Here is a 72089-nt window from a genome sequence, read left to right on the forward strand (position 1 = left end):
AATGGGAGCGCGTCACGGAGCGCCCGCCGGTCGCGGGACGGAGACGTGGCCGGAGCGGCTGGGCTTCGGGCAGAGTGTGTCCCTGGCCGAGGTGGTGGGGGTAGTGACACTCCAAGACTAGGTTAGGGGTGATGACAGTTATAAGATACATGAAGAAAAAATAGAGAAAAGGACATGCCTATACAAAAAGACCCATTTCTCATAGTAAGAACAGAGTTTTGTTTTATTATTTTGCTTTAAATGAAGGTTTACAGAACAAACTAGTTTCTCATTAAACAGTTAGTACACATATTGTTTTATGACATTGGTTAACAACCCCACAACATGGCAAGGCTTTTCCCTCTCAACCTTGGCTTCCCTATTACCAGCTTTCCTGCCCCCTCCTGCCCTTTTAGTCTGTTTTGTTTTGTGGGCCTGTCCAATCTTTGGCAGAAGGGTGAACCTCAGGGGTGACATCATTACTGAGCTGAAAGGTTGTCTAGGCCCATGCTCTGAGGGTTTCTCTAGTCTCTGTCAGGCCAGCAAGTCTGGTGTTTCTTTTTGAGTTAGAATTTTGTTCTACATTTTTCTCCAGCTCTAGGACAGAGTTTTTAACTTGAGTGTATGGTTTATGTTTGGGCAGGTGGGCATTGGGAAGTGATACTACCTTTTACCTCTAGGACTGCACAAAATGGCATCTTGACTTCGGCTGCTTTCATTAGCGCTCCCTAACTTGTAAGACTTGCTCACAGTGCTTTGAAAACACGTATTCCCAGATACCACCCCAGACTTATCCAACTAATATCTCCAGTAATTCTTAGGCTCTGGAAATTACAGAAAATACAGTTAGGTTATATTCCTTTGTCTTGGAAATAGGATCTTTAAAAAAAAAAAAGTAAAGGCTGCCACCACCACCAAATTATTCTTGCTAGGTGCTATTGAGTTGACTTTGACTCACAGGGACTCCATGTGACAGAGTAGGACTGCCCTGTTGAGTTTCCTAGCCTGTAATCTTTTACTAGAGCAGAGCTGTTGGATTGGTTCAACCCACTGACCTTTTTTTTTGGTTAGCAGCCGAGTGCTTAACCATTGCATCACAAAACCGAAAACCAAACCCATTGCCATCCAGTTGATTCGGACTCATAGCAACCCTACAGGACAGGGTAGAACTGCCCCCAGAGTTTTCCAAGGCTGTAATCTTTACGGAAGCTGATGAGTTCTAACCGCCAACATTTTGGTTAGCAGCTGAGCACTTAACCACTACACTACCAGGGCTCCTGTTGCACAAGGACTCCTTAAATTATTCTTACTAGATCTATTTAACCATGGTGGCTCCTCAGGAAAAAGATGTGGCAGTCTGCTTCCGTAAAGATTAAAAACCAAACCAAGCCCATTGCCTGCAAGTGGATTCTGACTCACAGCAACCCTATAGGACAGAATAGAACTGCCCCATAGGGCTTCCAAGGAGTGCCTGGTGGATTCGAACTGCCAAGTTTTTTGATAGTACCCGAACTCTTAACCACTGCACTACCAGGGCTCTGCCATAAATACTACAACCTTGGAAACTCCACGGGGCAGTTCTACTCTGTCCTACAGGGTCGCTATGAGTCCTAACCTACTGGATGGCAGTGGGTTTTTTTGTTGTTGTTGTTCCTCCTGCTCCTCCCACTGTCACCCTCTTTCCTGTGCACCCCAACAGTGATGTAACCTTTGAGGTTTGGGAGAGTTTCCTAGTCAAATCATTTCACCTCCCTATGTATACTTCCTATGGTAATTAGGAAGGCTGGAATATTTAGCTCTGAAGGCTTTCATGTAATGAGTCAACAATTTGGGGTTTCGGTTTATTTTGCTTGTTTGCTGCGGTTGGAAATGTCTGCTAAGGTTTGCCTTCCCTAAGTTTAGACCATGTGCCTGTTAGACCAGGCTTCTTGAAAAGCTTGGGAAGTAAGGCCTGGTCAGGCCCCCTAAGTCAGAGGTAGGCTGAGTGACCAAGGAAGTGATTAAGACGATGATAAGTTGTCAGGTGGCACTCTATTACATTCTCCGGGTCAGGGGACTTTTTGCAATACAGAGAAGTAATGAGGACTGAGAAAGAGACTGAGGAAACATTTGACTATAACACACAGTGGATGGCACACAGCAAGGCCATTTTTGTTGACTGAACCTAAAGGTTTGCAGTTTGAACTCACCCAGCGGTGCCACAGAAGAAAGGCCTTCATCTTCTTCCATTAAGATTACAGTCAAGAAAACCCTAAGAAGCAATTCTAATCGGCAACACATGGGGTCACCATGAGTCAGAATCAACTCGATGGCAACAGTGCGTGGTTTCGTTTTGGTAAAGAATCTTCTAGAAGCCCAATCCCAGCCCTTGATCCTAAACTTTGAGGCTCTGCCTTCCCAGAACTTGCAAACACAATGTGAATTTTAAGCTGCATGTTGTATGTTTCCTTCCCAAGCGATTTTAGTGCAAATTCTAACTTAAATTTGATCTCACACTGGAGTCAACTGTCAACAGCTCCTGTCCTCACATTAGAGACAAACTCTAATGAAAATAAACTGAATAACCAGAGAAAACCATCCAGAACTTCTGAAAGATACTTGTCTTAGTTATCTAGTGCTGCCATAACAGAAATACCAGAATTGGATGGCATTAACAAAGAGAAATTTATTCCCTCACAATCTAGGAGGCTAGAAGTCTGAATTCAGGGTGCCAGCTCCAGGGGAAGGCTTTCTGTCTCTGTCAGCTCTGGGGAAAAGTCCTTGTCATCAATCTTCCCTGGTCAGGGTGCTTCTCAGCTCAGGGACCTCAGGTCCAAAGGATGTGCTGGCTTTTGTTTCTTGCTGGTATGAGGTCCCCATGTCTCTCTGCTCACTTTCCTTTTTTATATCTCAAGAGATTGATTTAAGACACAACCTGATTTTATAGATTGAGTACTGCCTCATTAACATAACTGCCGATAATCCCCCCTCATTCACATCATAGAAGTAGGATTTACAACACAGGAAAATCACATCAGATGACAAAAAGGTGGACAATCACACAACACTGAGAATCATGGACTAGCTAAGTTGACACACATTTTTTGGGGGGGGAACACAATTCAATCCATAACCATGCTTCTCATAGTAAAACTGACAATAGCTATCAGTCCTCTGGTGCTATAAGGCTGTCAAAGCACTTTCACATGTGTTTCATTTAATCGTCACAGAAAACCTTGTGAAGTCTATTTCACAAGCCAAGACGGGAAGAAATCAGGCAGAGGGACTCAAGTTCTCAGAACTAGTTAGATAGAGGCAGGAAAAGAACTACTGCCCAGATCTTGGCTTCAGTCCAGGGCTGTCTGCATTACAAGTAGCTGGCCCTCAACCCAGGAGACTGATCCTTTCTACTCCTCACATGTCAGCCCACAGGCAACTATGTTGACATTAGTGCCCTGCAAGGCCCAGCGTCGGATTTGGGAGCCCAGTTCAGAAAGCGTTTCCTTCCCAAATTAAACTGAATCAAAAGAAAATGGAATATCTTCTGACTAGCCCTTTGGATTAAACTAGGCCTCCCCTCAAGGTCAATGTCGCTGTTCAGGACGACTCCCTTATCAGGTGGCCCCAATCTTAAAAACCAAACTCTTTAAGAGTTTGATCATAGCAAGTTTTTCTGTAGACAATCTCACAAGTGCCTCAGGGTACTGTTAAAAAAGAACATGGAAATGAGGTACTTCCACGATAAAAATATGGGGACATGGGTGATTCAGTGGTAGAATTCTCAACTTCCATGCAAAAAAAAACCAGTGCCATTGAGTCGATTCTGACTCATAGTGATCCTATATAACAGAGTAGAAGTGCCTCACGGGGTCCTCAAAGCTGTAATCTTTATGGAAGCAGACTGCCACATCTTCTCCCCTGGAGCCGCTGGTGGGTTCAAACCGCCAACCTTTCAGTTAGCAGCAGGCACTTAAGCACTGACAGTTCCATTCCCCGTCAAAGCACCTCCTGAGCAGCCACCACCTGTTCGTCAGTGGAGGTTTGCTACAATGCTAAACAGGTTTCAGCAGAGCTTCCAGAAAAGATGGGCCAGGAAGAAAGGCCTAGTGATCTGCTCCTAAAAATCAGCCAGTGAGAGCCCTTATGGATCCCAAAGGTCCAGTCCATAACCGATCATGGGGCAGCATTTCCTTTCATTCCATTGTGCGTGAGGTTGCCAGGAGTCGACGGCTAACAATGTGGTAAAAATGACTTTACTCAGGCCAGGGGTGGGAAGGTAGGGATGGAGAGCAGACAGGTAAGAGCTCAGTCAAGAGTCAGATGCCAGGTGTTTGCTTCACCCTCTGAGTGGCCCTGGGAGGTTACTTAGCTTTTTCTGGACCTCTTTCCTCATCCGTAATATGAGGATGATAAGAACAGTATTTATGGCATATGGTGGTTTACAAGACTTGCCTGCAACAGAGCTGCGTACTTACTGAGTCCTGTTATTACTCTTCAACTCTGTGAACCTTAAGACCAGCATCTAGTAAAAGTGCCTGGTACGTATACATCTGGTGTCTGTTGGATGAGTTAAACAACTCCCCCGCCCCCCCAGGTTGATGTTCTGTTTTTTAGAATCAATCCTGCGAGTCTCAGTGCATGAATCAATGTATTAGGTTCTTACAGCTGCTCGCAGAAAAAGGCTCTGGCCCTGTGAGCACCATCAATGGATAGTCTCAGAGCTTCCCCTACATTAAATATGAGAGTTAAAACAGTCTATCCAAAGGAGGGATCCTTCTATTCTAAAAAGTTATGATTTATTATCCAAAGCAATAATATGGGGGGGGGGGAAGCAAGTGATAGAATGGTTCAGTTTTAAAAACTTACTGCTTCTTTCTGAAGCAATATATACTCATGGCTGTTGAGTTGATTCCAACTCATAGGGACCCTATAAAGCAAGTGGTAATAAATATAAGGAAAAAAAGGGGGGAGATCACTTATAATTGTATTAATTCAGCGAAGACCCTTCCAACTCCAGAATAAAGTCAATATTGTTTGCTCAGCTCTCTGTAAGAGCTAAATTTCATGTTTGGCTTAAAATTAAATTTGCTGTTGTCGTGGGCTATCGAGTCCATTTAGCCTCATATAATTAATATAATTCCCACCTATCTAATAGGCAAAAATCCAAGTTTGTCGACACACGCTGTTGGTGAGACACAGGGGACAAAGACTGGTAGACAGAAAAACTGGCACATACCTTCAGGAAGGACAACTTGGCAATTCCTAGCTTAGTTACAAATTTGACCCAGATGCTTCTGTGAATTGCTACACATGTTCAAAATGACTCATTACACTATTGTTTATTAAAAAAAAGGTTATAAGCAACTCAAATGTCTATCAACACTTAAAATCCCCACACAATAAAATTTCCCTTCCCAAAGATTAGTCCAAAGGACTAATGGACCACATCTACCACGGCCTCCACCAGACTGAGTCCAGTACAATGAGATGGTGCCTGGCTACCACCACTGACAGCTCTGACAGAGATCACAATAGAGGGTCCCAGACAGAGGTGGAGAAAAATGTAGAACAAAATTCTAACTCAAAAAGGAAGACCAGACGTGCTGGCCTGACAGGGACTGGAGAAACCCTGAGTATGGATCTCGGACATTCTTTCAGCTCAGTAATGAGGCCACTCCTGAGGTTCACCCTTCAGCCAAAGATTGGACAGGCCCATGGAACAAAACAAAACTAAAGGGGTGCACCAGCCCTGGGGCAGGGACTGCAAGGCAGGAGGAAACAGAAGAGCTGGTAATAGGGAACCTAGGGTTGAGAAGGAAGAGTGTTGACATGTCATGGGGTTGTTAACCAATGTCATACAACAATGTGTACTAACTGATGAGAAACCAGTTTGTTCTGTAAACCTTCATCTGAAGTTAAATTAAAAAAAAAATTCCTTTCCCATCCGTTCAAACTACTAAGCCACTAAACCAAACGTAGTAATTATCCACCAAAAGCTGATGCTTGCTATTTATGTTCCATGCCCCAATCCTTAGGTTACTAACTTGATGCTTCCAGACACAGTAGGAATTTTATAAATTCTAAAACCTTCTTCGAATGATGAGAGCTAGTGTTTTCATAGTTAGTGGTGTGCCAAATAATTGTTTTTGCTTAGAAAATGATACAGATAGGAAAAAAAAAAAGTTACGTAACTCACATACCAGATGACAGCTGATAAAAATGACGGGCTCCCTTAAAATGTAGAAAGAAGCTAGCACATTGCGTGAGACAGGTTGTACGATACTGAGGACAGGCCAAAATTGTAGATTTTCAAAGAGTTGCCTGAGGGAGATGCTATAATTAAAACCAAACCAGTTGATTCCAATGCATGGTAACCCCATGTGTGTCAGAGGAGACCTGTGCTCCATAGGGTTTGCTTTTTTTTTTTTAAGCATGGTTTATTATTTGCTTTTTGTTCCATCCTCAACAAACAGCTGAGACCCTAATATACAGTGAAAGCATTTATTGAATAAATGAGCAAATTAAAAAATGCAGACAAAAGCAAATTAGCTGTTCTTTGTATTAAAGCAACTTTTTATTTTTCAGTAAATGTACCAGAAATGAACCATGTAAACTGAGTGTTGCCCTTTAAAGGCATCACCTTAGAGTGGGGGTGGGCAGTAAGCAAAAAACATTTGACAAAGCCACTGTTGTTCTAAGCATTTTTCATGCACCTTTCAGAGCCATTCACACAACCCCTTAATTGTGCTGCTGTTGGGTGCCACTGAGTCAATTCTGACTCACAGGGAACCTACAGGGCAGAGCAGAACTGCCCCATATAGTTTCCAAGGCTGTAATCTTTATGGAGCAGATAAAGCAGGTCTCTTCTCCTGTGATGTGCTCTGGTGGCTACAAACTGCTGACCTTTTGGTTAACAGCCGAGCACTTAACCACTGCACCACCAGGGCTCCCACATATACCCTAGTGATCTTAATCCTTTTGGTAAGGATGTAATTTTTTTTTCCAAAATTGATACGTATTTTAATTTTTATTTTTTGCTGAGGATATGCACAGCAGAATCCCCAGGATCTTGACCGACTGGTTTGTTGGAAGTAGATCACCAGGACTTTCCTCCCGGCTGTCCCTGGGTGAACTCACCTCCAACAGCTCAGTTAGCAACAGAAAACATTCACTGTCTGTACCACCCAGAGACACCATACTGTAATTAATACTATAATTAGCAACCCATTAATGTTGTCACTTCCCATGTCCAAAAGAGAACATATCAGTTTTGTTTCTTTCTCTCCTTATTTTGAAAGGAAGTATTTTCTAACCATTGCAGGTTCCTGCAAAGCTCTAACATTCCAGCAGAACCCAGCAACACAGTAGTCACAAAGTGTTAAACGTTAAGTTCTGAGCTATTTACCCCAAATTTGGTAGTAGGTGCATATTTGTCCACAGTGCATACCAGAGTAGACATTTTTCTGCACTCTGGGAGAAATGCTTTACAATTTTTTAATGCCTTTCAAAATGTAAACCCATTATGTTTACAGATTTTCCCTCAAACAAAAATTTAAGTTGTTGTATCATTCTGTAAAACTGTGATCTCCAGACCTTAATTATGTTAAAATTTAAAGTTATAAAATGTTAGTAGTTTTGTATTATTTTCAAGTGGAAGGAACATCCAACTTACATACACTAGGGCTAGTGGGCGTTTTCATAGCTCTGCTTTGTGCTTCACTCACCCTCCAAATCTCTAGGCTGCTGGAATGATAGCCTGCTAGTAGGAAAATTGTGTTAGAAACCCTCTACTTTTCATTTTACAGACAGGAAAACTAAGGAGCCAGGGGAGGTTCAGCAACTCACCAAAGTCATACAAACAATCAGCTACTGGCGAAGACAAGAACCCATTCTCCCAAATGCCAACTAACCCACCAGTCTTTTCACTGAACCAAACTGCACTGGCATCTTTAGCCCACAATTATTTTCCTCTTACAACCCTTCCTTTCACCATGCAAGAACTGCAAGCCCCGCAAGCCCCGCCAAAATGAGGCTAAGGTACCTTTCACCCTCCTGATTCCTGCTGTGAAATCTGGGTTACCTAAATCACCAGCTGCCTTGGGATTTTGAAATGGGATTATTTTACCGGAGAGGGCTTGTTAATGAAATGGAATAATGAATAACTCCTGATTCTAACTAGATTAAGAAACTTCCTATTGTAGACCCTCTAGCACGTCAATGACCTGTTCATTTGCCTAAGAGCACCGAAGAGGTAGCAATGACAAAAGTATCCATTTTATTAATAGCTGAATTTGAAACAGAAATTGTGTGATTTTTACGAATCAGCAGGAAATATCTGCAGTGGGCTGCGCTTATGTAGAACTGCAAACTTCAGGGAAGTCTGTGAGGCTGGTGTTGGCTTCACTAGCTTTCAAGTCTCTTCCTTGGTATGCTGTTGAGGACAGGACCTTCAAAGTTTGTAACAAGATGCTGAAGTCCAGCAGTTACAAGTTATGGTCTGGCTACACTAAGTTTAAGCTTCCACTCCAGTTCTCACCCCTTGCCAAACCCTTTGAGGGGTTGGAATTTACCAAATTTATGGAATTTCCGTGTAACTCGATTGTACATGGGCAGAATAGACAATAGACAACAGAATTAGTTCCTCAGTTAAAAAACAACAAGAACACTAAGCAGCCATGGCCCAATGCCTCCAATTTACTTGACAGAATCAATCAAGGGTAAAGTAAGCTAAATTTATACTGCCACCCCCCTCTCTTTCAAAAATCTCTTCGGGAGGAGGGTGGGACCAAATTGGTTGCTTGACTAAACTGTCTCCACTAATTCAGTAAACAAGTTTAAGCTTGGTATCCTAGGGGCAGAATGCTAATTCACACATCCCATTAGCTAACAAGGGCCGGCTATGCAGGATGACAGTTCTGTACAGAGGGAATGCCAAGTTGAACTATTCTGAGTAAAAATACACAAAATCATGTCTCCAATAGCTTTGATGAAATAAATGTTCACTTTTATAGTGCAGAAGATAGCACACTAGCAAAACAGGCCAAATGCTTTACTCTAGAAACCTGCCATTGTCAGAAAACCAACTGAAGTCTTAGGCATGTCTTAAAATTCAGTTTATTAGTAGGGTTTTGATTTTTAAAACAGCTGGATTATAAAATGCTTTAGTAGCTCTTCCCACTTAAAGTCATAAATTTGGTGTATCATGACAGTTTATAGCAGTAGCACCCCCCCCCAAAAAAAAACACAGTATTTATTTTGTGGATATTTTTAAAAGTTTATTTCTATTTTAACTAGCCCACAGACCCCAATCTTAAGAGGGCTGAGCTGATGTCTTTCTAGCACATGGTCTACGGACCCTCCTCATGGTAACTTTGTCTTTCCATCCCCTTCCAATAAAGACAGCGCCTTCCATCATGATGCACATTTTAAGTTAAAATTGCCAGTACAACCCTCAAAATGCAAGTTTATTGAATAAAGCTGAGAAGAGCAGTAAACAGACAAAAAATGCATCCACCAAAAAAAAAAAAAAAAAAACCCACGTATTTACAAAGTTCAGTAACTGTTAAGTTTTCACATGCAGAGGTTAACACACAGGAAAATGTTGGTAATAGTGTTTGGATATCCTGAAATGCTGAAAGCAATGAAAAGACACACAAACACTCTAAGGTTTGGCTATAGGTCAATCAGCAAACCTATGCGGTCCCCACAGAGTCACACATTCTAATTCCGAATTCTCCTTGTAGCACGAGCAAGTCGCCACATTCTTTGTAATGGTTCACAGTGACCACTGATGGTGTTGACCTACAGTACCAAGTTTAAATAACCCTTCATTTACAGAACTATCCATCCCACCAGGGAAGTAAGCAACATGCTTCAAAGAATAAGAACAGAATTTTAAAAGCCCAGATTCTCCTCCTGAAAATGTGACTGGAGAAAAACAAGTAGTGTCTGTGCAACACAGTGCGGTATTTTGTACAGAGTATTTTTAAGGCCATGGCAGTCTATAAATTAAAACTGGTATTACCTGGGGGGGCGGGGGGGGGGACTTACTGTTGACTACACTTTGAGTGCTCAACACGTTTGCAAATGAATGCACCGTCTACATGTAAGTGCTGCTTAGCAAAAGAAACAAAAATCACACACAGTGTGAGGCAACGCGTAAGGTTTGTCAACTACAGTGGTCTAGGTGGATAACAATGTACAAGTGAACCAGTATTCATTTGTCCCTTTATGTATATGGAGATCACTAAGCTACGAAACACGTTCGTTTTAAGTTTTTATACATCTCCGTATCACAGAAGCAAACAAACAGCATCAGTTCCTCAATTCTCTGTGTGGCTGATTATTAAACAACCTGTAGACATTGCGCGTGATTACATTAAATAAAGCAGGCAGGTCTAGAGTTGTCACAATAACCAAGATGGCACCCAACAAAACAGTGCCAAACCTTGCATCAGTAAGAGAGAAAAATACGAATTTGTGTTTGTTTATAAGTGTCATTTGTGCTCAAAGTCAACTTCGTGACTGGATATAAAAAGTCAGGAGCGAGAGTGCCATGTAGCAGCACTGACTGAATGACCAGAGACAGAAACAACGAATAGGTGTTTGAACAAAGTTTGACAGTCTCAACAGGTTTTATTACATTGGCTGGAATGCTCTAAATTCATGAAAGCTTCTGAGAAAATCTTCAATTCCCAACCCCTTATAAAAGTGTGTTGAACCAGGAAAAAAAAACAGAAGTAATGATCTAGACAGATTCAGAAGAGCATGCCTCAGCCCCTCCCCACCCCAACTGCTCTCTGGTGATGAAGAATTCTCAGAAAGCATAATGTTTTTAAAAATCACCAGGTTAAGACCTCACCAGTGTTTTAAGAACCAATAACAACGTCGATATGATGCCTCCGCTCCCTCTTTGCAGACCAGTTTTTAATTTCTACAGTGTAATTAACATGTCACATGCATTTGTGAGATAAGATAGACGTTATGTTTATATCCCACACGAATCAGGCTGAAAGGTTTTCTAAATACTGTGTGTGGCACTAGAAACTTCATGCTGTCTCAAGTCAGTATTAAGCTATCGGACTCTACAATTAAATACCACAGACAGACTTTTACTGAAAATCAATATAAAAATCTGGCCCAGAAAGACCAGAACAGAAATATGCAATTTTCTTGATTTAAGATGGTCTAAAGTGTGTTTTAAAAAAGCTCTACACACCACTGAAAACAATTATGTGTAGGAAGCCTTTTTGTGTGTGTGCTGACTTATCATGACAACTCTAGCTGATTCTTTATGAAGGGTTAGGGATACACATCTTCAGCAGTGCACATGAGAAATAAACTCTGAAAAAGGCAATTTCTTGGGTTTAGGAAGGACCGTATTCTGGGAAGTACTTCAGAGGAACGGACAATAATTCTAGGATTATAGCCAAGATGGACTGGAAGACTTCAGAAGGTGCTTCAGCTTCTTCTAGATTTTGAATGTTGAATAAGCCACTGAAGTGTGATATCTAAAGATAGGGGAAGAGGGGGGAAAAAAGTCAAAGCGTTAAGAAACCACGGTTAAGAAACTAAACATCAAACAATGTTAGAAAATGCAGCTCATGTCCAGGTGCATGCTGCCGCCAGCGAGGGGCCTGCCGTCCATCCTCTGCCCACCTGCTTCTGCACTGCTGTGCAACACCACTCAAGCTTCAGAGGATGGTCAGAAGACCTTTAAGAGACTGAGGGTCTCCTGATTTAAAAGTTAAAAGGTGTACAGGATATTTTGTATCATCTTTTATTCATTCAGAAGCATTCTGACTGCCTATAAGATCAGGTTTTATACCTGAGGTACGAGGGATGCAAAGATATGAGAGAACCCCCCTCAACACTTGAGAACTTTTAGTCTGGTAGACAGAAGCAGCCCCACAGAATTCCAGGTAAAAGAAACAGCAAAAGCAAAGAACACAGAAAGGCATCGAACAATGTGGAACTTGGGATGAACTGTAAGAGAAACGATGGGGCTAAAGCACAAGGATGAGGAAGGGGCTGTCATGAATTGCTAAGTCAAAACAAGGCTTCTCAACCTTGCTCTACTGACGTTTGGGGCTGGGTAATTCTTTACATGGAGGACTGTCCCAAGTACTGTAGAGATGTTCAGCAGCATCAACAGCCTTTACCACTAGATGCCAAAGGGGCCTTCCACTCCCACCCCATTAGTGACTTGATTACCTAAGAAGTCTAATCCACTTGGCAGTTAGTTTGTATTTCTTGCTCCAAATAAATTGGGCATTCTGATTTATAATCTACTTGTTTTCAATCTAGTCAGTGTGGATCAGTTTCCGTGGCCTTGATAACACTTTAAGTGAACCAGGAGTTCTAAACTACAGAACTGGGGCTGGATGGATCCTGGTGACTAGTGAGGTCTAACAAAAGCAGTTCTCACCAGCTCAACTGCATCTTCTTCATAAATTAGCTCACGAGATTTTTTTCAGTAAGTATCGGTTAGTTTTGTTAAGATGCTAAAATTACCGAGGACTCTTTCTCCCCTCAAAACTTTGATTTTTCCTTCTATTTTAGAAAATACTAGAGAAAATACAAGGGGGTAATGGATTAGCCGAATACCACAATGTACTAAAAATTATGGTTGGCATAGAACAGGGTTTCTAAGTCTTGGTGCTACTGACATTTTGGGCTGCATAGTCTCTGCTATGGGGGCTGTGGGAGGTTTGGCAGCATCTCTGACCTCTGCCCATAGATATCAGCATTGCTCCCCTCATTAGGGCACCCGAAAATGTCTCCAAACATCTAAAAATGTCCCTGAGGAAAAAAGATCTCCTACCAAGAACCACTGTTCAAGTAAATAAATGTTCTCTTGGAGGCAAATTTTAACATTTACCAAGAGTTTCCCCTAAACGTAAAAAAAAAAAAAAATTTTTTTTTTTTTTTTAAATAAAATCTAGGTCTAAGTAACCATAAGTGCTTTAACCCTCTGTTCTCAAATAAACTAAAAGGTACCAAGTCACTTATTCATTTACTAGATGAAAATTAGTGCCCATCAGCAACATACTAGCGCTTAGGTGACTTTGAGTGGTCTTTAAAGGTAGCCCAGGATCAGCCAAAACAACTATCAACACTCTGAGCTCATTAAAGCATGTCTGGGGCAAGGCAGGGGAGGATACAGGCTGGAGTTGGCTCTAAGAAAAGCCAAGCATGTTAAGAACCAATGCATACTGGATGAAGCTTAAAGGAAAAGAACCAGGATACCTTTTTAAACATACTATTTTGACACTACTTATTGCACTTTATTCCAACACACTTTTGTTTATTAAATTATATTTAAGTAAGAGATTAAAGTTAAGACAAGCAGACTTATTTTTTAAGGACACTGAATAGATAAAAGGTATTTGTAGCAATATCTCCAACAGAGTACTAACATATTACAGTAATATACTGGTTCAATAAATGAAAAATTGTTGTAGTGCCTGTAGACCAATTTTTGTAAAGTCCTATTTTAAAAATGTCATTTTGTTATAAACCACAGCTGGATACTAGCTCTGCAAAGATTAGTACAATAAATTGGTATCACATAATGCTTAACCTCATGGCTTTATTACATTTACTTCTTTAAATAGCTTGGAGCAGATTCGTGATGCTGTATTTGTTGTTAGAAGTATAATGTTTACTCTTTTTCCTTAGGCAAAAGCAACAGTACCCTATAAAGGAAGTCACTTAAACAGAAATGGGAATAAACAATAAGAAGCATTAGACGTCCCTTCCAATGACATCCATTTCTTCCAAAAACTCCAGTCATTACTTACCTATATTATCCTTTTCTTTGCAAGAAATTGAATAGCAGCAAATTTCTCTATCCTGAATAGCAGACAGATTCCTATAAGAAGCAGAAGAAAATAAGCCTATGTTTAAAACAGTTGTCCTATTGATCACTCTGCTCAATTTTACTTAAGTTATTGTTACTAATAAACTCAAGAAATTATTTCACTCTACTAAAATTCTAAGGATTCACTTCTCAGATAGGCCAACATTATCTACCTAAAAGCATGACTGTAATTATTCCTGAATAATGTAATGATGTTGAACAATTAAAATAACAGTATTATTCAGAACCAACTTTTAAAAATGCCATCATTCATTCTTAAAGACGTACATTTTTTCAATTAGCTGTTTCTCATCCAAGGCATTAGGAAGATCTCTTTTGTTTCCAAGTACTAGCACCTTTAAAAACAAACAAACAAACAAAAGACACCAGAAATGTCAATCAATTCTACACAGCCCAGACTCTTATTTTGCACCAAAGACAGAGATAAAGGGCACAGGCACGGACAGCCAGGGATGCTGGGGGCTCTCAGAGGACGTTAAATAAAACTAGAGAGTTGGTGTGCCAAGAGCTGAATCTCAGTACCTTTGGTCAGCTTGCCTTCCCTTCCCTGACTCTTACTCCTCTCCACACTCTTGTTTAAGTCGCTCCGTGTTCTCAAGCTCTAACTGGCTGAGTTTCTAATACTACATCATGGTCACTTGTGATCCGCTGTCGGCTTTGTGGTTGCTGGCATCTTAGTCCTCTTCCTATATTTAAGAAAATCTGAACCTTATAAACCTGCCTCCCAATAAAGTTACTTGCGTCTATAGAAAATTTCCTTCTCGGCTTTCCTTTTAGCTAGAGCATGGATACGTAATCTAGGATCAGTCAATCAGGTACAAACACCAATATTTTGAATGCACAGCCTGGTGATGCAAAAATGCAGAGAGGGGGATGAAAAAAGAAAGAAAACAGGGATAGAGAAGCCATTCTGAGAGTGGGGAGGACTCAGCTAGATCATCGCCAACCGGAGCAACTGTGTCTCGTGTTCAGCAACTGCATGTGGTCGCCAGATTTATCCTATGAGCTTGAATTTGGGTGTGATCCTGGCAGCTGTTTAGCTTCCCTTGGTCCAGTCTATTTTCTGAGTCTGAGCCTGGTTAAGCAGCCTTCTCGGAGATTCTGCAAGCTACCCAATAAATATTCTTTCAATGAATTCCTTTCTGCTTAAATCAGCTTCCTACTGTTTGCAACTAAGAACCTTGATGATCACCAAAATAAGACTGATTTTTATTTGTGGTATATGATGCTTGTTTTTAATATAAAAGAAAAAGAATATACCTATTCCTCACTTATTGACATAGTTAGGTTCCAAAGATCAGGTCATTATGCGAAAATTGGCATTATGGAAAAATGGAAGGTTTTCTTTTGTTTGTTTTCAGATCAATTTGTCCCGCTTTTTTAAATTTAGAAAATATGATCATATGATAATAAGAGCTCAGATTTACTGATGCGCTCAGCCCCGTACCAAGTCCAGCCATGGACTACTCCTCTGCAGACAAGGAGGCTGGGAGGAGACAAAGCTGGTAAAACTGAGCTATGTCACTGGAGGGTCCATGGCTTAACCACTTCACCTTCCTCCTGTGCTGGGTCAGAGCTTCCCTCCAATACCCACCTCCAGGGCTCCACTTCCACCCCTACAAACCCTGCATTCAGGATCCTGGAGCCTGCTCTGCCCTCCAGGCCTGGCTCAGGGCTTCCTGCGAGAGTGCAGGGGAGCCTGGTCAGGCACCCAGCTCCACCCAGGCGGAAGCTTCAGGGCCAGTTCAGCTCACTTTGGGATGTCATTAAACTTGCAGACATTTCTTCCAAACGCCCTCTCTGATGCCTCTTTTTCTTCTCCCTTATCACTCCACAGCAATTTTGAGTTGTGTGGCCTCAGGCCACATAGGAGCTGAGACTCCAGAACCGGTGTCCACTAGTTTGGTGCTGCCTGCGCTTCCACTCGGAGGCATGCAGCAGCTGGACACAGCACCCCACTGGCAGGAGGGAGTGGAGAGCGGCAGGCAGCACGGCCCAGCTTCCCACAGGCTGCCTGGAGATCCCCTCCTCTAGGAAGGGAACGCTCCGCAGCAGTTGCCATCATGTCCACCGCCTTGTTATGTGCACAATAGTTGGATAATAGATTTTTTACTATTGTGGTAAATGAGAAATGTTTGATAAGGAGATAGTTGATAAGTGAGGAGCAGGTATAGTCTTGGAAGTCAGATATATTCAAAACCTGGCTGTGCAACTTACTAATGACCATGTGACCTGAGCAAATAACTACTGGGGGGAGGATAACACCACCAAGTTCAAAATGTTGTGAGGGTCAACTGAGATAATATACTTCAAGTATCTGACACTCAACAGCTTATCTTGAGGCTAAAACCTGGTCTTTTTCTAGCCTTTCTCAGCTCAACAAACAGCATCATCCCTCCATCTAACTGCATAAGTGAGGAACTACAAATTATTCTTTATTTATCTCCCCTCCTCTAATCTATTGCCAAGTCTGGCTGACTGTGCTCCTAAATAGTTCCACAATCTGTTTCCTTCCCCTCATTTTGTCTACCTACCACCCTAATCCAAGGTTCTGTATTTTTCTAGGACTACTACAGCAGGTTCCTAAACTGTCCTCCCCACAGTCCTTCTTGACCACTTTAATTCAATCTTAAACAGTAATCAGTGATCTAGTCAAATCACAAACTAACCATTTAAAACACTTCCAGGACTTCCCACAAAGTCCTGTGCAGGGTGGCCTCCTCCAGCACCCCAGCGGCACAGCACTCCACACTCTACTCACTCTGCTACGCTGGAGTGAGATCAACCTCCTCCTCTCAGTGCCTTGCTGCCTCACAACAAAGAGCCTTTGCCTGAACTCTCTTCCCTGCCAACCATCACCCATTTAATCACTACACATTCTTCAGATCTCAGCTCAAGTATCACTTCCTCTGGGAATCCTTCCTTCTTCCCCCTCAACTAGATCAAATCTCCCCCTAACACAACTCTCAGAGTACCGTGGCTCTTTTCTTTTTAGCACTTACCAGAGCTGGGTTATTCAAGTGATGCCATTGTACCTGCCTTTCTCGTTAAACTGTAAACTCCATGACGGCAGGAAATATGTTTCTCTTCGCTTCTTTTCAGGATTGTACCCCCGTGATTGAATTTAATAGATAGTTGGTAAAAAAAAATTAATAAAAAACACAATGCCTAGTATTATGAAAGATACTCAGTAAATATAAGCCTTCTAAATTTTTAAACGGAAGACATTTTACTGATTTCAAACATAATTCGTATATTCACAAATGTAAAAAAAAACAAAAACAAGTATTCCATACTTACTGGAATTCCTTGTAACTGTGGTTTATCTAGAAGATTATGTAGCTCATTTCGAGAGGCTTCTATCTTTTCACGATCTGCAGCATCTATCATGTAACTTTAAAAAAAAAAATTAAGTGATCTAAATATGCCTTCTCCATATGCCTTGATAATCACAACTAAGATTATAAGTTTTTTAATTTTCTTAAGATTTACATTATTAGACTTGTTAATCAAAATAAATAAAGTCCTGGATAAAGAAAAGTTCAATACCCATAAATACTTTTAACTAGACTGCTCTTAGGGGCTAATACATGATAGATAGTAAAACATCTACATCCCTTAACTCTTAGCTGCATAAACAAAAATAAAGCTCTCACTCTATGATTACAAAAGTTTAAATCCCAAGTTATGGCATTACACTAAGAAAGTATCTAAGAAAGATTTTTATAGCCTGGGAGAAAAACTGCATTTGGAAGTATTAAAAATACCTTTTTCTTTGAAGCCCTAAACTGACTTTAAAAAGATACTTACACAATGGCGTTGACTCCCCTGCAGTACCGTTCCCACATGCTCCGGAATCGAGGTTGCCCGCCTATGTCCCAGATCTTTAAACCAAGACAAGAGAATTCTTAACAAAGAATATTTGAAACCATACAATGAAAGAGGAAGTAGCAGGACAAAGATCAGGCAGATATGCCCATTTCTACAACGCTATAGGCAAAGAGCTCCTGACAGACTTGAGCTGCAAACGAGCCTCTCTTAATCTGGGAGTTCTTAGAATCACTTCTAAAATTGAAGTCTGTATGTAATATATTTGTCCTAGATCTAAAATTCTGCTTGAGCAGGGATATGGCTTTTGTGCAGTATTTTCTTTGCCTGTTAACCTATCCATTTCTAATACTGAAAATATTTATCTTCAAGATAACCCTTTTAAAATCCACAAAACCATTTATCATCCAAAATTGAATGCCAAGACAGGAAACAATAGTTCATTCCCCATCTTTTAAAGTTTGATGGGCTATATATTAATACCCAATCTTTTATGTGTAGTCTTGTAAATAAATAGCCAACATTCCTAGCTAGGTGTATTTCTTGTATAAAATTATTTTATCCATATGGAAATGATTGCCCATAATATTATTATTATTATGCCTACTCGGTAGGTCTCTATGCTGGACACTGGGCTACATAAAAAGTCTTGAGTCATGGTATTTACCTTCCAGAGGCTTCCAGATTAGCCATACACACAAGTAACATGCATAAAGAGACATATACATGGATAAACTAGGAGCTTCATCATACCAGCTACTGAAAGCGCTTAGTGAATAGCTTCTGTGAGACAAGAGAACTATGCAGATGGCCATAAAGTCTCAAGACACAGTAGTAAACCCCCAATACCTACTGAACCAAAAAAAAAAAAAAAAACTAAAATATGGCTCCAAATAAATAGTCCATATTTAAACTTCGCAGCCCTGGTGGCTTAGTGGTTAAGAGATCAGCTGTTAACCAAAAGGTCAGTGGTTCAAATCCACCAGCTGCTCTCCGGAAACCCTATGGGGCACTTCTACTCTGTCCTATAGGGTCGCTATGAGTCGGAATCAACTCAACGGCAACAGGTTTGATTTTATTTAAACTTTAAATCTATCAAGCTCATTCTAAAAGGAAATTGTGTTTTAACAACTAGTTAATTTTTTCCTATATTATAGTGTTAATTTTACAGCTTAGTACTAAAGAAGGGGAAAAGCGGGTTATAGCATTTGCTGTCAGAAATTTAATAAATACTGAATTGCCAATACTATAAATAATAAATTACCATTTACTATAAAATATTACTCACGAAATAATATAATACCACACTTCCAAATACCCTGAAGTTGGGATTTTTATTTCTTAGAAACACCTAAACCCAAAACATTACTTCTGCCAACCTTTATCTTAAGTTTTTTATGGGCCACTTACATTTCAACCCTTATACATTTTGATCTATCAGACAACATATCCATTCATTAGTTGAGAACTGCAAATACTCAAGTTAAAAACAAAACCAAAAAAAAAAAAAAAAAAAAAACCAGATAAACTCTTAGCTGTCTATGCTAATCAATTTAAATGGCAAGTAGCTAACGTACCTTTATTGTGACGTTACCTTTAGTTACTTTCCTCATGTTGAAGCCCACTGTGGGTATCATATCTTCACTGAACTGACCTGACTGAACAAAACAAAACATCTGAATCAGACTAATCAATATTTATAAAGGGATGTAACTTTGCATAACCTTCTAGCATCAAATTCCATTTGAACCCGCCTCAGTAAGTAATTTTTTGAGTGGTGGGAACAATCTGCATTAAGAAAATACTCCTTACAGCCATAATTCTTGAAGAGGGTATTATTTTGTTTATACAAAGACATATTCTTTCATTGTAAAATGCTGTTTTTGAAAATAAGGCAATTTTTCCACATATTTCCTTAAGTGAAAAAAAAAGAAACTTGGTTTATTACAAATACATATGAAAGTTTATAAATTCTCCCACCTAAACATACATTTTCAAACATAAAGCAGAAGAAAATCAGAAGTAAAACTTTGGAAAACGGAAAAGAAGGTTTTCCCTTTTTTAAGATTTAAATTATTCTGACAATAAACATTAAAATTCACTAACTTTTCCCAGCTTATCTTTTAACAAGGCTTATAAAAGTTGTTCCTTTTACGTAATGAACTGTTCTCTTGTTCATTTCTCACCATGATGTCATACAACTAAAATTAAATATTTTCCATACTTTCTGCTTAATTTTTCTTTAAATCTAAAACCGCTCTAAAAAGTAAAATCTATTAAATTAAAAAAAAATGAGAAAATGTTTAAAAACAGAGGTAGTAAAATACTACCTTATTCTACATTATATCAAAGACATTTGGAATTGGAAGATAAATTAGCTGTGCCATTGACCCTACTACCAAGTGCGATAACATTAAAAACCATGAATACACTCATCAACCATAAGGAATTCTGGCAATTAAAAACAAGTAGGTGAGTCACAGCTATGTTGTTCTCTCCTTCAATATTCTAAAAGAACTCAAACTTACATAGAAAAAAAAAAAAACCATGTTTTATAGTTGTAGTGTAAGAAAAAGCTTCTTGGTTAACTCTTTAAAATTGGCACAATAATTTGGTTTCCTCTTGAAGTTTACAATCTACTTCAATTTTTAATATTTACTGCTAAGATGTAAAAATGAATTAAATACAGTGTGTTCTTCCAAGTCTAAGTTTCTCTTAGTTTTTGAAGAAACTATACCACTTCAACATATTTTCTTCTTTTCTTTCTAAGTACTTAATCCTTAATTCTTTCACTACTTAAGACATCACTATCTTTTTTAAGGAGCTAGAAAATACATATTCATAACCTTTCACTACAGTAAAATTTCAAGGGTCATATAATAATCATTTTCTCCCAATTTCTGAACACTGTGGGCAGTCCTTCCGTAACGCTTTCATGGATAAATTATTATTATTTGGGGGAGGGAATTTTTTGGTGATGCCATGTTTTCCACTAATGGAACGGATGCTGAATCGCTTAGAAGTATCTTATTATTTGAAAAAACCGCGTACCAAATGCAAGTGGGACATGTCGGTCCTATGTTCCATGAAACACATCACACACATGGGACGTATCGGTCCCATGGCATATCACACTTCCTGGTTACACCTGAGCCATAAAATATCTTATTCAACCTTCCAAAAATACACATAAATACTAAATAAACATTGCACTTGCTGCATATCATTGTTATCAGTTTGATTTAGTTGGCCATATTGGTACCACCGTCCATGAAGTACATCGCACATGCGGGACATATTGGTTGTGTCGCCCAGGGAGTGATTCACAAACTGCTTTTACCCCAAAAATAACTCATTCACATGAATATTTCCAACTGCCGGTAAAACTACCTTCCCAGCAACACAAAAGAAATAGTAAATATACTTGTGAGTCTTATAAAAGCCAAAAGATAGAAAAGTTTCACACTATAACTTGTCGGGGAAGCATCCCCTCATTAGAATGGCTTTCAACCCTCAAATGTGGCACAAACCAACTTCCTTGTTTTTTAGGCAGTTGCACCAGTATCTGTCTGTCCCCTCTGCCCATGAGTCTGTCAGTGTGTCATACCATGGGTGTGTGCATGTTGCTGTGATGCTGGAAGGTATGCCACTGGTATTCAGATACCCGAAGGGTCACCCATGGTGGATGGACTTCAGCTGAGCTTCCAGACTAAGACAGACTAGGAAGAAGGACATGTTGGTCTACTTCTGAAAAGAATTAGCCAGTGAACACCTTATAAATAGCAGCAGAACACTGTCTGATACTGTTGGAACCTACTTGATGGCACCTAACAACAATGTGCCAAATACTAGTCTAGGTGCTAGCCATACAGTAATTAATAAGACCGTCAAGTTTACTGCTCTCATGGAGAGGACATTCTAGTGTGCTGGGGTAAGGATGGGGCGTAGAAAGGAAAAGGAGAAAAACTAGGAAACAAACATGAAAATATCACATGATAAATATATACTGTTTAAAACAGGAGGTAATAGTGCAGATGATATAATACTATATACCGAAAACCCAAAAGACGCCACGAGAAAACTACTGGAACTAATAGAAAAATTCAGCAGAGTAGCAAGATACAAGATTAAAAAAAACCAAAACCATTGCCACTGAGTCAATTTCGACTCATAGTGACCCTAAAGGAGATAGGAGAATTGCCCCACAGGGTTTCCAAGGAACGCATGATGGATTCGAACTGCCGACCTTTTGGGTAGCAACTATAGCTCTTAACCACTACGCCACCAGGGTTTCCAGATACAAGATAAACACACAAAAATCAGTTGGATTCCTATACGCCAATAAAGGACAAAAAGAAAATCAGAAAAACAATAACATTATAAAAAATAGTAGCCCCTAAAAAAATAAAATACTTCGGAATAAATCTAACCAGGGATGTAAAAGACCTATCCAAAGAAAACAACAAAACACTACTGCAAGAAATCAAAACAGATCTACATAAATGGAAAAACATACCATGCTCATGGATAGGGAGACTCAAAATTGTGAAAATGACAATTCTACCCAAAGCAATCTACAAATACAACGCAATCCCAATCCAAATACCAACAACATTCTTTAAGGAGATGGAAAAATTAATCATTCACTTTACATGGAAAGAGAAGAGGCCCCAAATAAGTAAAGCACTATTGAAGAAGAAAGTAGAAGGACTCACACACACCACCTGACCTCAGAACCTCTACTGTTCAGTTATGGTAGTCAAAAACAGCCTGGTACTGGTACAACGACAGATATGCTGACCAACGGAAGAGAACTGAGAACCCAGATGTAAATCTACCCACCTAGGGTCACCTGATCTTTGACAACAGCCCAAAGTCCATCAAATGGAAAAAAGACAGTCTTTTTAACAAATGGTGCTGGCAAAACTGGATGTCCATCTGCCAAAAAATGAAACAGGACCCATACCTCACACCATACACAAAAACTAATTCAAAATGGATCAAAGACCTAAATACAAAACCAAAAACTATAAAGATCATATAAGAAAAAATAGGATCTATGCTAGAGGCCCTAATACATGGCATTAACAGGCTACAAACCATAACAACACAAACTCCTGAAGATAAGCTAGATAACTGAGATCTTCTAAAAACTAAACACTTATGCTCAGCAAAAGACTTAATCAAAAGAGTAAAAAGAGAACTTAACTCACGAAAAAAGACCAGACTTATCGGCCTAACAGAGACTAGAGAAACCCTGACAGTGGGGTCCCCAGTCACCCTTTTAGCTCAGGAATGAAGTGACTCCTGAGGATCACCCTTCAGCCAGAGATTAGACAGGCCCATAAAACAAAACGAGACTAAAGGGACATACCAGCCCAGGGGCAAGGGCTAGAAGGCAGGAGGGGACAGGCAAGCTGGTAATAGGGAACCCAAGGTTGAGAAGGCAGTGTTGACATGTTGTGGAGTTGGTAACCAATGTTACAAAACAACTTGTGTACTAACTGTTAAATGAGAAGCTAGTTTGTGCGGTAAAACTTCATCCAAATTACAATAATCAAAAAATAAATAAAACAGGAGGTAATAAAGGGTAACTGGGTGTCCAGGAAGGCCTCTCTTTAGTGGTGACATTTAAGCCCCTAAAGACAATTTTAAAATCTACACAGGAAACAGGACAGCTTCTGCAGATCACCTAACTACTGTGTTACCTGAAAATGAGTCAGGAAATCTAAATTTCAGTCCCAGCTACGTCACATTCAATTATATATACAAGTACAGAGAACTCTAACAAACCTCCTACTCAGCCTGCAAAGGTCTCCTATCTCCTCATAGCTGGCTTCTCCTAAATTCCTATAGCTACTCACTTCCTCCATCACCTTAAGTGTTTACTGCTCCCTTCCCTCTGCTTTTCTTCTTTCCTCAGTCAGTCTCAAAAGCCACCATAGACCGTTTTTGCCCCCAACTGTTGTCCTTTGATAAATACTGTATTCCTTTCATCTGTAAGGCAAACAGACCCATTCAAGCCCACAAAATGTAATATTTAACTCTTAATTGCTGTACTGTTCCTCACAAACCACTCAAGCATTGCCTCTGTTGTCAGGGGTGCTCTTGATACGCTTCTGGGCTGAGAACCACTTCTGAAACCTAAGGGTCCGGGCAAGGCAAGTCTCCAAATTTTAGTGTTTAAATTGCCAGAGGTTTTTGCTTTAGGGAAAAGAAAAAAAGGTCTATCGTATTTTAAGTAAGCAATCAGGTTGAAGCGGGGGGTGGGTGAGTGGGGAATGAGAGAGACTTGGACAGTTTTTTAAGTAACTTTTGGTAGGTTTTATTTACAGTACCTTACACAGCAGAAGGAGCCCTGGTGGTGCAGTGGTTAAGCATTCAGCTGCTAACCAAAAAGTTGGCAGTTCAAATCCACCAGCTGCTCCTTGGAAACCCTATGGGGCAGTTCTACTCTGTCCTATAGGGTCACTGTGAGTCGGAATTGACTCGATGGCAATGGGGTTAAACAGTAGTAAATTTTTTAATTGTTCCTTTTGGATGGAAATACTAAAACAGTGAAATACTCATTGAATCTTCTCTGACATTAGGCTATGAAAACTGAATACAACAGATGAAAATTCTCTAGATAAAAATTTTTATAAAGCATTAATGGTATACGAAACTTTCCAGCTACGAATTAAGTGCCTAATGGTCATTCCAATTCAACTCGATTGAAACAACTAATTAATACTTACTGCCTGCTAATGCCAATATAGCTACTTTGCAGCAACCTCCTTTACAAAGACAACTCTTGAGGATTAAAATATTCTCCAACTCACTAATTTCAATTAGAAGCCTGAAAACTCTCATTCCTACTAACCTTTATTCCTGGAGAAAATTCATTCAAAAGGTCCCTACTATTTCCTACTCGCACTATACCTTTTGTTAACAGCACTCTAATAATGGTTTTAACTAAATCCAAATCCAAAGAACTGCTTGAATTCAAATTAAATCCAAGTAACTGCTGTAAGAAAAAAAAAATTCAGATTACTTGCCTGTAAATTGAGTTGCTAGTAAGCATGCCTAGTCAACCACCCAGCAACCACATATCAGTGCAGCTTTATTTTTTACTTACCTAGATATTTAGAAACTCTGGTGAGGCAGTAAGAATGTAAAAATGGGCCCCAAAAGAGCTCTTAGCACTGGAGACTCTAGCAAATACAGTATTTGCTAACTAGTGAAGCCACAAAAGTGTCTGAATGTACATACTTCTCGTGAACATCAAGGGCCCATCACTTGTGGTATTTTTGTTATAGCAGCACTAAATGACTAAGACAAGCACTACAGAGGTTATGAAAACTGAAACGACATTAGAACCATAGCCCACAGAGGGCAGGTTGGATCTTGTGGTCTGAATCGAATTGGTCAATTGCCGTCTAAAGCAAGACAAAAATAAAAATCAATATTCTACATAGGTTTAAACAAAACCTAGTATTTTGTAATGTCCGAAGTGCCCCAGATAAATCAGTATATAAGGAACAAAGAAAATCTCAACAACTAGCAAGGGAAACACAATCAATAACTGCCAACATCAAGATGGCACAGATGTTAGAATTATCCAAGACTAGCTATTATAACCATCCTCCAGGAAGTAAGGGCGAACACCCTTGAAATGAATGGAATGGAAAGTCTCAGCGAATAAATAAAATCCACAAAATAGAACCAAATTGAAATTTTAGAACTGAAAAACCCAATATAGAAATAAACAAACTTCACTGGATGGGCTCAAAAGCCAAATGGAGAACACAGAGGAAAGAACCAATGAATTTTGAAAAGTATCAATAGAAATTATCTAAGTTCAACAACAGACAAGGAATAAAACATTTTTGAAAGCAAAAATGAACAGAACCTCAAGGATCTGTGGACAATATAGAACAGGTCTAACCTTCATGCCATAGAAGTTTCAGAAGAAAAAGAAAAGGGAGTGGTGCAGAAAAAATTCTTGAAGAACTTAATGACCGAAAACTTTCAAAGTCTGGCAAAAGATAAACATTCAAAAAGCACAACAAACCCTAAGCAGGATACACTCAAATAATTCACACCCAAATACATCATAATTAAACTGCTGAAACTAAAAGACAAAGAAAAATTGTGGAAAAAAGACAGGAGAGAAATTATTTTAATGACTGAATTTCCCATCAGAAACAAAACTCCATTTCTAAAGTGCTGAAAGAAAAGAACTGTCAACCTAGAATTCTAAATCCAGCAAAAATATCCTTTAGGAATGAAGGTGATAAAGAAATTCTCAGACAAAGGAAACTGAAAGAATTTTTAGCCAGCACACCTGCTGTAAAAGAAATACTAAAAGAGTTCTTCAGGCATAAGAGAAATAATACCAGACGGAAACACAGAACTTTAGGAACTAAGGGAAAGCAACACAAATGGTAAATATCTGGGTAAACGTAGCAAAAGTCTTCTCCTCTTGAATACTTTAAAATATGTGTGATGGTTTGAAGCAAAAATTATAACTGTCTGATGTGGGTTTTCACTTTACAGAGAGATGAGAACTACCACATAGATGGGAGAAAGTAAAGGAACCTGTATGGTGATGAAGTTTTTATATTCTATATAAAGTGATAGAGTAGAAAAGAATAAAATATTAATTCTAAGAAGACTGGGAAAAGTTGAATATATATATATAATCCCTAGATCACTAAAGAAATCACAGAAAGAAAATAGTCAAAACCCCAAATAGATACATTTAAAAGGAATATTAAAAACAGTCCAAGAACAGAAAAGAAAGCAGGAAAAAGGAAAGAGAGGAACAACAACAAAAAAACCAAAAGGGATGAACAGGAAACAACCAAATGATGAACTAAATTCAAACATATCAATACTTATACTGATTGTTAATTACATATATTTTACGTAATTATCATTGTAATTAATAATAATTACATTGATTATTGAGTGCACATGGTATAACCATACCAATTAAAGGCAGAGATTGTCAGAATGAATCTTATAAGGAAAAAAAGACCAAACTATATGCTGTCTGCAAGAAATCCACTTTAAATATAATGATGGAGGTAGGTTAAAAATAAAAGGATGGAAAGAAATATATCATACAAACACTAATCAAAAGAAAGCTGGAGTAGCTATATTAATATATCAAAGTTGACTTAAGACCAAGGGAAATTACCAGATAAAAAGGGACATTAAAGAATGATAAATGAGTCAATTCATCAAGATGACATAACATAAATGTGCATGCACCTAGCAAGGAAGCTTTAAAATACACAAATCAGAAATTGATGTAACTGAAAAGTGAAATAAATTCACAACTACAGAGACTTTCAACATTTCTCTCATGTTAACTGATACAACAAGCAGTCAGACTAAGCAAGGTTGCAGAGCTGAATGACACCAAGAACCAACTGATCTAATCGACCTTATTGAACACTTCACTCAAAAAGAAGAGAATATGTTCTTTTCAAGTACACACGAAATATTCCAAATATTATGGTTTATATCCATGTAAACAATATCCTGAGCCACAAAACGAAACTTAACAAATTAAAAAATTTTTTAAACAAATTCCAGTCATACAAAGCTATGTTCTCTGACCATGACAGAATTAAATTAGAAATAATTAACAAAGATATCTGGAAATAACCAAATATTTGGTTATAAATAATCCACAGGTCAAAAAGGAATTCTTGAAGGAAATCAGAAAATACTTTGAGCTAAGCAAAAATAAAAAGAAAACATGATCAAAACCTGTGGGTTACAACTAAAGCAGTGTTTAGAAGAAATTTTACAAAATCAAATGTTTATACTGGAAAAAAAAAGCATCTCAAATTAACCACTTAAATTTGCACCTTAAGAAATCAGACAATAACCAAAACAAACAAGCAAAATAGCAAGAATAATCAATAAAATTTAAAATGGAAAAAACGGTAGAAATAAATCAATGATATCAAGAGGTGGTTCTCTGAAAAGATAAATAAAATTGATAAGCTGACAAGGGAAAAAAGAAAAGACAAAAATCACCAATACCAAGAATGAAAGAAAGTATCATTACAGATTCCACCAACATTAAAAAGGGAATAAGGGACTACTATGAATTCTACACACACAAATTCAACAACTCAGATGAAATGGGTCAATTCCTTGAAAGTTAAACACTATCAAAACTCATTCAAAAAGAAATAATAACTTGAAGAGTCCTGTATCTATTAAACAAATGGAATTACTAATGAAAACCTTCTTAAAATCTCCAGACCCATATGGTTTCACTGGTGAATTGTAACATTTAAAAAAGAAGTAACACTAATTCTACATAATCTCTTCTAAGAAACAGAAGAGAACACTCTCCAACCCATTATGAGTCCAGCATTACCTTAATACCAAAAGCTAGTTCACATATTCAGAAAAGTTGATACCCTGCCCTTGAACAAGTGTAGTGATTTAAGATGGTAACATGAAGCAACAGGGATAAACCACTGTGACTGGAATATTCATGACAATCTACAACAAAATTCTATAAACTAAATGGATTTGTGTGATGGGGGACAGTGTAAGGGATAGATATCATTTGCTGACGTCTAGACTGTCAGCTGTGTTCAACCAAATGTTTGTGGATGGGAGATGGGAGAGTGGGAGTGTACCAATCTCTCCACTAGGTGGTAACGCATCAGTGTTTCCTTGTACCCCAGGAACCATTATTCTAGCATAGAATTTTCAGAATACAACACATCAGATCTCTACATGTACAGCTATTTCCCTCAGGTGTCTTCTCCCATCTGATCGTATCCCCAGCTCAGTTTTAAGTAGTCTGGAAATTCTATGCAACATTCACTAAATAGAGAATTAAAGACAAGATTAATCTGTGTTGGAATTTAGCCAAGGTTAGCTCCTGATACGTCATCATTATTTTAAAATTGCCACAAAGAATCTCCAAAGCAGGAAACACAAGCTAATCACATCTTGTATAAAGAGGAGTGACCATGATGACCGTTGTACCTCTGAATAATCATGACCAGGAAGGCCACTGGGAGCCCTGCATCGCATACTGCCCCAATTTCTTTGCAGAGAAGGCACTCTGCAGGAATTGAACTGACTCATTTGGAATTCCAAGGTCCAACAACATCCATTAACTACTTTCCATTCCGTTCCCTGGGAACACTATGGGGCAGTTCTTTTCTGTCCTACAGGGTCGCTATGAATCAAAATTGACTCGACAGCATTTTTCTTTTAAATACGCGTCTGTTTCTGGGCCATGAAGAAATCTAGCTGGTGACTAACGTTTTATACAATATTCTGAGTCTGCCACATTCTATTCTAGGGAAAGAAACTTCACCGCTCACTGCAACTCTAAGGTCTATTAGTGGTTCTTTAGATTTGAAATTACACAAATGTCAGAGTCATGACTGAGAAAAGTCACCCAGAAACTGTCTCCTACTCCTACTGCTATTCAGAACTCTTAAATGTTAGAATGAAAAATCTTCTAAAGGCGACACCAAGAACGAAAGCACATCACGCCAGATGACAACATCTGCATGACCCGTTACCAGCGCTCCTTCCTATCTGGAAGGTAAGTAAAGCTATTAAAACCCTGCCCCACAGCTATATCATAAAACAAACAAGCAGTCTCAACTCGTTTGTCTTTAAAGACCAGCCCAGGCATTCCTGACAGCAGTAGTAGAGCAAGAAAAGGTTTAGGAACACTACTTTGCCTGTCAGAGGAAGCAAACTGTGGCACCTTCATTAATTAATAAATAAATAAATAAAAATTTTTTTTTCATTAATTAGGATACATTAAATCTTGGAGTTCCATCTATTAGTCTTAACATTTTTCCACCTCATGGATTTTCACTCTTACCTCTTCCACGGATTGTTTTGTGTTTTCCCCCATTGGAAAATGTTTGTTACTGTTTACATTTTAATATATTAAAGTTATTAATTCCTAAAATAACATTTTAAACTAAAGTACATGGAATCTTTTAGACATCTCTGCTTCGCACCAGGTTCCTGAGCAGTACAGTCATGCACAGCATAACATCCCTTCGGGCAACATCAGCCTGCATATACGTCTGTGGTTTTTAATACAATAGGCTTTACGGGGTTGGCTCCTAACTACAGGTTGTACATAAAGTCAGACATTCGTAACCTGGAGATTACCTGTATACATATGGTGCTCGCACAACATTCAAATCACATAACATCCTATTCTGACAGAACTTATCTTGGACATTAAGCAACACATGGCTACACAGTGATGTGGCTGCATAAAATGCCAAGGTCTGAATACATTCTCTTTCAACAGCCATTTGGCACTCTCTGGCACTCTGTGGTACCCTTAAAGAAACAAACACTGTAAAACTACTCCATTAGCCCAGTCAGTATCATCAGCATTGTTTCGCACCGAAACTTAGCCCATAAATGACGGAGAGTCATGAAGTACTGAGTCACTGTACATTGCTCAAGTCCCAAATTGCATTGCCTTCTAGATACTAACCTGTGATTATTTATTCAGGAGCTGTCCACAATCCCACTTACTACTACCATCAGGTTAGGGAGTTTGGCAAAGAATTAAAAGCGCAGGAAGAGAGGCTGGGGTGACAAGTTACATGATAAAGCATGAAAAAGAAAAAGCATACACCATTGTTATTAGATGGGATACGTGTTGTTGTCTTACACTCTTAATAACAATGATTTAGCATCGCAACACTATTCACTTTACTGGCCTCATTTTACGGGAAAAAAGAAACTTGAGGCCAAGGTCACAAGGTCACAGAGCTAAAAAGTAGCAAAACTGGGATTTGAACTCAGGTCTGAGATTCAAAATCCTAAAGTTACTCTCCCCATAATTATAATGCATTAGGCATCTGAGGGTTGTTTGCTGGCAGATAAGCAAGGGCCACTGTTTGTATTGAAGTTTGAACCCAATATATTACGTTGCTGAACAACAACAAACTACAAACTCAATGGTCAACTGAGAGGTTATAAATGGAAACTATGCCAGTCTTCTACTCTTAAGTAGGAGAAAAATACCAACTTGGAACAATCATGATCTCTTCCACCAAGCCAAAACTAGTTGTTGTTTGCTGCCATTGAGTCAGCCCCCAACTCATGATGACCCCATGCACAGGAACAAAAGGCTGTCTGGTGCTGTGGCATCCCATGATTGGTTACAGATCCAACCACTGTGATCCACAGAGTTTTCACCGGCTAACTGGCTGGAAGTGAACCTGGATCTTCTGCATAGAAGGCGAGAATTTTACCACTGGACCACCTAACTACACCAAATTTACCAACAGGAAGACAAACCAAATAGGCTACCTAATTTGTCAGCAGGTTACCCCAAACATATATGCTCATCTATGGTGGGTTATTACAAAGGACTGTCTGTATTTTAGTTTCTCTCAGAATGACAAAAACCATCAAGAATCAGAAACTAGGCCCTTATGCTCAGTACACCTCCATCCTGCAACTCAGGAACCTTTCAACCCTCTCTAAAACTGAATCTCTTAGTCAGTGCTCACATCACGAGTGAGGGGTTCTGTTTTATTTCCCATCTTACTGGAATACATACATGCTCCTGCCTTAATCCCCAAGTATTATACCAAGCACAATGGTAATTACCTACTCTATGCCAGGTACTGGGTTGTTCTGTCTCACCATGGAGCCACTATTCTCATTCCAACATCAACCATGAAGAAAGTAAGAGCCCTAGGAGAAACAGAATTTATACCTAAGGCCTGTCTGACTCAACACACTTAAACATTATACTGCTACAGTCTATTAAGTCAATAATCACAGAGCACCTACTATGAATCAGACCCAGTGAGGGATTTCGGGGGCATAAGTACTAATAAAGGAGTTCTGGAAGTAGAGACAAATGAGCAGTTAATTAGCATAAATAAATACGCTTTTGAACAAAGTGCTATGAAAACAAATCTAGAGGCAGTAACTTGGCCTAAGAGAAAAGTTGGGGTAAGGCTTTGCAGATCTGGGTCCTAAACAACGAGTAAGACAGTGCCTTCTAAGCTAAGAGAAAAGCAGTACCAGGGGACCAAAAAAAAATGGCTTGGCATCTTGGACATTTCATTCTCCATCAACCATAGTCAAATATTTATTTCAAAGGCCTACTTCCCCCATCCCTCTCCACCTTGCTAATTTTCACTGGCAAACTTAAGCTCCTTTCAGACTGGGGACCATAGTTTCAGGGGACATCAAGGTCAACTGGCATAACAAAGTTTATTAAGAAATTGTTCTACATCCCACTTCGGTAAGTGGCATCTAAGATACATCAATTGGTCCCATCCCACTTGGAGCAAAAGAGCATGAAGAAAACCAAATATACAAGGAAAATATTAGCCCAAAGGTCTAAGGGACCACAAGAATCAGAGATTTCACCAGCCTGAGACCAGCTACTACCAATGACCATCCTGACAGGGAACACAACAGAGTCCCGGGCAGAGCAGGAGAAAAATGCAGAACTCAAATTCATGTAAAAAGATCAGCTTCAATGATCTGACAGAGACTGGAGGAACCTCCAAAACTATGGCACCCAAACACACTGTTAACCCAGAAGTGAAACCATTCGCAAAGCCCATTCTTCAAAGATTAGACAGGACTATAAAATAAAAATAATACACATGAGGAATGTGCTTCTTAGTTCAATCAGATATGAGACCAAATGGGCAGCTCCTGTCCAAAAGCAGGATGCGAAGGGAGGAAGGGACAGGAGCTGGCTGAATGGACACAGGGAACCCAGGGTAGAAAGAGGGAGTGCGCTGTCACATTGTGGGGACTGCGGCTAATGTCACAAAACAGTAGGAGAAAAAATTTTGTATGAGAAATTAACTTAAGCTGTAAACTTTCACCTAAAGCACAATTAAAAGAAAAAAAAATTTTAAGCCTTTCTCCAAAACATACCATAGCAAATACTGCAACTTACCAATGTTCCTAGAAACGATAATATAGGGAAGTACTAAAATAGCCAATAAAGTAGACTTGAAGCATTTGGCAACAAAGAGCCAAAGGAAGCTAAAAATGCATATGGAACGTGACGGGTGGTCACATTCAATTCCTGAAGTAGTTTCAATCACTGGACTTGGAAGGGTTGTACTTACCAAGTGGCAAACCTAGACCCTAAAGGAAAATACTTCTGTAAACATGGAACCCAGACTCATCGTAACTCACCTTTTCCATGGAGCAGAGAGAGCATTCAGGCTGGGAGTTGGAACTGAATTCCAGGCCTATGTGACCACTGGGTCACTTAACCTTTCTTCATCTTAATAAAAGCCAGTAAGGGGCCAAAAGAATCAAACAATGCATTTTGCATAAAAGCACTTTACAAAATAGTCAAATGCTCCATAAATTAAATAAATGAAAGGGTTTTTATTGAATACCCCTAAGTGTTGGGGATAAAGGAGAAGGATGATTAAGCAATAATAGGATGTCTAGGAACAATCTTTGCCTTAGCTGTCCTCAAGAACTACAAAAGTGAAGGTGGAACAGCCATTTCCTAACTTGTTTTACGGCAGTGCCCACATGGTCCAAAATGAGCTGGTACCTCTGCGCACTATAAATGAATCCACAGTAGATTGCTGCGCTAAGTGAGTTTCTAAACAGACATCAAACAGCCTAAGTAAGAACTGGGAGAAGACTGAGGATCATACTTTGTCTTTTCAACCACACTGTAAAACGATGAGTACTGTAATCTGAGAAGAAAAATGATATTCTGAGTCTAACACTATCTGCATGTTTACCCAGCGCCTAAGAAAATCCCAATTTAAATTCCAAGAGATCAGATATCCTTTAAGTTTAAAGCATACAAGTTACACAGACCTCTCTTCAGCAGAAAGACATTATACAAAACTAAAATAGGTAGTCCACAGGGATGAAAACATTCCCGTTCAAACAAGAGAGCAAAGTTTTTCAAGCCTACAAAAACAACTGAGCCACTTCAAATACAGAGCCTCTATCCCAGCTGCCTAAAGGGCCTGTGGTTCAGATGAGGACCTCTTCTGGGCAGCCCGCACTTTGGCCACAGATTAATGTGCATAAATAAGCACCACAAATAAATCAAGGTACCCAACTGCGATTCTGGGAGGAGTGGAGAACATTCCGCTTAGTCCTAGCATACAAAACATTGGCAAAACAAGTCATCAGCAGAGAAGGATAACCTACAGGAATCACTAGGAAAAAAATTACTCCACAACTCACTCTTTTGAACGGAAACCAGGATTGGATCCTCAACTAAAGTTTGTTACTACTCCTGATGACAAAGCTATAAATTATATGAAATTTTACTTCTCAGTTTTACTCCCACTATACTTAAATACAGCAGTAATGTCCTTTCATCCCAAACAGCATTCCTTTTACGTAATTAATTACGTAATATATTTCATACTTAACTCATCCCTTTCTCTTCTAAGCCTATTCCCCCTCCTCCACTTGAACCAGTTATCTGTTATATGGCACAACGACAGTCCCCATCATTCACTCAAATTCTTGAAAGAATCTTTGACTGCAATTCTCCTTTGTCCTGTACATCTGACTCAACTGCTAAATTGTACTCATTCTGCTTCCATAATAGTGCTTATCTTTCCCTTCCTCCCCACTGTCTCCTTCATTCTCTCACAACTAGACCTTTATATTAACTTTGCAACCAATTCCCTTGCCAATAATCTCTATAAACAAACACACACCTATATTAGTCTCTGTAACTGCTACTAAATTAATCCTTTAGAAACAGAAGTCTTATCATCTTGTCCCCCTGACTACAGATTCAAACTCAGTCAAAGCCTTGTGGGAGATGACTCAGTCTACTTTTCCAGGCTTTTTTTTCCCCCTTCATGCAGCCTACACCCAATCCAACAAAACTTCTTGCTCTGGACTGTGCCTTTGCTGTTCCTTCTCAGAATATCTTTTCTCCTCCCCATGATGCTGGACTCTCCATGAAAGCAGGAACCATGTCTGCTTTGCTCCCCATTGTGTCCACGCTGTCTAGGACAGTGCTTGATGTCAATACCTGAATGAATGAAATCTAGCCTGCTCTCAAAACCTGGGTCAAGGGCCATTCCTGCCACTGCAGGATTGGGGTGGGGAGAGAAGTCCCACAGCATCTGTACCAATCCTAAGGCACTTAATAATTCTATACACGGCTACATATTCTACCATAAGTGACCTTGTCTGGTACATTTATGAATTATCTCCTATCACAATGCCTAGACAGGAGGCACTGTGTCTATCTAAAGTATATTCATTCTATTTATACTTAAAATCACATAGTTTAAATATACATAGAAGGGATAAACTTTGTTGTTACAACCATTCATTTATTTAGCTTATTATATGCCAGACACTTTCTTAGCAGTGGGGACACAGCAATGAAAGGACAAAGCCCTGCCCCATGGAACTTATATCCAGAAAGAGGACAGAAACAATAAACAAAGGAACAAGATAATTTCTGATGATGATAAGTGTGGTAAAATAATGATGGAGATGATGTGATGGAGACTGACTTAGGATGATACCTAGTATATCTAAGGTGATAGGGAAACCCAAAGGCTAAAACTTGTCAAACCTTTTGGCCCAGTAATTTCATTTCTGGGACTTGTGAAGAAAAATTATAAAAAAAACAAAACTTTAGGCACATGCATTTCAATAACTCAACAGAGAAAAATATTGGTTGTAACCAATACACACGTAAGGGTTAATTAAAGCCTGTGATGTCCATTTAATATTTTTAAGAAATGGGTCAATACTGAGCCCTTGGAATGGGGGAGAAGGGGATCAAAAGTTCCACCTTGAACTGACTGAATGTGAGTTGCCTATTAGTCATCCAAGCGGACACCATCAAGGAAACGACATGAAATCACCTAGTATGTACGGTAGGCTCCTCTCACTATTACCAAGAATGCATATATTTGTATATAAAGAGGCACAGACATATGGAAGGACATACAGCCTAATATTGACAGTGATTATTTCTTAATAATAGTAAAGATTTTTCTTGTTTATCTGTACTATTCTTTTTAATTTGAATATGGATTATATATTTTCTTTTTAAGAATCACAAAATTTTTTAACTCACTGAATGAATTAAAAAAAAAAAAAGGAAGGCCAAAAAGCTAAAGAAATAAAGCTGCTACATTATGGAAAAATTTAAAAAATGGTTTCTTCCTGTTCCTAGATTTTCCTCTGGTAAGAACTATTTAGAAATGATGAAGTCTATGTATTTGCATTAAAACTTTCTACAGGCAAAATGAGCTTTCAAGAAAAATGTGAAGGAAAGGTAGGCCTAGTAATCAGTGTCTGAGCCCGCTCTTAAGCCGGCACATGGAAGAGGGAGCTGCCAAAACTTCTGGCCAGGTCTACAGAGCCCATTTCTTGCCTCAAAAAAATGGGCTAACTGAGACACAGCAGATTGCCTATACAGAGACCCCATATAACAGAGTAAAAGTGCCATAAGATTTTCTTGGCCGTTATCTTTACAGGAGAAGATTGCCAGGTCTTTTCTTCAGTGGAGCCACCAGTGGGTTTGAACCACTGACCTTTCGGTTAGGGGCTAAGCACTTAACCACTGCACCACCAGGGCTCCTTAGAGTACCTGTAGGGGACTGCAAATTTATAGCTGTCAACACTGAGTGGTCCAAACAGTTAGCTGAAAGGCTGGCAGTTCAAATCTACCCAGAGGCACCCCGGACGAAAGGCCCGCAGATCCACTTGTGAAAGATCACAGCCATTGAAAATGCCACGGAGCACAGTTTTCCTGACACACACAGGGTCACCATGAATCAGTATGAACTCTACAGCAACTGGTCTGGTTTTTGGTTTTAATCTTAAATTCTGTTTAAAACATTACAATATACAGACACACAGACATCAATATTACAGTCTTATCCAAATTTAAAAAGTATTATCTAACCACAGCCTCTTCTATTGCAAGACCAGAAGACTAGATGGTGCCCAGCTACCACTACCAACCATTCTTACCAGGGACATAATAGATGGTCTTGAACCGAAGAGGGCAAAAACGTAAAACAAAACTCATATTCCTAAAAAAGGCCAGACTTACTGAACCAGTAGAGACCAGAGGAACCCCCGAAACTATGGCCCTGAGATATCCTGTAAGCTTGAAAATGAAGCCACTCCCGGAGGTCACCTTTCAACCAAATAACAGTGCAGAGTGGTTCATAAAATAAACTGTATCACCCATGAGTACTGTGTTCTTTTAAATAATCACATATATGAGATCAAACAGTCAATATTTACCATAAAGCAAAGATTTGGGGTGGGGAGGGGGGAAGGAAGCTAGATTAATGGAAACAATAATCAGAATGGAAATAATGAGAATGCTGACACATTGTAAAAAATGTAACCAATGTCACTGAATAGTAAGTATAGAAATTGTTAAATGAGAACCTAATTTGCTGTGTAAATTTTCACCAAAAACACATTTTAAAAAATTAATTTTTTCTTAAAAAGGGCTATCTAGGCATATACCTGTAGAAGCCAAAAAAACCAAACCAGTTGCCACTGAGTCAATTCTGACTCAAAAGGACCCTATAGGACAGAGCAGAACTGCCCCACAGGGTTTCCAAGGAGTGGCTGGTGGATATGAACTGCCAATCTTTTGGTTAGCAGCCGAACTCTTAACCACTGCGCCACCAGGGCTCCATATTAAAAAAAAAAAAAAATTTTTTTTTTTTTAAATTCTAGGGGACAGCTATTCCCTTCCTTCACTTCTTACCATAAAGTTGCAAACCACCTCAGCTTTTCTTTCTGAAAGGGACTGATAATTTACAACCAGCATCCTATTGGGGCCTTCATACGTTTAATTCTCTGATCCATACCTAGAACTTCTAATTCCAGGTACAAGAAAGCATCGTTCACTCTCAAGCAACAAGGTTCAAGGTTCTCATGATCATTCACTCTTCACAAACATCAAAAATGAAGAACAAAGAAGTTAAATGACTTGTCCACAGTTCTGCCATTAGTCAATGGTGAGGTGAGAAAAAGGACAACTCATATTTCCAACTCCCTGTTCAGAAATGTTTCCACAATAAATCACTGTAATCACTGACCAAGGAGAAGTATAACCCACTGCTGTCGAGTCCATTCTGACTCATAGCGACCCTACAGGACAGAGCAGAACGGCCCTGTAGCATTTCCAAAGAGCACCTGGCGGATTTGAACTGCTGACCTTCTGGTTAGCAGCCGCGGCACTTCACTACTATGCTACCAGGGTTTCCAGGGGAAGTATATCAGGTCTAATTTATTCTTCTAAAAGAAAGAACTCTAGATTCAACAAAAATTACTAGCCTATTCTAGAGGCTGAGACACTCTTCCCACCAGTCCATCTGTTATAAATTAAATTCACCATGAGAAATTATAATGTGCCCAAAACTATTCCAAGAATTAAAACAAACAAAAAGGCTTACTTCCTAAACGAAAGCTATTAATATTTAAAATATTACTGTGGTGTAATGGATTGCTTTTGGGTGGCCTTTCTCACCATGGTCTTATAACTGTCACCCAGGTGATTGGGCCAGGCTGTGCAGATAGGGTAACTGTAGCCCAGCACAGGGACAGGTCGGTTTTGCCATCACACTGGATTGAAACAAGCCAGCCCAGAGATGGGGAAAAGACAACCCTACCATCACTAAGAATAAACAGCCAGGAGCCAGCTTTTGTATCCAGAATTCCTCTGCACAGGAGCTCCTGGAAGCAGGAGACCTAGAGAGCAGGAGCTGTAATCCTGAAGAGGGTGAGAAGTGGAGGCAGAGACCCGGAAGCAGGAGCTGACGTCGTGGGCTTCCTGGCCCATGGAGAGGTGTTCCAATGGGCACAGCTCTGAAAAGGCTGTCCTGAAGGAAGAACTGTATCCTTCAGTGTTTCTGGCCTGAACCGTAACCTGTTAACTTCCCTAATTAACCCCATAATCCTAAGTATGGTCTGTGAGCTGTGTATGGCTACTGCAATAAATAGTTGGGCCCAGCAGAGAAGTAGAGAGTGCTGTGGGAGGGAGAGTTGGTGTTAGAATTGTTAAGATGGTGGAGAGAGAAGGTACATATGACCTTCACCTCACAGTAATCAGCCTTGAGCTGCTGATCTTGATTTTCCCTCCCCCTTGTGGAGAGAGAGAGGGGTCTCCATGCTGTTTTTACAACAACCAAGAGAAATCTAAATGGAAATTGAACTTAAGAGTTAATAATTCCATCTACTCCTGCTCCTGGTAAGTAACAGTCACCATTTATTGGGTGCTTTTTTTAGATGTGTCAGGCACTGTGCGAAGTGTTTTGCATCCATTCACTTATTTAACTCTCACAAGTACTCAGTAAGGTAGGTTCTATGATCACCTCCATTTCCCAGAGGAGGAAAATGCAAGCCACAGAGCCATTTACACAACTGGTACATGCCAGTGTCAATATTCAAATCCAAAACTGCTGGACTCCACATGGATATCATAAAAACATAATTTTTGTTTAATTTTATATTTCAAATACTATTTTTCCATCAAAAATACATCTGAGCACCTAGTATGTGCCAGGCACTTATAATGCATTAATGAACAAAAGAGGCAGAAATCCCTGCCCTTAAGATCCCATTACCGTAACCTAAAACCAAAAACCAAACCTATTGCCATTGAGTTGACTCCAACTCAGCAACCCTACTGGAGAGAGAAGAGCTGCCTCGCAGAGTTCCCAAGGAGGGCCTGGTGGATTCAAACTGCTGACCTTTTGGTCAGCAGCTGTAGCACTTAACCGCTATGGCACCAGGGTTTCCTACAGTAATCTAGCAGCTAACATTTATGAAGCACTACCTACATGCTTTGCACTGTAAAGTGTTTTACATGCATTAAATCATAACACTCTGAGGTAGAAACGTATTATTATTCTTTTACAAATACGGAAACAGGCATCGAGGGGTTCAATAACTTGCCAAAAATAATACAAGTACGTAGAGGAGTGAGGACCTGCACCCAAGCAGCTTTTCACCACTGTACCATTCTAACTCATATACCATTTAATTTAAATGTATTCCCAATAAACCACACTACCTTCCATGCCAGCAAATTTAAGCTCAAAATACACTCTTTTGTTTTCTAGCTTTGTTGCTGTCAGGCGCCATCAAGTCAATTCCGACCCACAGCAATTCCACGTGACGGAGCGACACTCTCCCACGGGGTTTCTAGGCTCCAAGCTTCATGAGAACAGATCACCAGGTGTTTTTCCGGAGGAACCACTGAGTGGGATTTGAACCGCCAACTTTTTGGTCAGCAGCTGAGCACTTAAGTGAAGTATAGCTGGCTGACAATAAACAGCATATATTTAAATCACACAATTCTATGAGTTTGGACATGAATGTATTCATGAAATCATCACCACAATCAAGAAAATAAAAATAAGCCATAACCTTTACCCTTGAAAGTTTCCTTCTGCCCCTTTATACTATGTCCCCCCCTTCCATCCCTGGGCAACGTCTGATCTGCTTTGTCGCTACAGAGTAATATGCACTTTCTAGAATTTTAGAAAAATGGGCTCATACAACATATATTCTTTTTTTTGAGGGGGGTCTGGCTTCTTACACTCAGCACAATTATTTTGATATTCATCCATGTTGTAGTCTGTATCAATTATTTCTTTGATGGCACTGGGTCCGGATTTATTGCTGGGTAATATTCCATTGTATGTATATACCACACTTTCTTTATCCATTCACCTGTTGATGAATATTTGAGTTGTTTTAAACAAATAATGCTATTCTGAACACGTATGTACAAGTATTTGAATGGACATTTCTCTTAGGTAAATGTTTAGGAGTGGAATGGCTAAGTCAAAATGTATTCTTAGGGTAAACTACCTCAGTAGACAATAAAGGAACTCCTACTAAGTAAATTGGTATAAAAGATATTTTTAATATCATTTTGTCAATCATCTGTGATACATGGTATAAGTTTTCTTTTTACAACAGATAACTTTTCTGACTCCTCAGTTTAGGAGTAAAGGCCTCCAATTTTCGAGCAGAAATCTACTTCAAATCTATCTATCACTACTTACATATCTGAAACCTAAAATCCTTTGTATTATAATTAAAAAACGAAATGCAGTATTCTTAGAGCAGATGATTTTTAAGTAAACTCTAAAGCTTTGTTGATTTGCAAATTAAAAAATGTTCCTCTGAGGATATAAAATAAGAATGTTATTTTGGTGTATAAGACAGGGCAAACTATGAAATCAGATCCAAATGCAAGATCCAGTATCCAATTTAAGAAACAGTGTAACCTTAAAAAAAAAAAAGCACAATAGAACTTAAGGCTTATGGCTTTGATTTTGAAGAAACTAATTCAAATTATTCCATTAAAGATTTAAATTTTGGTATGTTACATCTTAGAAAAACTAAATAACTTAAATAACTTAATTTTTAATACTCAGCAAATAGGCTGATACTTTTGTCCTTGTTTTTCTCAAATATGAGCTCAAAGAACACGAAACACTGTTATAATAGACACTCAAGTTATGAATTCAAGAAAATTCATATGCTATAATCTCTAAAAGTGGCCTACTTGGCAAACTTTCTTAAGACTCTGGTTTAGAAAAGATGATTTCTAAGCAAAAAATAAAAATAAAAAGAATAGCACCCCACTTCAGTAAGGCAAGGTTAGATGAGGATGCATGGAAACGTCAGAATTCTGGGATACGAACTACTACTAACAGAATCCAACAATAAGTTTAAAACAAATTAGCATGACAGCTAAAGGAACTGTATTTATGTGGCCTGCCTACAAAGTTTGATAAAAGAAAATGGAAAAAAGAATTATGTTCTCTTTCTTTACAGCATCAGACTTAGCAATTGCTGAAAGATAAAACTCATTAAACACAGAAACAGAACAATATCTAACAAAATAGTTTAAAATAACTGTTGGTTTACTTTATCTTATCAACAAAACTATGTTTTTGCCCTAAAAATACCAAAGAACAAAAGCACTTAAGTGGAGTCTGAATTTACATATGAAATTCATTGAGAAGACCTCAGTGGAAATGTACACTTTCTGGGAAGCAATTTAGCCATGTGATCTAAAATACGGTCATACCTTTTGATCCTGTAATGCCAACTCAAGAACCCAACCAAAATATGTACAAGAGCAAAAACCTGGAAATCACCCAACTGTCCAATAATGTGAGAATGACCAAATATACTGTCTGCAAAAAGGAATAAATTAGGAAAGTATTAGAAATGGTTTTAGACATAAATTGCCAGCCCCATGATTAAAAGAAAACAAACCAAGATACAAAACATAAATAGTGTCATCTCAAAAACTTTTTAAAAGGTGGTTGGATATGCTCATTTTAAAAAAGACAAAAAAGACATAGTACTTTGAAATGTTGACAGTAGCTAACTTTCTGTGGTAGAGATACTTTATACTGGTGTCTTCTTTTTAAATTTCTACCAATGAGACTATATTATTTTCATAATCACACAAAAAAAATCATCTCCTAAAAGTTAACATTCAAGAAACTATTTTTACAGGTGCAACGCATTTTTATATCTATGCTCAGTGACTAATATATTTTGAGAAACATGAAAAGTGTTTTAGCTTGTGAAATATTCTCTAAGACAGTCATTTTCAGGGCATCACTGCCCTTGCACAACTTCTTAATAAGAAAATTTGGCTTTTGATATTCTGGGCCTGCATGGAAAAATAAATGGGCTAGAGAATGGAGGGTAAAGAACTTTGAAGGGATGCTCCTGGGCAGGACATCTCATGGTCCACAATTCTTAATCTGTACTTGAAGGCAATCTCCTTGGAAAGACTAACTTTCAGATTTGTTAAATACCTAGACTTAAGCCACAGTTTACTGGCTTTAAAAACTAGTTTTGCCATAGACACTCTGATCAAACATAGATTTCTGCTTTTTAAAGGTAGCTCAATAACTTGTTGGTTATTTAAATTCCCAAGCATAATATTCCACTACTCCTACTTTCTGCAGATTATCTTTCCCTTCCCTAATTCATCTCATCATCCTCAAATGTTAACCAACATATTGACAATGTCTGGATTTCAAATGTTATCCAGCCTCAAAAGAGGAACATATTAATATATATGTGTATATATATATATATATATATATTTTTTTTTAAGCATTAAGAATCTCCCAATCCACAGCTCTTAGGGCTTTAAGTTCAGCTGAACCTACAGCAGCAGGTGGGGAAAGTAGAAAGTGCACTGGCCCAGGGTTCTAACCCTCCTATCCCTGTTACCAATCAGCTCTGTAGCCTTAGGAAATTCACTTCATCTCGCTGGATCTCCTAGTCACAACTGTAAAATAAGGACCTGAGAGCACTAATTTAAGGTTTCTAACCCACTGCTGTCAAGTCGATTCTAAATCATAGTGACCCTACAGGACAGAGGAGAACTGCACCATAGTGTTTCCAAAGCTGTAACCTTTTTTTTTTTTTAATTGTACTTTAGATGAAGGTTTACAGAACTAACTTCTCATTAAGTAAGCAGTACACACGCTGTTTTGTAACACTGGTTACCAATCCCACGACACGTCAACACTCTCCCCTTTTCAACCTTGGGTTCCCTATTACCACCTTTCCTGTCCCCTCCTGCCTTCTAGTCCTTGCCCCTGGGCTAGTGTGCCCCTTTAGACTCATTTCATTTTATGGGCCTGTCTAATCTTTGGCTGAAAGGTGAACCTCAGGAGTGGCTTCATTCCTGAGCTAAAAGGAAGGCCGGGGGCCATACTCTTGGGGTTTCTCCAGTCTCTGTCAGGCCAGTAACTCTGGTCTTTTTTGTGTGTGTATGAGTTTGAATTTGGTTCTACATTCTTCTCCAGCTCTGTCTGGGACCTCTATTGTGATTCCTGGCAGAGCAGTCAGTGATGGTAGCCTCCCAGGCTGTAATCTTTATAGAAGCAGACCACCACATCTTTCTCCTGCAGAGCAGCTGGCTGGTGGGTTCAAACCCCTAACCTTTAGAGTTAGCAACCATGCGCTTAACCAATGTGCCACCAGAGCACCTCAATGAAGGTTTCTACCAACCCTTAAAAATGATTCTAGGTTCAGATTTCTACAACCTTCCCAAATATCTTCTTTTCCCGAATTTTCAGCAGTAACAACGTTTCCCTCAGAAAAGTGTAGACAGATTTTTGTAATACTATCCATTTCAAGGAGTCCCTGGGTGGTGCAGACAGTTAACTTGCTCAGCTGCTAACAGAAAGGTTAGAAGTTTCAGTCTACCCAGAGGTGCCCTGGAAGAAAGGCCTGCCGGTCTACTTCCAACGAATCACTGAAAACCAGCCATTAAAATTTTTTGGAGCACAGTTCTACTCTGACACACATGGGGTCTCCATGAGTAGGGACCAACTCAGCAACTAGTTAACCATTTCAAAATTATACAATTTCTATAAAATTTACCTCATAATGTTTTGCCAAATCCTGTTAAATATTTCTTAAAACCAGCTACACTATAATCCATCTAACAGTCCCAGTTGAAAAGAAAGATTACCCAACATACATTACACATACAGAGGACAAAACGTCTTACACAACAACTGTCACAATGCTTAGCAATAGTGACCAGGAATATTTCTTTTGTAAAATGTCCTAAAGAAAACACTACATATAGCGATTGTCTCTATATAAAATATTAGCTAAGATACGGTGTCATTTCAATTTTAAAACTACAACAATATACATTTTCTTAAGATTGAACCTCTCTGTAATGAAGCTGCCTAATCTTTTAAAATTGGTCCAAATTCTGCATATAAGTATTTCAGTCTCACAAACATTTTGAGTAAGGTAAATGACATCTATTAAATTTTTCTTAACTTTGAAGGAAGATCTAGCAACATTTTAATTTTTACAAAAACACAAATGGCTTCACCTGAAGCCTTTCGTGCCTCCAAAGTTACTTGCTGAATTTGAATAAATGGCCAACTTCAGAAAATGACTTAGTGCTCAACAGAACTGCATTTCTCTGAGTCAACAGACCCAACACTTTATACAAACACGAAGAATAGTCAGGTTGTTTTGTTTTTTAAGGTAAGGCTAAATCTACCGTTCAGGACACACTGTGTCTGTCTAAAAGTCTATAAAATCATCTTTAATCACTAACCTTTTCCCCACTCTCAATATATTCTGAAAGAATCACAGATTAGGTTAGAGTCAGAGGTTGAAAAGGAAAAAAAAGGTATGAAATTTACTGAGGTCTCCTTTTTTTTCCAGCATCTGAAAGGTCCCAGCTAGCTGCAGTCCAGATTTTTTTTAAGAGAACCTAACAAACTACTACAATTCAAACAGAATACAGCTTAATGTTAAAATACTGCGTAAGATTCGATGTGATTGCTTGCCATAATACATAAATCCACTACGGCAGCCCATGTTTGGATACTACATAGATTCAAAGAAGGAAATAATCCCAGCTGAGACTCTCCTCAATAAATTTCAAACACTGTTTCTGCATTAAAGGACTGTACCCATTACAAATAATAACAGTTTCCATTTACCTAACCCCTTCTATGGGCAGGCATTGTGCTAGGAACTTGTATCTGTCATTCCATTTAATTCCCGGAGAAACACTGTAGGGAACATACTATTATCCCCATTTAATAGACAGGAGAGCACAGATTCAAAGGATATAAGGTTGCCAAGTGGCAGAGCCAGATTTCAAACCCGGAGGTGCCTAACTTCAAAGTTCACGCTCATTATGCACTATGTACTGAAAACATAGCATGGAAATCAACCAGAAGTTTCTCAAAGATTTACTCAACTCTTTTATGTTTCCCAATCATAACTATTTCTCTACCACAAATATAACCATTGTAGTAATACACCTATCTACAATACAAATTAATTCAATCTTACCAAAGGGACAGGATTTACAAAGTGACTCCAATTCTTATCTCAAGGAAATATCAGAAAATTTACGCTTAACTGAGCTCACTTCACTCAAGCTAAATAAAGCCTCATCTTTTCCACGTCATATAACAGTTCTAATATGGATACGTAGCCTAAAGTTTGCTTTCCCTCATTAATTTCAGTGGCATTAGATACACATTTCACACTCTTTTATACTTACTGAAAAGACACTCATTCAAACGGGGATGGGGGGAGGCGAGGGGAAAATAATATTACAATAAGACTCAACAAACATTTTCTTTATACTTATAGACTACATTCTGCAAAGGAAGTTTGCATTTCTGTTCATCTCTTTTTCTCCAATTCTTCTTACTCACTGCTTTTGTTCTATTACTGCAAAATTTAAGCTCACAAGTTACCTATTTTCTCCAACAAGAGAGCCATGTTTGAATCATTCCTGTAACCAAACCAGTCGGACAGCTAGTCTCCTGTTAAATAAGGATTACACAGTCATCTACAAAGTGGCAGAAAAATGCTGCCATCTCTCTTTAAAACTGTTCTAAAGCTCATCCCTGGCATGTACAAGCCCCAATCAGCTAAGGTTGAGTCACACCAACTCCTGCGCTCTAAATAAAGCCTATTTCCCTCCCCCCCCAACCAAACAAATAAAACTTAAACTCATTCTTCCACTCAGTCATTTTTTAGTAAACACCACATTACAAACTCCCAGGGTCATCTCCCTCCTGGACACCCACTCCCTGAACCTGGAATAAGCTATGTTCCTGCCATTCCTTCTCTTTAAAAGTGAAACACCCTCAAAAGATAGCTCTTCTTTTTGCTGGCTTTATGCTGACTGCAAATCGACTTTATCTCCTTGCTCCGGAAAAGCAGGGGCCGCTAACTCCTTAGCTTAATAAACACTGTGGACCACTGTGGACACGCGGGCGCTGTCCCTCCCCGGAAAGGACCAGTGAGCGCTGCCAGCAGCTAGATCTCGGCCCCCGGGGGGCAGAGGGTGGGAGGGGAACTAGGAAAAAGAAGTGACGAAGAGGGCGATTTAGAGAACTAGAAGGAAACGGCCGCCCACAGAATTCAAGAAGCCCACACCGGTCTCCTGCCATCCTCCTAAAGTGACTCTTCGTCCCAAGTGGCAACTTAAAGTTCAAATCTCAGTTCTCTCACAGAGCTAAGAGACTCGCCAAATCCCACCTTTCGGGGATAGCGGCAGGCTGGCGTGAACCCTTCGGCTGCCCCTACAAACCTAACCCAAAAGAAACCCCAACCCCAAACGCTTTAAAAAGCTAACACGCCCAATTTAACCCTTTCCAAGCCGCAACCGCGTGGAGGGCACAGCCCTTCGAGCACGACAGCTAAATCCAATTAACCCTCCAGCCGCCGAGCTGGGCGCTCCGGCTCTGCCGCCACAACGCGGGACGCTCCGCACGCTCACCCCTGGGGAGGTGACAGGTCGGGCTCGGCACCCCCGCCCCCACATGCCCCACGGCGCGGAGGGGAGCCCCACGGCGGGGAGGGGGGCCCCACGGCGCGGAGGGGGGCCCCACCGCGCGGAGGGGGGCCCCACCGCGCGGAGGGGGGCCCCACCGCGCGGAGGGGGGCCCCACCGCGCGGAGGGGGGCCCCACCGCGCGGCCTTCGACGAGGCGCTGGGCTGGGCTCACGGGCGGCGGCGTCCCAGGCGGGGACAGCGGCGGGCGCTCACCGCGATGACATTGACGAAGGTGGTCTTCCCCGAGTACTGCAGCCCCACGAGCGTCAGCTCCATCTCCTCCTTCCAGAAGAGCGAGCGGAACCAGTCCAGCAGGCGGGAGATGAGCGCCAGCATGATGGCGGCCGGGAGGGAAAACGGACGGGTGGGCAGGTGGGCGGCGGCGGCGGCTGCGGCGGCTTCCACACGAGAGGGCCACGGCCCGGACCCCCCAACGGCTCCTCGGGGCCCCGGCACGACTCGGGCGGACACGGGCGGGCGGCAGCGGCCGGAGCCAGGAAGCCGAGCGAGTCATATGACTCGTCCTCCCCCACGGCCGTCCCCGCGCCGCCGCCGGCGTTCACGGCAAGAGCGGCGTGGCCCGCCGGCCCGGGACGCCCGCCGCCTGCACCGCCACCTGGTGGACCATTCCTGCAGCACACCACGCCGACGGGGCGCGTTGCAGCTCCCTTTCTACCGTCGCTCGTTTGCTGGTTCATCGTTGGATCATTCAACCTTCGTTCACACATTCATTCATTCATTCTACAATTGTTCATTGAGCCTCTACGCTGTGCAGGAAGACTTCAAGATTTTGGGGGATTTAGCACAAAGTAAAAATCCTTGTCATATGCAACTAGTGGTCTCTTCCTGCCAAGAGTAAAGGAGAGTGAAGAAAACCAAAGACTCAACAGAGAAATCAGTACAAAGGACTAACAGACCCTATGCACTACAGCTTACACAACACCACTCTGAGACTAGAAGAACTAGATGGTGCCCAGCTACCACTACCAACCACTCTGATGGGGATCACAATACAGGGTTCAGGACAGAGTGGGAGAAAAATGTAGAACAAAAAATAGAATTCATGAAAAAGGCCAGCCTTGCTGGCCTGATAGAGACTGGAGGAACTCCCGAGACCATGGCCCTAAATTAACCTTCTGACTTGAACCTGCAGCCATTCCTGGAAACCACCTTCCAGCCAAGCAATAGGCCCATAAAATAAACAGTAACACCTGAAAAGAACCTGCCCATAGATCAATTATAGGAGACCAAAAGGGCAACATTTGACCAAAAGTAAAGATGACAAGGCAGGAAGGGGTAGGAAAAGCAAGTAAAAGGAAATGGGGAACCCAGGGCAGAAAAGGGGAGAGTGTTGACAAAGTGTGAGGATTGCAACCAATGTCATGGGACACTTCCTGTACAATTTGTTGAATGGGAAACGAATTTGCTCTGTAAACTTTCACCTAAAACACACAAACACACACACATATGAGAGAGAGATCACTATATGGTCTATAAAACATTATTAAAATTGGAATTACTTACAAACTGTAAAATAAAAATGACAAAAAAAAAAAAAAACTTGTCCTGAATTGTTGGTAGTAGCAAAAGATGGGAAACCACAAGTGTTTATCAGTCAAGAGCAGATTAAATAAACTATGGTATATCCCCAAAATGGAATATTATGTAGCTGTAAAAAAAAAAAAAAGAGAGAGAGAGAGAAAGTTTTCTGTGGATTTATATGGAATAATTTCCAGGAAATATTTTCAAGAGACAAAAAAGCAAGATGCTAACTATGTACATAGTATACTTTTGGCATAACATAGAAAGTGAGAATATATATATATATTCAAGGAGCCCTGATGGTTAAGCACTCAGCTGCTAACCCAAAGGTTGTCAGTTCCAACCCACCCAGCAGCTTCACAGGAGAAAGATTTGACAATTTCCTTGCATAAAGATTACAGCCAAGAAAACTCTATGGGACAGTTCTACGCCGTTACATGGAGTCTCTATGAGTCAAAATTGACTCAACAGCACCTAACAAAACATATATATGTTCTTTTATGTATATAAACATAAATATATTCATATATATGTGTTTATATTTGCATAAATAAGTACTAGAAGGATAAACAAAAGACTAACGAAAATAGTTTCCTATGTGGATGGGGGAATCAGATGGGCAAGGGGCAGGAATAGGAATGAGACTTCTCTGAACAATGTTTTATACCATTTTGATTTTTTAACCATGTAAATCAGCTGCTTGTTCAAAAATTTAATTTAATTAAAAAGTAAATAAAAATATCTTCAAGATTTTCAAATTAAAATCCCTGCTCTTGTGAAGCTTACATTGTAGCAGGGAAGACATACAATACAATAAATAAATAAATATAAGCTCTAACACAGGTAATAATGAGTACTCTAAAGGAAACGGAACAGGAGAAGGAGACAAAGAGGAAAGGAGTGGACCTGTTCCACTTAGGGTCAGAGTAAACCCCTCAGAGAAGGTGGCCCTGGACGTGGAGACCTAGATGAGCTGAGGAAGAGAGATAGGCAGGCATGTGGTGGAAGGGTAAAGACCTGAAGGCAGAAGAAGCGTGGAATATTCTAGAAACAGAAAGACAGTATGGCTGGCACAGATTAGTAAGGCAGGGAGTGGGAAGAGATGAGGATGGAGAAAGAGGAAGGAACCGGATGAAGTAGAGCATGGTGTGATGGGAAGCCAGGAGAGTGATCTAATTTATGTTTGGAGAAGTTCCCTTTGGAGGCTCTGCGGTAAATTGACTGTGGGAGGACAAGAGCAGAAGCAGTGAAATGGCTCAGGAAACTACTGGTTTAAGGGAGTGATGGCAGCTCCTGGGACCACCACTAGGAGGCACTTAGATGTCTGCTGTCTCAGAGGGACAAGTAAACAGATGAACAAGTGAAGAAATAAGTTCGTTTCAAAATAAGGAATTGGACATTCCTCAGCCTTCACAATCATTGTAGTTAACGTCACTTCTAAAATGCCTAGTTAATGGAAAAGCCATCCTCCCCTCCTAATTCTAGTTTCTCACTTAAAAAAAAAAGAACAAAAGAATTCATAAATTCATTTTTATCACAAAAGCACAATATATTGTTTATTAAAAAAAACAAACAATCCAGAGGTGTAATAAGGAAAGGGTAATAGTCTGTCTCCTTGTGTGCTCAGTCCCCCAGCTCTGAAGAAATGAATTTTAACAGCTTTTGTCAATCAACTGAACACTTATACATGTATATGGGGCAGGGAAGTTTCTCCTATATACAAAAGTAGGAACATTTTGTAGACATTTCTCTGTAGCTTCCTTTGTTCACTGAACTTACGGTTATTTATAGAAAAGAAAGGCGATTAACATTCAAAATTCTTCACTTTCTAATTATTTTGTTATTATCTATGCCCTTAAAGCTGTTTACAGGTGTCGTATCTGTAAGGTTGTCGTGGATTGAATTGTGTGTCCCCATAAAATACGCGTTGAATTCCAGGCCCCCGTACCTATGAATGGGACTCTGTTTGGAATTAAGGTTTTTCTTTTGTTATGTTAATCAGATCATGCCAGACACTTCTAATCTGTGTCTTATAAAAAGGGCAGAATAGACACAAAGACACACATATGCACAGGACAGACAGCAGGTAAAGATTATCCACAAGCAAAGGAACACCAACGATTGCCAGCAGACACCGGAGACTAGAAGACAGCCTCACAGACGGAGTCGACACTGCTGAGACCCGCATTTGGACTTTAAGCCTCCAGAACTGTGAGATTAATTCCTGTCCTTTAAAGCCACCCACTTGTGATATATTTTGTTTAGGGCAGCACTGGGTAACTAAGACAGTGGTGTAAATACTATATAAAGGAGAGTTATTAAGTATCTCCCCAATTCTGTATTCAGAGATGTCATGTTGTAGCTTGAAATTGGTCATGGTGTGAGTATTTACACTACAGAAATTGGCAAACACTAAATCAGGGCTCCCCAGAGAACAGGCTGTTAGACATTTAACAGCACACCGTTGATAATATCTAATTCATTGCGTTAAAATGAGGATTAAATAAAATAAAGTTAATTTAGATTAATGAAAGTGATGAAAAGCAGAAAGGTATATTTACTGAATACAGGCTACATAGGTAGATTGACTGTTTCTCCACCTATCAGCTATGTGAACTGTTTAACTTGCTTAACCTCTCTGTGCTTCCATTTCCTGAAGAGGGGGATAACATTGTTATCTGCCCCAAAGGGTTATTGTGAGGAGTAAATGAACGAGTCCACATACAGCTCTTATATTCTTGTCTGGCACAGTATTAACACATGGAGCCCTGGTGGCACAGTGCTTAAGAGCTCAGTTGCTGACCAAAAGGTTGGCAATTTGAATTACCAGCTGCTCCTTGGAAACCTGATAGGGCAGTTCTACTCTGTCCTATCGACTTGATGGCTCGGGTTTTTTAAATGTTAGTTGCTGTTTCTGGAGCAAAATGACTCTAGACAATTGGATAACAATTCAGATGCTTGGTTTCTCATTTGTAAAATACGAGTGAGGAGATCAGCTTTATTTGATATTTTCACTGATAAGGCATTTTCCACTGAAGTCAGTTCAATAGTGTACAAAGTCCTGTGGGTGCACTGTTCCCTTTGAACTTTGTCAAGAATTAGTCAAAAGGCTAGGAATCCAGGATCACACGCTCAAACACATGGACCCATTCACACGTCCTGTGTAAAAGTTAGGGCTCTGGGAAGGTAGATGGCGAAGACAGGGGCAAGAGATAAGACTGACCCACGTATTTGCTGTGTGGCTGTTTATATAAGAAAGGTAATGTTCTGTGCCATTGGAGCTGGACAAATCTTTGAAGAACATTCTAGTTTCACCTATGGGAAAATTGATTCACAGAGGGAGAGAGTATTACCGGGACAGGATTTAAAACTGTAATCTCCTTAGGAACAGGAACCATTTCTACTTAGCTCAATAAAGTCATTTTCAGTAAATGAGTCATTCAGCTTGGGGACCTGGAAATCTGGTCTCTCGGGCATCTCTTTGGTTACCTTTACACTTGTCGAAGGTGATAATAAAAAAAACCCAAACCTGTTGCCGTCGAGTCAATTCTGACTCACAGAGACCCTATACGACCGAGTAGAACTGCCCCATAGAGTTTCCAAGGAGCGCCTGATGGATTCAAACTGTAGACCTTTTGATTAGCAGCCGTAGCTCTCAACCACTATGCCACCAGCGTTTCCAAGGTGATGATAGTTTGGACGAAAGAGTAAAATGGGTGTGACACATTCCATATGGTCCCACTGGCCTGATTATCAGCCTAATAGCATCTTAAAATGACAACACATGGGCCTTATCCACAGGACATTACTGTACTCAGCCAAGTCAGGCAAGGAGCCAGAATTTCTCATTGGCCATGAATATCACTGCAGGTCACATAGACAGCCCTCCAAAATCTGCAAAAGGCAGAAGGACAACTCTGTCTTTTAAAGGGAGAGTGTAGACCTTCAGGAAAAGAGAAGCAAGAACCAGTCAGAGAGGTTTTCTCTTTAGAACGAACATTCCCCATTATTTTAAAACTGAACTAATCAACCCATTTTAAGGAAAGTCAATCATATGAGAAATCTAAAGGTAGAAGATAGATACTTAGTGCAATGGAGGGTGGTGTAAAAAGCACTCCCTCAGTAATTAAAAAAAAAACAAAACACTCATCTAGGAATGAAAAGTTCTTATCTTGGCTTTTTAAACTAAATAGCTGTATGATCTTGGGCAAGTCACTTCCCCTCTCTGGACTTCAGTTTTCTTACAAAAAAAGTGAAAAGTTGGATAAGATGAAATTTAAGAAACTCTTATCTCTAAAACCTCATGATTTCTAAAGTCTGACTGAAATGTTCAGGAGAAGATTCTTACATGACAACAAACAAACATCAAATGGCACAAAAGACTAAGACAATGGGTATCAGTGGAACTAATAAACACCCACATGACCATTTGGCAGAGGAGAAATGTGTCCACGAAACTTTCCTTTGTTTATTGAGCGACCTGATTCAGCCAGTCCTGAAGTTGTTACGCAAGTTTTCAGTTCCATGAGACAATCCATCTCTCTTTTCTTAAGTCATTTGGAACTGGGTTTCTACCAAGTGCTCTGGTAAGAATCCTGTCTAAAACAGATTTGGGAAATCAAAACAAAAGCAAAGTCTATGTATGAAAGGAAGAAAGATAGATAGGAAAATGAAAGAAAATGCAATAAAAGAGAAGGAATGATAGAGCAGGAAAAGCACACATAGATAATGGATAAAAGCCAACTTTTTCTCAAATGGGCCTCAACTTCAGCAAGATCGTTATTGATTCCTGTTGGTGTAGCTTCTTGTGGTGGTATAGCTTGACGCGTGAAGCATTTTAGAGTCAAACAGGTGTGGATTTGAGTCCCAGTGTTGCCACTTCTGACCTTTGGCAAATTGCTTAAAATGAGAATAACAACACATACGTCTCAGGATTTTCACCAGGATCAAACACAACACTCTAACCAAATCTCTGATCAGTGATTCATCTACAGAAAGCGCTCAGTAAATGAGCTGTTATGTCTCACATCAGATATTCCAATGCTTAATGTGTAAATCCTCCTTGTCCATGCTCCTGTGACAGGCATGCTATCCAGAAAATGACCAAAACAATGTCCTCCATCTAAGAATTCACAGTCTGTGAGGACATCTCTGGGAGTCCACCCTGGGCTATCTTCACGTGCAGTTTAGGAGCGCGGTGGTGTGCATTCAGAGGAGTCCCTGGGTGGCTCAAACAGTTAAGCACCCGAGTACTAACTGAAAGGTTGGCGGTTCAAACCCACCCAGAAGCACCTCAGAAGACAGACCTGGCGATCTACTTCTGAAAACTCACAACCTTGAAAACGCTATGAAGCGGCTCTACTCTACACACATGGGGTTGCCATGAGTTGAAGCTGACTCAACAACAATGGTGTACCTTCTGTGATTGAAATATCTAGGCCAGAGCTTTTCAACCTGGACACTACTGGCATCTGGGGCCGGATAATTTCTGTGTTGTGGGGGGCTGTCCTGTGCATTGTAGGATGTTTAGCATCATCCCTGGCCTCTATCTACTAGGTGTCGGTAGCAATTCCCAACCCCTGCCCAGTTGTGACAACCAAAAATGTTTCCAGACATTGCCAGATGTCGCGGGGTTCTGTGGGGGGGGGGGTTATCTCCAGTTGAAAATCACTGGATAAGACCATAGCTTTTTTTTTTGTCCCCTGTCTCCAGCTGTGTGGGCAGGTGTATTAAGAAGTGGGGAGTCCAAATTCTCATAAAAAGGCCAGACTTAATGATCTGACAGAGACTAGAGGAATCCTGGTGGTCATGGTCCCCAAACCTTCTGTTGGCCCAGGACAGGAACCATTCCCAAAGACAACTCAGCAGACATGGAAGGGACTGGACAGTGGGCTGGAGAGAGATGCTGACGAAGAGTGAGCTACTTGTATCAGGTGGACACTTGAGACTGTGTTGGCATCTCCTGTCTGGAGGGGAGATAGGAGGGTAGAGAGGGTTAGAAACTGGCAAAATTGTCACGAAAGGAGAGACTGGAAGGGCTGACTCATTAGGGGGAGAGTAAGTGGGAGTATGGAGTAAGGTGTATATAAGCTTATATGTGACAGACTGACTTGATTTGTAAACGTTCACTTAAAGCTCAACAAAAATTATTAAAAAAAAAAAAAAGAAGTGGGGAGTGATGCGAGTGGTTCCCCCAGGCAGGGAGGAGTGTTTTGTCGCTGCGGTTGTTCAGAACTGCCAGCACAGTGATAATAAACGCAGATGGATTGTCAGTTGGTTTATTATTGTTCCTAACTTCTCTACAGACCATAACCTGTTGCCGTGGAGTCGTAGTGACCCTATAGACAATTAAAACAAACAAACAAAAAAAAAAAACCCGGTGCAGTCGAGTTGATTCCGACTCATAGCGGCCTATAGACAATAAAAAAATAAAATAGACAATACACAGCTTTATTTCTCACCCACTGCCCCTCCCCCTGACACATGTCTTCGTCTCCTAGGGCTGCTTAACAAAACTCCACGGGTGGATGGCTTTAAAGAACAGAAGTTTATTTTCTGACAGTTCAGGAGGCTGGAAGTTTGAATCCAGGGCATGGCTCTAGGGGAAGGTCTTTCTTTGTCTCTTTCAGCTTGTAGTTGTTGTTAGGTGCTGTGGAGTTGATTCCAACTCATAGCGACCCCTGGTGGCATAGTGGTTAAGTACTATGGCTGCTAACCATGAGGTTGGCGGTTTGAATCCGCCAGCTGCTGCTTGGACACTCTATGGGGCGGTTCTACTCTGTCCTGGAGGGTTGCTGTGAGTCGGAATTGACTCGACCGCAATGGGTTTGGTTTTCTGGTTTTTTCATAGCCACTCCAGGTGACAGAGTAGAACTGCCCCAGTGGGTTTTCTTGGCTGTAATCTTCACAGTAGATCACCAGGTCATTCTCCCATGGAGCCACCGGGTGGGTTCGAAATGCCAACTTTTTGAGTGCTTATAGTTGAACCACTAGGTCTCCTTCAGCTTCTAGTAGCTGCCAGCAATCCTTGGCATATCTGGCTGTGTTGTCACATGTTTTCTCCACCCTATGTGTCTCTCTGTTTTCTGTTTTTATAAGAGACCATTAAGAAGGGATTAGGTTTAGGGCCCACCCAACTCTGGTATGACCTCATTAACATAAAAAAAGAAAAACCTATTCCCAAGCAGGGTCATAGTCACAGGTCCAGAGGGTAGGCCTGCAACATCTTTTGCAGGGACACAGTTCAATCTCTAACAGACTGCCACTGCTCTGTGGGCTGGCTCTTCCCCTGCCTTGGTCACTCTTAGGTAACAAAGACATCCTGTTGTCACTTTAAATCACTATAGATGCTTCAGGGTCAGTAACAAGTATGTTTAGTCTTAAGAAATTGAAAAAATAAAACACTTATTCCAGGTAAAAAATTTCTCTTGACCACCAATTAAGCCAGCTGCAGATTGGACGTTTGCAAAAGGAAAGAGGGCAAGACTGGCTGCCTAACGTGGGTCCCCTGCCTACCTGGCTAGTCCAGTACCTCCACCAATAGGATGAATGTATAATTCATCACTCAAAATGAGACCGTCTTGAGAGTGAAAGGGCTACTATTACTGCATTTTATGCAAATAACATGTCCCTTCTACGTTTCTTTTGCCAACCGCACCTTCCTACCTTGAGGTATTTTTATAACTGCCGCTATGTGAATTTTTTCACACGTTGCTGAAAAAAAAAATTATAGTGTGCTTATGAAAATACCTCAACTGGGGGGTGTGGAGGGCATGGTTGGCAAACAAACTTAGAAGGCACGAGTTATTTGCGTAAAAGTATGGCAGTAATTATGTCTCGAGCGCAGACGTAAACCAGAACAGTCGTAGGCAAACTTCAGCATAGGGTTGCTCTGCCCAGGAAGTACTGGGGGCAGTGGCGGTTCAGTGGTAGAATTCTCACCTTGCATATGGTGGGCCTGGTTTGATTCCCAGCCAATGGACCTGATGCTCAGCCACCACGTATCTGTCTGTTAGTGGAGGTTTGGATGTTATTGTGATGCTGCACAGACTTCAGTGGAGCTTCCAGACTAAGAGAGATGAGGAATAAAGGTCTGGCAATCAACTTTTGCAAAAATAAGCTAGCGAAAACCCTGTGGATCACAGCAGTTTGATCTGCAAATCATGGGGATGGCACAGGACTGGGTAGCATTTTGTTCTGTTGTGCATGGGGTTGCCATAAGTTGGGGGCTGACTCACTAGCAGTTAACAACAACAACCCATGAAGTGTCAGAACCCAGCGAAGCTGGGAGTGGAGATGGAGGGAAAGTTAAGGGGGCTAGGTGCTAATTTAAGCAATATTGTCGTGACAGATGTTGGCAGGGTGACTATTTTCTCATAGGGCACAGCAAATCTTTCACCTCCAACTGGCTGGATTCAGAATGCATCTCTATTCCAGCTGCTTGCTTGAGGATTCTTTCCTTTAGAGCCCTGGGCATCCAGGAGATTAGCTCTATCTTCTGTCTGCTGAGGTCCCCTCACCCAACCAGGAAGGCTGCATGGACAAGACCTAAGACAACCCCACCGTTCCCTCTGGCAGGCATCTATATCTGGTCCCCTGGAGACTCGCCCTACTCTATCCAACAAGTCTTGAGAGCAAGGCTGCCCCCATGTGGACACATCTCTTGGTTCCTCAATCAGAACAGCCAGTCCACCCGGTACCACACCTTTAGATTACTCAGATGGAAGTTCACTGTGTCTTACAGCCTCTCTAAGTGGTCCCTTCAAAGCCCCTTTCCCTAAATTATATATGAGAGGCAGTCACTCTCACCTCTGTCTCTGGGGATTAGGGCAGGAGGAGGAATCAGCTCCTCAATAGCTCTCTCCAGATATTTTCGTTTAACTTCCCTCTCTTGGTCACTTTTGGAGCCCTGGTGGCACAGTGGTTAAGGGTTCTGCTGCTAACCAAAAGGTAGGCAGTTCGAATCCACCAGCTACTCCTTAGAAACCTTGTGGGGCAGTTCTACTCTGTTCTGTAGGGTCACTATGAGTCAGAATCAACTCGACAGCAACAGGTGGGCTTTTTCTTTTTTTGGTTTTGGTCCCTTTTATATCCTCGGTGTAGGTGAGAGGTTAAAACACACACACAAACCCACTGCAGTCTAGTCGATTCTGACTTTATGGAAGCAGTTCACAAGGCCTTTCTTCCGAAGCACTGTTGGGTGGTTTCAAACCACCAACCTTAGGATAGTAGCCTAAAGCAAACCGTTTGTGCCACCACTCCACCGGTGACCTTAGGTGAAGGGTTAAGCACTTGAAAACCATCCATTTTTCAAGCCCTGCATGGAGATCTGACTTCGACAGGTAGAATGTATTATCTTGGCACCTCAGCCAAAGCCCAGTCCCCATTGCCATCGTGTTGATTCCAACCCATAGTGACCTACAGAACACAGTGGAACTGCCCCATGGAGTTTCCAAGGAACGGCTGGCAGATTCAAACCACAGCCAAAAGCAAGAAAAATCGTTTCTTTTAGCCCCCATCGACGCCATCATTAACTAGAGTGAGACTCTCTTAAGGCAGGGATTTTCTTATGGAACTTGGCCTCAGCATCTGGGTAGGGTCTCACATCTAGCAGGCAATCTGCTGAAGTTTCCAAATGAATGAAGTAATATTCACCATCCAAACAGAACTGACAACGCTTCCATTTGAGTTTAATAAATCCCTAAGGCAACCTTTGCTAGAGGAATAAAAAGACAGGCCTAGAAAAGTGAGATGTAAGGTAACTTTTGTCCAGCTTCTGAAAGGAAGACTCGTTACCCATCAGGACGCTGGTGATGCCAGAGAGTGGGCGGAGGACGCGCGCTGGAGAGCAGAGGCTTCCAGCCGACGTCCAGGCTATTTGCTTACATCTTAGCTCCAGCTGGTGGCTGAAGGGCTGACTGCAGGGCCTTCTCCCAGCGGGAAGAGTCGGAACCGTGTTCTGATACGCAGCGGGGTCGTCTGGGGATGCTCACAAAGGTTTTCATCAGCTGCCAAGCGAGTTCAAAGCCGGGCTGGAAACTTTTAGGATAGACACGTCCGTCCAAAATATACCTTCGGCGTTGACAAAGCCAGCAGGTGGTCTGCTCAGCCACGGTCTGGGAAAGACTGATTCAGGCCGTGCAAAGAAAAGAGCTATTAATCAGATCCGGCTCTGCACGCTGCTCCCGGGCCAAAAATATGCTATGGAATGAAGCCACTTGAATAGACTGTTCAGATTCTTTTTTTTTTTTTTTTATAACAGTTCTGTATTATTATTTTAATGATTGCAGGAGAAGGTAAAGGTATGTATAAGAAATAAATGTTGGTAGGAAAGGTACTTTTTAGAAAATATATAATGTACCAAAATTCAAACCAAACCTCTTGCTGTGGAGTTGATTCTAACTCACTGCAACCTCATGTGTTCCATAGGGCTTTCTTGGCTGTAACCTTACAGGAGCAGATGGCCAGGCCTTTCTTCTGTGGAGCAACTGCTGGGCACGTTCGAACCACCCACCTTTACATTAGCAGCCAAGTGCAAACAGCTTAGGCCACCCAGGGACCTTACACATGATATAAATATAACCAAAACCAAACCAGTGCTGTCCAGTGGACCCGACTCATAGCAACCCTACAGGACAGAGTAGAACTGCACCACAGGGTTTCCAAGGAGCGGCTGGCTGGATTTGAACTGCCGACCTTTCAGTAATGCAAATCAAAACAGAACGAGATACCACTTCACACCCACTAGGATGGTTATTACGAGAAAAACAGAAAATAATAAGTGTTGGCAAGGATGTGGAGTAATTGGAAACCTCGTGCAGTTACTGGTGGGATCAAAAAATGGTGCAGCTGCTGTGGAAAACAGTTTGGTGGTTCCTTAAAAAGCTAAACACAGGACTACCGTATGACCCAGCAATTCCACTTCTTGGTATATACTCGGAAAGTTTGAAAGGGGGGATTCAAGCACAGACTTGTATACCAGTGTTCACTGTTTATAGTAACCAAGAGGTGGAAACAACGTCAGTGCCCATCAACAGATGAATGTGGTCTACCCATACGATGGAATAGCACACAGCCATAAAGAGGAATGAAGTTCTGGCACATGCTACGACATGCATGAACCTTGAAAACATTATACTGAGTGAAATAAGGCAGACATAAAAGGACAAATATTGTATGATCCTACGTATACGAAATATCTAGAATAGACAAATGCAGAGACAAAAGTTTATTAGTGTTTACCAGGGACTGGAGGGAGGAAGAAACGGGAGCTATTGCTGAAGGGGCACTGAGTTTCTGTTTGGGGTGATGTAAAATTTTTGGAAATGGAGAGTGGCGAGGTAGCACCACATGGTGAATGCAATTACTGCCACTGAATTGCATGCTTAAAAATGGCTAAAATGGCAAATCTTTTGTTATATATGCTTTGTCACCATAAAGTTTAAAAAAAAAAATGGATCTAGGGCTCATTTTTGTGTCGGGCACTGTGATAAACACTTTATACAGACCATTTCATTTGTTCTTCGTATCCTTCCTATGTGATGGGTGCTTTAAATACTCCTACTTTGTTGTGGTTGTTGCTAGTTGCCATCTAGTCGATTCCGATGCGTGGCGACCCCACATGTGCAGAGTGGAACTGCTCCATAGGGTTTTCAAGGTTGTGAGCTTTCAGGAGCAGATCACCAGGCCTTTTTTCCACGGCGCCTCCAGGTGGGTTCAAACGGCCAGCCTTTCAGCTAGTAGTCCAGTTCTTGACCATTTGCGCCACCCAGGAACTCCAACCTTACAGACACGAAAACTAAGGCTTAGAGATGGTGGGTAACTTGCCCAAGGTTGCACAGATCTCCACACATTTTTCTTATACATTTACAAACATGTGTAAGTGCATATGTATATATATAGAAAAAAAAATTTTATACATATACGTTTTTATTAAAATGAGATTAAGTAAAACATGCTGTTGTGAAACTTGCCTTTTTCCACTGAATATATTGTAAGCATCTTTCTACATCAGGATTTATCATTTTGCTCTCTTCCGCTGAGCACGACAATCTCTCTTAACCTGTTTCCCTCTTATTACCGACATGAACGTTAACCTACGTATGTAAAGTACTTGGCTGGCTCCATGGTAGATGCTCCAGAAATTACTACTATTAATATCAAGGTCGAAGAGCTCTGGTGGTACAACAATTAAGCACTCAGCTGCTTACTGAAAGATTGATGGTTCAAAGCTACCCAGAGGCTCCATGAGAGAAGGACCTGGCAATCTGCTTCTATAGAGATTACAGCCTAGAAAACCCCATGGAATAGTTCTACTCTCTAACACTTAGGGTCGTCATGAGTCGGACTCTACTCAATGAGTACCCAACAACAACAATATCATGATTAGCTACTACTAGTTAATGTTCAGGTAAACCATCATTAAAGGAGGTTTGTTTGTTTGTTTTAATTTAATGTGATCTTCTTAATGCAACTAAAACCCACTGTATTTAAATGGCCTGCCAGCTCTGTCTGAGTGTTTTGCTTTGAGGGTTGGCTGTTGAGGGCACAGAGAAAGGGTTAAGCATAGCCAGCTGGGAATGAATGTTTAAAATAATTAAGGCAGTGTCTAATGAGGCTCAGGGAAGCAAAGAGAAAATGCAAAACAAGTGAAATCCCAAGAAGAGATCTGACAACAGGAGCTGGGGACCAAAGGATTTTACTGCACCAATAAATCACTTTGGCCCCTAAGAGCAGCAGTAAGTCTGGATGAGCTTATAATGAGAACCTCACTCAGAGAGCTAAATTACCAACCAGGAATACTGTGGAGATGCTAATTTTTTTTGGTTAACTCTATAGGGTGCCACGGCTTAATAAATGAGCTTGCCTCAAGAGCAGAGGTTGCAAATTGAATCCACTGACTTTTAAGTCCCAGCTGAGGATCCCACGGTTCAAAAGGGCAGAGATTCTGAATGAATAAATACATAAATATCTCCTGTTAATTTCTTCTGGCCTCTGCTGACACAAAAATACAAAACTTAGAAACTCTTGAAATTGTGGCTTCATTCCACAAACACTTATTGAGCACCTACTATGTGCCAAAAAGTCCCTGGGTGGTGCAAATAGTTAACATGCTTGGCTATTAACCAAAAGGTTGGAGGTTTGAGTCCACCCAGAGGCACCACAGAAAAAAGGCCTGGTGATCTACCTATAAAAAATCAGCCATTGAAAATCCCACGGAGCACAATTCCACTCTGAGCCACATGGGTCAACTATTTTTATTATTATTTTTAACCATGTTCTAGGTACTGTCCTAGGTACTTGGGATATCAGTGAAAAAAACAGAAAAAAAAAAAAAAAAAAACCCTTTTGGAATGTTCCTTCTAGTGGTCTGAACTTCAAGGGGGCCAGGAAAACCATGGTTTCCTGACAATTTATTTTCAGTAACACAACCTTTCTGTGACATACAGAGTAATTTAATTTAAAATAGTAATAATAATTCCTTCTGCTTTCTAACCAGTATGAATTGCCTTATGATCCCTGGGATAGCAGCAGTGTCGTATGTCTTTATTTCTGAAATCAAATTAGGACTGGCTCCCAGCCCTACATACCAAGACTGGCAGGAAGTCTGGTATCTGTCTCTTGGGGCTCTCTCTCTCCCTTGGCATGTCCTGAAGGGACCTTGAAATCCAGAAATGAGGTCTGCTAGACTCGCAACAGGAAGAGTCCTGGTTTCTCAATCCAGAAATTACAGGGGTGTAGTAAAAAAAAAAAAAAAATTTTTTTTTTTTTAGTTGTTCCAGGCTACTACTTGATGTCACTGTCAGAAATGAGCCACCCACTACAGGTGTGATCCAAAATACTTAACAATCAGGATAACATGGGCATCAACTAATCAGAAAACAAGGCAGCCATTGTGCCATTGCAGGGTCCTGGGACCCTTGCCATGCCTGGCATTAAGGATATTGGGGGGGAGGGTGAGCTGAGTGGTCAGGGTATAGGAGGGACTGAGACAATGGCTATCGATCAGACAGCACAAAAATATTTTCATATGTTGGCAACCCATATAGCCACACCTGCCTGCACAGGTCAATATCAGCCCTGCCTGGGGCCTGTCTGTCAAGTGTGGCTGCTGCCAGTGGAAGTGGGTTCTTGCTTGCCCAATTCCCTACCCCAGACATATGGGCCCTTTGAAGAAAAGTCGCTCCTGTCTGTTCCTTTGATGCCAGCCTTGACCCACGGAGCCCTTCATTATACTCTGAAGTCTTTGAACTCAGCCCTTGTAGGCACTCTTGTGTACATCCTCTCCTGAGGTCCTCCCTCCTCAAAGGGAATTTTCTGTGTGGGCTCAGCAGGAATTGGTCCCTGATGGAACTGACTACACATTTTCTCTCCCATTCCTGGGGGAATGCCTCAGAGCATCCTTTCAGCTCTTGAATATATAAGGCTGATCCTACCCTCCTCTCTAGGCAATGGATAGACCCCTCCTCTTTTAAAAAAAAATACCCCAAAACCCATGTTGTTGTTGCTGCTGTTAGGAGTCGTCGAGTCGATTCTGACTCATAATGACCCCATGTGACAGAGTGTAACTGCCCTATAGGGTTTTCTTGGCCGTAATCTTTAAGGGAGCAGATAACCAGGTCTTTCTCCCATGGAGCCACTGGGTGAGTTCCAACCACCAACCTTTCTTTTGGTTAGCAGCTGAGCACTTCATTGTTTGTGCCACCAGAGCTCCTTCCAAAACCCAAAGGGTTTTGCATAGGCACTTCACACACACACACACACACACACAAAACCTTTGAAGAAAGCTACCTGTATTACAGCAGTTCTCAAGCTTCAATTGAGTAAGGGCCACCTGAGAAGCCTGTCAAAATGCAGATTTCCAGGGCCTCACCCCCAGAGATTTTGGTTAATTACGTATCCAGTGGAACACAGAAGCCTGAATTTTTAACAAGATACCCTCAACAGGTGGATCTAATGCAGACATCAGAGGGAAACAAATACCAGTTGATCGTTAGCAAGGACACTGATAAATAACTCTGTTTTGCAAAGCAAGGAGGGATGTATTGCCATCTCTGAAAACCTAATACTAAACAGAAGTGAATTATAAACTATAACTTTGGTCATTATATCTCACTCCACTGATCTGTTTCCTTTAAGTTGTCCGTAGCAGATGCACCCAGAGATTCATTCTGGAATTGGAAGTTTAATGCCAAGATAAAAGGGAATAAGAGGTAGCACAGTACATTTCCCCAGTGCTACAGTCTCTCTGTACCCTGGTGCTTCTGTGATGAATGATCATGAAGAGTTGAGGTTCAGGAGATAACCTGAGTCATTTAGAATATGCACTTCCCACAAAGGGGCATGAGATTGAGCCAGCTCTCCACCACGCAATGTGGAGCGTCCCTGATAAACAGAGATTTATGCCCCACACAGTCTCAGAGATTTGGAGCTGCTTATGTCTGGACATAGTTTGGGCACCATCTATGATCCAACAAAACATGGCCAGAGAGTGAGTTGATTTTTCCAACTACGACTTTTGGCACTAAAAGTTCTCTACAACAAACATGGATTCTAGAAGTCAATGATGTAATGCTTTCTAAAACAGTAGTTTTATTCATAATAGCCAAAAGTAGGGACAATCCAAATGTCCATCTGCAGAAGAATAGAGAAACAAATTTCTGTATATTTATAAAATGAAACACATCAATGGAAAAGAACACTACTGATACCCACAACAGCATGGATAAATCTGAAAAACATTATGTTGAGTAGAAGAAGCCAGGCACAAGAGAGTACATAGGTCTGAATCTATTTAAATAAAGTTTTGAAACATGCCCATACGCCAAACACCGCAACAGTAATAGAAATCAGAACAGCGATTACCTTGGGGTAGGGTGTTAACTGGAAAGGAGCATCAGGAAACTTTCTAGGGTGATAGACATGTTCTATATCTGGATCTGGGTGGTATATGTATATGTAAAATATTGTCAAGCTGTACATTTAAGATTCGTGCATTTTCCTGTAAGTTAATTATACCTCCATAAAGTACTGTTTTAAAAAAAAACAACAAATTAGGAGATGAAAACTTTCAGTTGTAACAATTGGGTGTGAAGGTGGAGAGAGATGGGCGAACTCAGGTTGACATACAAGGATAAATCTCAGGAATATTTGGTGCTGAGACAGAGAATAAGAGGCCATGAGCAAGGATCTCAATGCTGGAGTTTCTCAGCCCAGTGGCACAGGATGGCAGGGTGAGCTTCGTTGCAAGTAAATCCTGGTCTCCAATGGTTACTAAAGTTTATTGTTTTAGTTTCCCATGGCTACCATAACAAAGTACCACAAATTGGGAGGATGAAAACAACTGAAATGTATTGTCTTGCGTACTGGAGTCATGGTGTCCGCAGGGTCATGGTCTCTCTGAAGACTTTAGAAGAAGGTTCTTCCTTGCCTCTTCCCAGCTTCTGGTGGTTCCCTGAAATCCTTGGCATTCCTTTGCTTGTAGATAAATCACTCCAATCTCTGACTCCGTCTTCACTTGGCCATCTTCCCTCTCTCTGTCTCTTCTCTTTTGTAAGGACACCAGTCATATTGGATTAGGGCCCATCCTACTCCAGTATGACCTCAAGTTAACTGGTAACATCTTCTAAGACTATTTCAAACAGATGTCCCTGGGCGATGCAAATAGTTAACGCACTTGGCTGCTAACTGAAAGGTTGGAGGTTTGAGTCTACCCAGAGGCACCTCAGAAGAAAGGCCTGGCTATGCATTTTCAGAAGAGCCCTGGTGGTTCAGTGGTTAAAGTGCTTAGCTGCTAACCAAAAGGTTGTCAGTATGAACCTACCAGGCACTCCTTGGGAGAAAGATGTGGCTGTTAGCGTCTGTAAAGATTTACAGTCTTGGAAACCCTATGGGGCAGTTCTACTCTGTCCTATGACTCGGAGTTGACTAAAAGGTAATGGATTTGGTGTTTTGTTTTGTTTTGTTTTTTTGGTAAGTATTTCCCAAAAAAGATCTCTTGTAGCTGATTTGCCCAATGCAATGTGTCTTTTGATTTCTTGACTGCTGCTTCCATGGCTGTTGATTATGGATCCAAGTAAAATGAAGTCCTTTTCCATGGCTCAATCTTTTCTCCGTTTATCATGATGTTGCTAACTGGTCCAATTGTGAGGATTTTTATTTTCTTTACATTGAGGTGCAATCCATACTGAAGGCTGTGGTCTATGATCTTCATTAGTAAGTGCTTCAAGTCCTCTTCACTTTCAGCAAGCAAGGTTGTGTCATCTACATAACAAAGGTTGTTAATGTGCCTTCCTCCAATCCTGATGCCCCGTTCTTCTTCATATAGTCCATCTTCTCAGATTATTTGCTCAGCATACAGACTGAATAGGTATGGTGAAAGGATACAACCCTATGACTGCCTCTTGATCCATGTACAGATTCCTCATGAGCACAATTAAGTGTTCCAGAATTCTCATTCTCCACATTGTTATCCACAATTTGTTATGCTCTACACAGTTGAATGCCTTAGCGTAGTCAATAGAACATGGGTAAACATATTTCTGGTACTCTCTGCTTTCAGCCAGGATCCATCTGACATTAGCAATGGAATCCCTGGTTCCACATCTTCTTCTAAATATGTCTTGAGTTTCTGGGAGTTCCCTGTTGATATACTGCTACAGCCACTTTTGAATGATCTTCAGCAAAATTTTGCTTACATGTGATATTAATGATACTGTTCAATAATTTCCGTGTTTGGTTGGATCACATTCCTTGGGAATAAGCATAAATATGGATCTCTTCCAGTTGGTTGGCTAGGTAGCTGTCTTCCAAATTTCTTGGGATAGACAAGTGAGCACTTCCAGTGCTACATCCCTTTGCTGAAACATCTCAATTGGTATTCTGTCAATTCCCGGAGCCTTGTTTTTCACCAATGCCTTCAGTGCAGCTTGCACTTCTTCCTTCAGTACCATCGGTTCCTGATCACATGTTAACTCCTGAAATGTTTGAATGTTGACCAATTATTTTTGGTGTAGTAACTCTGTGGATCTCTCCCATCTTTTTTTGATGCTTCCTGCGTCGTTTAATATTTTCCCCGTAGAATCCTTCAGTATTGAAACTTGAAGCTTGAATTTTTTCTTCAGTTCTTTCAGCTTGAGAAATGTTGAGTGTGCTCCTCCCTCTAAAGTGTTAAAATGCAAAGATGTCACCCTTGAGGACTAAGGTGTACCTGACCCAAGCCATGGTGTTTTCAATTGCTGCATATGCATGTGAAAGCTGGACAATCAATAAGGAAGACTGAAGAAGAATTGATGCCTTAGAATTGTGGTGTTGGCAAAGAATATTGAATATACCACGGACTTCCGAAAGAACAAACAAATCTGTCTTGGAAGACATACAACCAGAATGCTCCTTGGAAGCAAGGATGGCGAGACTGTGTCTCACATACTTTGGAAATGTTATCAGGAGGAATCAGTCCCTGGAGTAGGACATCACACTTGGTAAGATAGAAGGTCAGCAAAAAAGAAGAGGACCATCAACGAGAAGGACTGATACAGTGGCTGCAACAATGGGCTCAAGCATAGCAAAAATTGTGAGGATGGCACAGGATAAGGCAGTGTTTCGTTCTGTTGTGCATAGAGCCACTATGAGTCAGAACTGACTCAAAGGCACCTAACAACAACAACAATTTCCAAAAAATTATCTATTGAAAACTCTGTGGGGTCGCCATGAGTTGGAGTTGACTCGTTGGCAACTTGCTTCTTCTTTTTTTTTTTTTTTAATTTCTAAACAAGTTCACATTAACCTGTATTAGGGGTTAGGACTTCAACATAACTTTTGTGGGGGACACGGTTCAACCCATAATATATGTGAATGGTTTGCTTTAATGTTTTTAAGCCAACAAGTATGAATTTTAGATTACCCCTGTAATGAGAGCGTGCTACTGTCCGATGGAAAATCAAGGCAAGAAGTATGGCCAGCAGAAGAGGGCTGTGCAACACTTGAATCTTATCTTTATCCTGGAAAGGATAAAGATCTCACATGCTTATTCAATGCTTTTACGGTTACTGTGGAATAAAATACAGAACCTTAAAGTAACTAAAAAGGGAGACATTCAAGCAAAATGAAAACAAAATTCAAGAAAGAAGATAACAGAGAAGAAGCAACAGTGGTCAGACATGACCTAGAAGAAGATGCTCGGAGCCTCCCTGCCCAGTGGTTGAAGTTTAAGGACTCAAGGTTACATTTCTTCTCTATGGGTCCAATCATCTAATTGGTTAATGAAAGTAGTAATTGCATAATCATAATATTATAATTATGGCTTTTATTAAGTATAAAATTTTAGACTCTCTCTTTAGATAAGTAAGAATAGAATTATAATTATAAATCTTGCCAGCTATTATCTCATGTATATGACAAATGTTCAAATTCTACACTGCCAATACCCCATCATCCATGCTAATAAAGTAATGAAGGTTATAAACCATTCGAAACCTTGAACATTTTTACTAAAGAACGCTGGAAAATCTAAATTCTTTTTGGGTTACGCTGCTAGTTTTTTTTCAACAGTAGCAATTTCCTTCCTATTGGTAGTCTAAATCTACCATCTTCAAAGTGTGAACTCATCCCATGGGGTATGGAAGAATTTCCACTGCAGTGCGGTAATGAATTATGACTTCTTTTTATGTTTATTTTTAGCAAAAAAAGAAATAAAGAGAAGAAAGGTAGGAAAGAAAGAACAAAGAAGAGGAAAAGGAAAGAAAAGAAGGAAGAGAGGGAGATAGTAAGGAAAAGGAAGTAAATCAACAAACCTTTCTCCTTGCTCAAGTGTCCAAATGACCATATGGCACGTATGTTATAGAAGGCACTCTGAAAGAGTTCTACAATCCTTGTTGTTGTTGCTGCTGCTGTGTGCCATCAAGTTGATTCTGACTCATAGCAACCCTATAGGGCGTAGTAGAACTGCCCCAAAGGGTTTCCTAGGTTGATATCTTTATGGGAGCAGATCACCAGGTCTTTTAGCCTACAGAGACACGGTATCGCTGGTTTTGAATTATCTCTGCCTTTTCTTTTGTCCAGTGTCCTGGATCATTGGGAGTTGTTAATCCATGGAAACTGTATTAGCCTGGGCTAGATCTGAGCTAAAGAATTAGGTATGAAGGAATCCATGCCTAGATCATAATCATTGCCACAATTAATAAAAGAGCCATTTCAGTTACCAATAAAAAAATCAATTGTTGTATAGGCTCATGTCTTAATTAGGTAGTACTGCTATAACAGAAATACCATAAGTGGATGGCCTTAACAAAGAGAAATTTATTCTCTCACAGTCTAAGAGGCTAAAAGTCCAAACTCAGGGCCAGCTCTAGGGGAAGGCCTTCTCTCTCTGTTGGCTCTGGGGGAGGGTCCCTGTCATCAATCCTCCCCAGTAGAGGAGCCTCTCAGCACAGAGACCCTGGCTCCAAAGGATGTGCTGTTCTCTGGGCTCTGGTTTCTTGGTGGTATGAGGTCTCCATGTCTTTCTGCTCACCTTTCTCCCCCACATCCCAAAAGAGATTGAGCCAAGATGCATCCCAATCCCACCCCATCAATATCACAGAGGTAGGATCCACAACAGATGGGAAAATCACATCAGATGACAAAATGGTGGACAATCATACAACACTGAGAATCATGGACCAGCCAAGCCGACACACTTTTTTTTAGGGGGACACATTTCAATTCACCACCACAAGTCATCAAAAGCTAAGGCTTCTTGCCACACAACTTCATCATCTCCATGATTTTTGCCTTTCTTTCTAAGGAATGCTGGTGGTGCATTGGTTAAGCACTGAGCTGCTAACCAAAAAGTCAACTGTTCAAACACACCAGTGGTTCCACGGGAGAAATACCTGGCTCCAGTAAAGATTACGGCCTACAAAACCCTATGAGGCAGTTCTACTCTATCACGTGGAGTTGTTATGAGTCAGAATCGACTCAATGGCAAACAACAACAACCATTTGTTCTATTAAGTCTTTCATTCTCATTTTTTTAGCTTTAATAAATTTCTTTTAAAAAGGAACTTGCACATTGATTCCACAGATGGAAAACCAGTATCACTGGCTATAAATCGAAAGTAACCATAAAAATAAAAAACAAATTAAAAAATATTTGTCCATGCACCTTAACATTACTTCTAGTAAATGGGAAGGTGAAATTATAAAGATTTTGAAGGCAAATAAAGAAGAGCGTCTTCATGATGTGGGAGTAGGTAAAAGTTTCTTAGGTCACAAAAAGCAAAATCACAAATAAAAAATTTGATAAACTGGATTTCTTTAAAATTGAAAATTTCTGTTCATTCAAAGATACAATTAAGAGGAGACCAAGACGGCTGACTAGGTAGAAGCTTCCGCTGATCCCTCTTGCAACAAAGACTTGAAAAAACAAGTGAATCGATTACATACATGACTATCTACGAACTCTGGCCATCAAACACAGAACTAAGGAGTTGACCTGAGTGACAGCGGAGTGAAAAGCAGTGCACTGAAGAAGCAACCGTCTCCGGAGACGGCATGCTGCGCCACAGCCTCGAGTCCTTGCAGTTCCTTGGTGCCAGAGTGGTGGGGCTGATCGCAGCTTCCTGAGACGGGGGAAGCACAGAACACAGCCCTAACCCCCTGGAGCAACCACAGCGGGGACCCATTCAGTGCATGCAGGCTGCACACCGACACGGCTGACAGGGGAACAAGAAACCACGAGGAAGCAACGACTGGTTTTGGAGCCTGGAGCACAGAGTCCCAGCCAGAAGGCCTCGGTGCTGGGCTTCGGAATAAGTGCAGTGGGGCTGATCACAGCTTCCTGAGATGGGGCAAGCATGGGACATAGCCCTAACCCCTTGAACAATCCCAGTGAGGACCCAGCCAGGGCACACAGGCTGCACACCGATGCAGCTGACAGGGGAATGAGAAACCACAGGGAAGCAATGACTGGTTTCAGAGCCTGGAGCCCAGTGTCCCAGCCAGGAGACCTTGGCCCTGGGCTTTGGACTAAGCACGGCGAGGCTAATCACAGCTTCCTGAGACAGGGCAAGCACAGGACGCAGCCCTAACCCTCTGGGGCAATCTCTCCTGGGACCAAGCCAGCACACACAGGCTACACACCCCTTTGGAATCTCAGATAAAACAGTCCTCACCAAACCATATAAGTAAGTTTGTCTGTCTTGCTGCATGCTACTCTCTCCTGTCTATCTGATCCCTCCCCTCCCTGCCACAGCTGGCTTCATTAACATTGAAATTCCCTGGTCCAGAGAGTGAAGTCCTCTGTGAGTTTTTTTTTTTTTTTTTTCCCTAACCCATTCTCCTAGTCTGAGAAAAGCAGCAATTAACAATCTGGGGAAAAATCCTTCCCTGACTCCCCTAAACTGGGATGACAATACAGAACCAGCTCCATCCAGGCATAAGAGAGCCACAGTCTTTGGCTTTCACCCTACAGGGAACCAGGTGGCTATTATAATGCAAAGGCAATTCTGATAGAGATCTGACTGTGATTGTTTTAGCTGAGCAGTGGAAAGGCAAGTTTTGGAGGTCAGATACCTCTCTATCTATTAAACAGAGCCCTCACTGATCCACAGCAGGGAACCGAGGGCTGAGGCTCCATCCACACCACCTAGCCACCTGCTAAAGGGGTCTGAGGATAGTGACACCTACGAATCTTTAGAGATACAAGAATTGGGTGCCTAAGGTACAGCTGCAGAGCCCCCCCACCAGAATGCTTTAGAGAATAGAGACACACCTACCTCACTGGCACTTGGGGAAAGGCTGTCAGCATCCTGCACTCCTTGGAGTGTAACCCCCTGCCACTACTAGAAACTGGTGCATACAACCATCACCACTACTCTTCTAAGTTAATAGGTGAGAGCCTTCACCACACGCTAGGTGACCCAATATCAGGACACTGAGCTGATTCTATTCAAGAATAGTGAATAGACTCATAGGCTCATATACCTGGTAACAGCTCAAATCAGCTGGTAACAGGACATAAGTGATTCAAAGGCTACAAAAATCAAGTTAGCACAACCTAGTAGTCCATCTGGGTGTATTGAAACAAAACAAAACAAGAAGGTAAGACTCAGTGAGCAAATACAAACAAATCATTACAATATCTTATAGATGGCTCGGAGACAGCAGTCGATATCAAATCACATAAAGAAGCAGACCATGATTGCTTCTACGAATCCCCGGATTAAAGAATCAAAATCTTTCCCAGATGAAGATACATTCCTGGAATTGCCACATGTAGAATATAAAAAACTAATATACAGAATGCTTCAAGACATCAGGGATGGCCTCAAAAATGAAATAAGGCAATCTACAGAAAAAACCGAGGAACACACAGATAAAGCAGTTGAAGAAATCAAAAAGATTATTCAAGCACATGGTGAAAAATTTGATAAGCTGCAAGAATCCAGAGAGAGACAGCATTCAGAAACTCAAAAGATTAACAATAAAATTACAGAATTAGACAGCTCAATAGGAAGCCAGAGGAGCA

The 72089-nt window shown here is 40.7% G+C and overlaps 1 protein-coding gene across 1 annotated transcript; it reads right to left on the reverse strand.

Annotated features, from left to right (window-relative positions):
• Nucleotides 1-10849: 10849 nt before the first annotated feature.
• On the reverse strand, nucleotides 10850-47555 carry ARL8B (ADP ribosylation factor like GTPase 8B). Its single transcript, XM_003409777.3, is given in 8 exon segments — nucleotides 10850-11468; nucleotides 13761-13831; nucleotides 14108-14175; nucleotides 17141-17234; nucleotides 17651-17724; nucleotides 19246-19326; nucleotides 47255-47407; nucleotides 47409-47555. Coding segments are annotated over 8 exon segments (738 nt in total). The 3' UTR covers nucleotides 10850-11418.
• Nucleotides 47556-72089: the final 24534 nt, after the last annotated feature.

Source organism: Loxodonta africana, chromosome 22 (genome assembly GCF_030014295.1).
Source record: "Loxodonta africana isolate mLoxAfr1 chromosome 22, mLoxAfr1.hap2, whole genome shotgun sequence".
NCBI lineage: Eukaryota > Metazoa > Chordata > Mammalia > Proboscidea > Elephantidae > Loxodonta > Loxodonta africana.